We start from the raw sequence: 60,948 nt of genomic DNA, 5'->3' as shown, positions 1-60,948 counted from the left end.
TCCTGGCACTAAAGCTTCCCCCTCTGTCAAGGCCCCCACCCTGTGCTGCAAAAGGGGTTAATAACCCCTTCTGTTACTTACCTGGGTCCAGGTAAGTACTTACTTGTCAGATCCGCCCACGCTCCTTCCCGCCGAAGGGGGAGATGTAATGCGCATGCACAGCAATGGCTGCACTCGCATTAGAATTTCCCCATAAGTAAGCATTATTCAATGCTTTACTATAGCGATTACGGTGACGCTGGAAGTCCTCATGCATAGCTTATTTTCAGGGTAGGGCTTATATAACGAGCACCCCACACCCCCCCGAAAATAAGCTAGGGCTCAGGGGAACGGGATATTTGTAATTAAGAGTGAAGCGTCTTATTGCACACACTGTACAGTACTGATTAAAAACACTGTCCTAATACAGGGGTTAATTTTTCGTCTCTCTAGTCAGGCACAGCAATGGAAATAAAATGTTATTCAAATTTGCATCTATTTTAACCAACATTAGCTAAGATCACTTAAGGCTGTGCGTAATCAAACAGAATATGAATTCCTTTTCTTTATACATAACTGTGTCTATGTGCACCATGGGACGCTGTAGCTTATTTTTGTTTTAAATTCGTGTATATATATATATATATATAAATAAAGGTTTGTGTCCCTGTCAAAAAAACATTCTATTTGATTTAATAAAAAAAAAAAATGAAAATCAATAAATGGAACTTCAATGTATAATAAACGCACACACTCATTTTACTTTGCAAACGCTACTGTAAAATTAATGTGCTTTACATTCCAACGGGATAAATGTGAGAATATTTGACAGATGGAAAGTAAGCACAGTTAAAGTTGCTGTGATTGCCCATTTCGCAATGCATTACTGTATGAGAGGGTTTTTTGTTGTTGCTAATCTACATCAGAGGCATTGAATTACCTTTGGCGGTTTTCTGATAAATGCTTTTACAGGCAGAATACACTGCAAGTGACTGTCCACAGTTTGAGAGTTTATCTCTTACCAGCTGGATGTTTGGCAGTTTAAAGATACACTATAAACATTTAATTTGATTGAATAGAATCTAGTGGTACAGTCCCTCCATTCCAAGTTAAACCATTTCAAACAACTTGATTTTAAGTGGTCGTAGAGCCCGGTGTCAGTATGTGTAGCATTTTGGTTTGAAACACTTCCCATACAGGAATTGATCCATTCACTGCCTTAAAGTTCCAGGCTAGTTAATGTCAATTCTGTGCAAAATTGGCTTAATGCCAATGGCAGCATGCCCCCCACCTCTCTCTCGGTGCTCCCCTTGGTCCGTCCTTCCTGCCCTCTCTCCCCCTTTTGTGAGTGTGATCAGTCAAGAAGGAACGGGCTGAGGGAAGACAAGGGTAAGCTTACGACTTCAGCACAGAAGGTGTTACTACAACCAAAACCAGTGTTATGCAAACACTGATTTTAGGTTGGAATAACCCTTAATATGGCTAAGGCACTGATTAATGATTAGAATAATCCTCAGCACTGAGAGAACACACTACATTATCAATGATCAAAATAATCTTCAGCACTGAGCAATAGCATCTCATGGTGGTTTATGCGTCATCAAATGTGAAAAGGGCTACATTTCAACACAGAGATGTGTCTTTCTCAAGCTTGAGAAAGAAGTCTTGTGTCGAAACATAACCTTTTTTACATTTGATGGAGTAATAAACCACCACGAGACACTATCGCTCAGTGCTGAAGATTATTTTGATCAATGATAGTGTAGTGTGCTCTCTGGAACAGGAACCTGATCCTGCGGCACACGCACAAATGTTTGGATTGTTATGAGTACTTTCTACAATTAGATCTGCATAAAGCTGTGATTACACATTTCCTTCTAGCCATACCAATTGATACCAGCAATGGGTGCTGTGTTATGCACTGTGATAGAAAAAGTAGTTAGCTGACAGTCTCAGAAGACCACTGCTTGAGTTAAAACATATCACTGAGCAGAATGACAGCACCAGGTGAATCCAGACACTATAACCATTTCAATGAGATGAAGCAGTTACCTAAAGTGTCCCTTTAAGATTTATGGGTCTGCCTGAATTGTTCTGCAAAAAAAAGGACAAAGAGTGAAGGTGGTGTATTAGCAATACATCCAGTGGGGTTTACGTCTTGGGGGCTTCAGGAACCTGTTTTAATCAAAATGCTAAATAATTTGACCCAAAACCAGGCGACAGCACTCACAGCGTACTAGCACTATAACGCCCACAATGGAATGTGGTTGTTACTGTGCTAATGTTGACCCCACAAAGAATACCCTCTACTTTAACCCATAGACAAATATGTATATTTGTCTTACTCTAGTAGTTTTCTTTTTATTGATAGTTTCCCTTTATATACATGAGAAAAAAATATATAAAATACCAGTAAATGTGTACATATTGAGACAAACCAGAAGGCCATGTGATAAGGTTGCACAATAATGTATGTATGCACAATTGTGTATCTATAGGATTATGTCTGAGAACAGAAAACATGGCTGCATCTTTTCAATGTTGAATCCAAGCAAAATAAATCAAGCACACCTTTAATCTCTGAGCCCAATGTACCCACGAAATGGCACACAGTGCAATTGGCAGGCAAGTAAATTGCTGTAGAATCTAGTGCCATCATAGTGTATACATGGGCAAAAACCAATTGGCTGTGACGAAGGACGCCTCAGAGGATTTATACAATGAAGCACTACTTGTGTTTGAAGAAGGTATATGGGTTACTATTTCTACCTCCAAGTATTAAAGTAAAAACCATACACGGCTGCATCAGATTTTAAAGCAAAGTTTGATTCAAGTAACAAAACTGAACATGGTTCTAATTTTCCATGACTAAATTATAAATGACAGATCTGGTCAGATGTGTGATGCTGAAAATAACCTTTCACTTTAAATTGCTTCCAAATGTTTTCTCCATTATAAACATAAACTTTCATAAAAGGACAACAGAAAAATCCAGTTCTATATTTGTCAGATAGGGAAATATGGCATCATCGCCGGCAGCATGGCTTAGCCTTGGATCACAAAGTTACTGCAATGAACATCTGCCCTAACCTGCACAGATTCATATTGGGTTTGAAATGTCAAATAATGGAAAGTGACAATATGCAGGATTATAAGAAAAGGTGTCTCGTCATAATGGAGCTTCCCTAATCTGATTTTCACAGGGATTTCCTTTAAATGTAGATATAATTTTATACAGACATTGACAGATTACAGAAAGAAAAAAAAAAAAAGGGATACCTGCTATATTTATATAAAACAAAAATGAAATATTTCTGTTTTGTAATTTCTATCTACAAGTCAAAGGTGCATCAAATCTACAGTTCTTACTGCTGCATGCTTTTTTTTGCCTATTTGCATGCTAACATAATAAATATTAAATACACGGAACAAAATGGTGTCATGAATGCTCATGGCAGTTTTGTTGAAGTCCCACAGCTGACCAACTTCATATCCCAAGAAAAGCAAAAAAACAAACAAACAAAAAAAAATTTGTAAAGAAAAGAACACATCTGAGGTAACAATGGAGGGATAAAACACCCTTCAAAAGTCATGTTTCAAAGTTGTGGAAGTATTCAAAATGAGGAAACAGAGCAGCTTTTCAATCCATGAGCCTGCATTCACACAATTCTTTGTAAATCCTTTTCCTGACACGAGGCATGTCTTCTTGGGAAAACTGAAAAGGCTGTTCTAAGGCGAGGCACTTGCAGTACTAAAAATGAGAAGAAAACTTATTAGAGTGAAAATATAAGATGTGGATCCTTGGTGTTCAATAAAAATAAATATACCACATCCTTAAAAACATTAAAATTAGAAATACAAAATGTGCCAACTTGTCTTTATTTGAAATTTATTTTTGCAGATAACATGACTTACGAATCAGAGAAGTACATGCTGGAAACATTAACATTGATAGCACATAGCTGGGATCATCTCATTTTTGTGGCTAGGCACCTTCGCACATCTATGAGAGGTAAAGCAAGCTATATGTAGAGGGGTGCAGATAATGGGCTTCGTGCCTTGGAACTTATAGGTGTGCTGTTAAACTTGGGCTAATATAAAGGCATATATGGGGTGGGAGGAGAGTGTAGGTGCCTTCTATAGCTAGAGGAGTTAGACATAAGTATGTATACCTATTCAGAAGGTCGGTACAGTAGCAGAGCGTGCAGTACTTTGCTTGTGCATCACCGTTTCCTTGCATGTTAGATTAAGGGTGGGGAAAGGACTTAACAACTGGCCAAATCAGTGGCTTACAAAGCCAAGGTGTAAACAGTGTGGTCATTAATAAATAACAAAAGTAAACAGAGCAACTTTAAAATATGGACACATTGCATAAAAATAGACACAATTGCCTGACGCCCCAAAGTTCAGGTGGGTAGGGTGTGTGTCAAGCGCTCCCCTTCTGGGCACAAACGGGATGACTACCGTGGGCGATCAGCTGCTGGAATGGTCTCCGCTATGTCTAGGGTCTTCGGAGAGATGCGCCATCTGATGTGTCTTGCCAGCCTTGTCAACTATTAGTCGAGGCGGGTGCCATTTGTTCCTGTAGTAGTTGGGTTACTTGCTTAAAGGGATCTTCGCCATACCAGGGTATGCCTAGAGAAGTCCCGGAAGAATACTAGCCGTGCCCCTCTGAACGTCACCGCTGGAGAGCCTCTCACAGCCCCCATAAGTACTCCATGCTCGGAGTCCTGCATTAGTGTCATCAGAACATTCCTGGGTGCGTCTTGGGCTACACTGGGTGTCCACGGCCATTTGTTTTGCCTGCTTTGGCATCAGCAGAGTGGCAATCAGTCTCCTACTATAGTAGGGGAGCTCCGCACTTGAGATTGTTTCAGGTACTCTCCGCATTTTCAGGTGCTGTGCTCAGGCCTTGTCTTCCATGGTGGCTATTTGCACCTGTTCCGCGCATTGTTTTTGCAGTGCACCTATGGCGGCGGCAGTAGCCGTTTGGGCTAGTTTTGTCCTGGCATCTGGGATTTGCTGGCCCATTCAGCCCCCGAGATGGCTAGCTGTCTATTAGTGGAGGCCAGCGGGCTCATAAAGAGCATGGGCGTGTGGGTGATCGGCCAGCTCAGTTAGAGCGTGGGCGGCCTTGCTAGTGAGAACGTTGGTGTGCTCACGGACGGGAGTCTCCTGGAAGTTTGAGGCAGACAGGTAGGCACATGGGGGAGCTGTAACCTCCCTGCTCTGCTCCCTCCAGTTATGCCAGGAGCCGGAATATGACTTAATTCCGACCCAGGCATCACTAAACAGCGCTCAATGGAGCAGTGCATGGAGGAAACTGAAGCCCCGCTGGACCACAAGGAAAACTGAACCAAGGTAGGGAGGTTGGGTGGTCACATAAATGTGTGTGATTGCAGTGACAGAGAGTGTGTGTGTGTGTGAGAGTGAGTGAGTGTGTTTAGAAGACTGGTCCTCCTCCAATCACATGGGAAAGGGATTTTACTCACCTTTTTGTCCCACACTGTACTGATCTCGCCGCAGCTGACCCTGCCTCCATGACTGCCATCAACGTTTATTGCGCATGTGGGGCAAAACGTCTTGCTGCGCCAATAAGCATAGAGATGCATTGATGCAGAGCGGTGAGACGCTACACATAGGTACTGTGCAGAACTAATCCAGGATGCACTCCAGAGGCCGTCTGAGTGACTGTCACTAGAAGTGTTGCAAGGCAGCAATGTAAATACTGCCTTTTCTGTAAAAAAGGCAGGGTTTACATTGAAAAGTGTGCAGGGACAGATTATAGACACGAGAACAAATACATTAAGCTGTAGTGGTTCTGGTGACTATAGTGTCCCTTTTAAGAATTGTATTTTTGACATTGAAAAACCTGGCTCCTAACTTTTTTTGCTGGCACCTAGATTCCAAGCAAATTTGTCAAGCCCTGGGTTATACTATTGTAGGGTAATACCCTGGTCTCAGACTAGATCCTTCCTAATGACTGCAGCTCCCGTACATGAATGACTGAGTGGATTAGACTTTTCTCACGCAGGTGGGGGTAGCACTGTCACATGGAGAGGGAGAACTGCTTTTAATAGGATTTCCCTGCTCTCTGAGGTACTCATTTATTGGCTTAGACCTGTATTTCACAGGCATATACAAGTTGTATATGCAGAGGATTGACCGGTGGAATAGAGGCCATATTTGTAGTGGTCATTAAATTAAAACCAGTTGCTAGAATTTTTCCTCTTTAATCTTAGCCAGTTGTGTGTCCCATGACCAGTACATTTTAATTTTATGTTATTTGTAAGTACACTTTACACAGTATTGGTGAATGTTATCTACTCAGTATGTTTAAAGTAAAAAAAATAAAAATCCAATATAACAATTTGGATACACTCACCTGAAGCACAAACACGCCACAGTCACTGTCATTCTTCTGTTGTGGAATACACTATAAAATCAAACTTTCAGAAGTTACTTTATAGAAAGGTTATTAAATAAAATTAAACATGGTTGAAAACAACAGCACTACTCCTATCTGCTATTTGGATATGTTTTGTGCATTAAGCATTAAAGCACAACATATAGAAGACAAGTACATGAGGCTGGTGCAAGAATTCTTGTTTTGTCTTGGTAACCTGTTGCAGACAGACAGAAAATCTTTCTCCCTGACAGTAAGGAGAGATTACAAGAGCAGGAGAATTGGCCATTTCTGTCAACAGAGGCAGCTTTATGTTCCCTTTACCACTCCCAGGCAGCAGTTAGACTAACAAGGCAAAGATGAAATTATATGATAACCCATCATCCTGGTGCTTTCAGTCAGGAAACTGTGTGTGCGCGCATTTGTAAATGAATGCCTTGTTAGTGGTGTGTGTCATAAAGTGTGGACAATTTAATGGGTGTGTGAGAGTATAATGGTGGATGAGGTAGGATTATTAATACAGTTGACTAGGTGTGGGTGAAAGATACTTGCTAAAGTAGAGTGTGAGAGCATATCTAAAGGAGAGAGTGCGTGTGTATATTTATATTAGTGAAAATATACCTGGTACTAACATTACAGGAAATGTGTTAAACATTAAAACTACACAATTAAGACATTGACATGTCTGTTTTCACAACAAACATATTTAACCTAGTATGTCTCTCTGTTCACCCTGGACATCTCGTGCATGAAGGAGGACTTGTCTTCTGACAGCATCTTTGACTGTGATACTGCCGGACTACCAAATGCTGTGCAGCCTTATGCAAAGTGGAGGAGATTATATATATATATATATATATATATATATATATATATATATATATATATATATATATATATATATATATATATATATATATATAAATAAAATAGAACATACCCTACAATACAATGCCCAAATCTATAGGTTAATGAAATATACCTTTGTAACAGCAGTTTGCCACCCCTGAAGAAACTCTGGATGGTTCTTCTCTTTTGCTTCTGTCAGAAGATACTTTCGTATGTTCTAAAGAGATGGAAAGAAGCATGGCTCTAGTTAAATATGTCCTAACTTTAAAAACGAAATCCGTTATCAACTGAACAAAACAATTTATACAAATTATATGCAGAAATGTAACAGAGGTTACCAAAAATAAGACAATAAGACTTCAAATGCACTCATGTAGTATCCAATAAAATTTAACCATCGAAAAATACAGTGTTCTACAATACTTTTTACCAATAATACAAAAACTAGATCTTGCGGTATAGTAGCTTAAATAATCTAAGTGCTGTAATGGTTCTGAAAAAATAGACAGTTACAGTTAGTGCAACTGACAGATGATATTACCATGTGTGATTACATCAAGATCCAAATAGGATAAGGAAGAATAAATGGCACAATTAATTATAGTACATGCATATATTAATATGTTAAAATTGCAGTTCTAGAAAATAAAACAAAATATTAAGTTTCTTTCCATTTGAAAATCCTGCTCCAAGTTACTGTCTTTCCATTCTGCAGCACTGATAAAACCAAACATTGGTTCAAACATGGGAGAAGGGAAAGCAAGTCAGAAACATCAGAACACATTTTATATCTCCGTTGCATGCACTAAAGGCAGAAATTATGGAAAGATTTAAAGAATAGAGATTTCTGCACTACTTCCAGTTAAACTTTAGGTTTAGTCAGATTAATATACAATTCAATTAGTAATTTGAGCTGAAATAAAAGAAACCGCAAAGGAAACTGGCCATTGACACAATACTTCCAAAATGGATCAGACAACTGCACAATTTAGCAACACTGCAAAAAGTAAATTAACAAAAAATAACACTTACCTCCACACAAAACTTAAAGTGTATGCCTTGGGAGTCATAAAATGAAATTATTTTATCAGGGATGTTCACAGTAATTAGGGACCAGTGGACTTCTAGGTGTATAGGAATTAACAGCATGGTCTTTTTGAAAAAATCCACCTGGAAAAAACACAAGGAATCATTGATAATTTACAACACATCAGAAATGTCTCTGTTTTGGTATAGTCAAACAACCAAGGCTCTTTAGTGTTTGTGTACCCCAACAAACTAAATGTAAATTTAAACACAGCCGGTTATTGACTATTATATATATATATATATATATATATATATACACACACACATATATATATATATATATTTATTTTAGACATTTGCATTCGTTTTTCGGACAAATATGATTTTGTCCGACATTTCAGACTTTTTCGGATTCCTTTACTAAAACGTAAACAAAAGTCCTGCATACAAAATATAAACGAAACAACAAATTCCGAATGCATTACCTTTTCATTTTGGTTCTTTCGTTTAATAGACTCCGTTCTGTATGGGAATTGACCCCCCCACAGCACTGAGGAGAAACAAAAACTGCTGGTTCGCACTGCAGCCTGAGACTTAACCCGTGCAGGGATGCAAGGAGACTCTTACAAGCACGGGTTAAGTGACTTCTAACCTGTGCTTGGCGAAAATACCACTGCGCATGCAAAAAAACAAAAAGGCAAGAAGGAAGCCGGCAGCGCTACCAGCTCCCTCCTTGAATTTAATTATAACCCCCCCCCCCCCCCACTGCAATAAAACCTATGGGAGTAACTATGACCCCCATATTAATAAAAGGGAGGTTAAACCCTCCCGCCGCCCCTACTCACGGCATGCGAACTGTCATTTGCCACTACTAGTGACTAGGCAGCTATTGCCCAGTCGCTAGTGCCGTCCCCACCCCCTAAATGAATCATATTAAAGGCATCAGGATAAAAATGCTCAACAGGGCTTTTGTTCGTTTGTGGACTCATTGGAAATGCTTTCAGAGGAGTGCTCAAGCTGACCATTTTGAAATCAAGAAAAATAGTAAAATAAGTGGTCATGCAATTAATAAATGTAAGAGATGTAAGATGTAATGTCATATAATAAAAGGCTTTGTTAAGTTAGGCACAGAATTTAAAAACTGCATCATGTAGTGCAGGGGTGAGCAACCTTCAGCACTCCAGCTGTTGTGCACTACATCTCCCATAATGCTCTTGCAGCCATATTGATGGCAAAGCATCAGGGAAGATGTATTCCACAACATCGGGAGCATCTTGGTTGCCAATGCCAGTGTAGAATATAAAGGCAAGGGGAAGCATATATTGAAAGTCTGATAAGTCTTGCAGTTGCACTGACCCCAGAAAGGAAACAAATGGGAGACTGGTTAAGGGGGAAGAATTTCATGCTGCAAATTGAGATCCTAATAAAAGTTTAAAATGTACGGTTTTATGAATTGAAGAGACAATGCAGTCTATTTATATTTGAATTTCACAGAAAATACTATTTTTTTTTACCTTTTTAGTCCATCTCTTTACCCCATTATAACCTTTGGTCACCAGCTGTCTGTGGAAAAAACTATTCAGGAAATGAACCTACAAAAAAATAAAAAAAAATAATAAGTCAAAATTATATAAAAAAAAACCCCAGCAATTTTACTGACTGTATATTCTATTTTCCTTGGCAGAAATGCACAAGTGGGTTGTTCCCTCTTGTGTGGACAAGAAGCTCTGAAAAGATATAAAAATTTAAAATACTCCCGTCTACCTGCTCATAAAGACTTAAAGAATCAAGGAAGAAGCCTGTTGGATGCCAAATCTTTTACCATAAAATGACTGAGGGCAGAAACTTGTACTTTAAGCGATAAGTCCCCAAGGCCTGAGTTGAAGCCTGATTGAAGAAAAGCCAGGATACAAGGAATGGAAGACCAACCATCTTCAATATCCCTTGATAAGCTACACTGTAAAAACCTTTGCAGATCCTTAAGTAAATCTTAGTGGCAGAATTACGAGTGGAGGAAAGCAGGGTGTCACAGATGGAGTCGGAAATACCCTGCTCCTTGAGAATTATCTTTGCAGCAGCCAAACAATCAATCGAAACAGCCTCAAAGTTTCCATAGGGACATCTGGGTGTTCCAGTAGGAGAGCAGGGAAGAACCCAATGAGAAAAACCCAGCTCTGGTTCAGCCAATAAGGGAGGATAGCGAACACCCTTGCCTTGTCTGCATGGATTTTTTGTACAATTCAAGCTTTTAATGCTACTTGAGGAAAGATGCATGCCATCTTGAATTTCCAAGGGATTGAAAATCCGTTCAGAACTAGAGGGAGATCTTGATTCATAATAGAAGCAAAGTTTCTTACTTTTGCGTTCAGTCTGCTGGCCATAAGATCCATCTCTGGTAGTTAGAACTTTCTGACTAGGATCTTGAATGTGTCTGGATAAAGGGACCATTCTGCCCGAGTCCAGGCCTAGAAACAGTATCCATGTGGTGGGAAACTCAGATTTTTAAAAATGTATTATCCAACCGTGAGCCTGCAAAAACAGAGTGGTAAGCAGAAGATTCCTTTCCAGCTGTTCCATTGATTCTGCCTTCAGCAGCCAATCATCTAAGTAAGGGACGATGGCAATGCCTTTTATTCTCAGTGCGGCTCTTAAAGGCAGAAGGATCTTTGTGAAAATACGAGGAGCTGAAGAAGTGCCCTGAACTGGAAATGGAGAAGTTTTTGTTTGCCTGATTTTATTGCAAACCTGAGAAACCTTCTTGAGCTTGCGGCCATAGGCACATGAAGATAGGCGTCCTTGAGATCTATTTTCGCCACGTTATTTACTTTTTGAAGAATATTTTCCATGCAAAATAGTTGGTACGGAATGCAGGAGTTGACGGTTTTTAGGTCTAGAATAGAATGAAAACTTTGCTCTGTTTTTTTGACAAGAAACAGACGAGAGTACACACCTTGGAACTCTTGGTACTTTTTCTATGACTCCTTTATTTAGGAGGGTCACTGAGGCAGTGAAAGGGGCTTTGGACTTCTTTTTTGAATTGTATGTTGACACCAGGAATGTTGAAGGAGGGGTTCTTGTAAACTTTATTTTGTAACCTTCTTCTATAGTTTACCATATCCAACTGTTGGAAGTAGTTTCTTTCCATTTTTGAACGAAGTACTTAAGACGGCCTCCCGCTCTTCTGGCGTCAATATTTCCTTCTTTTACCTGGTAGCCTGAACCTGTCTTGGTTTGGTATTCTCTCTTGCCTTCACAAAATGGTTTCCGAAACCTCTAGATTTATTTTGAAACCAAATGGATCTTTGGCGCCTGTATTAAAAACATCTTGGTGTTAAAGGATCTGAATTCTTGTGGCAGTGCCTTTTTAGTATCAGCCATTTGTTTAATAATGTCTTCCAGTGTAGATCCGAACAGTTTGTTCCTCTCAAAGGGCAGTTCGCACAGATTTGCCTTAGATGATGTATCTGCCGTCCAAGATCTGAGCCACAAGGCCTTCCTGGCTACTGATGATAGACCCATGATTCTGACGGAACGGAAAGTTTGAGACATTCTTCAGTCATATCTTGAATAAATTCATTAGATAGATGTAAAAGGTTAATAAAAGTGCGACAGGTCTTAGTCTGCCTTTTCTGCAACCATATCCTCCAAGGAGAAGAGCCAGGCACCTTGCGCCTTTGCTACTGCTGCTCCTGAAATTGCGGCTTTGCATTTATAACCTGCAGCCTGATAAGCCCTTCTGCACTTATCCATAGACTCCTTTAAACCTAAAGTTTCCCTTATGGGAATATTTGTTTTTTTTGGAGAGCTGGGCTACTTGGATGTTAACTTTTGGTAGATCTTCCCATCTTTCTTCCCTTTGCAACTTAAAAATCTGTTTAAGGTTTTTAGAAACAAAAGCTGTCTTTATGGATTTTTCCACTCCCTCTGGAGAAGCTCCAGAATTCTATGATTAGTAGGGAAACCTTTGGCCTTACTTTTAGTGCGTTCTATTCCCTGAAATAAGGCAGCGGCTTCATTAACCAATTTTTTAAGTTCCTCTGGAGGAAAACCTTCATCCAGGCTGGAGTCTAGGCTGGAAACTTCCAATCTTGAAGAATTTGAACATTCACCTGAAGACAGATCTGATTGCGAAGAGGACTTCAAAATCTTATGTTTTTTATCTTCCTTCTCTGGAGTCTTAACAGCACCGCTGTCATGCTTTACAGAATCCCTAAATGATTCGAACATTTGAGATAAGTTTTCCTGAAACCTGCTCAAAAAAGATTGCATCTCCTTTTGTTTAGATTTTTCCAGGGATTTTGCAGCACACTGGTTGCACGTCTTTTTTCTGCATCCGTCTGGCAGCGGAACAGCACATTCCATGCAGCAGAGGTGTTTAGCTTTACATGTACCCTTCCTGCGAGGTGGAGCCGACATTTTTTCTATGTCCTTGTCTGGGAATGCAGGACTAGACATATCTGAAATAAAATAAGAATATCACTAAAAACATAGAATAAGAAATAAAATCGGAGGCATTTGAAATTAGAGACTAATTAATCTCACCTCAAAATACCTCACTGACGTGTGGGAGGGTTGGTGAAAAAGTGAAACAGAAACTGGTGACCACCCAGGTGTCAGTCTGCTCAGCACAGCTTATATTGCCAATTTTGCTGCAAATTTTCGAAGTACCGATCGCACATGCACGCGTTCAGAACTTCAGTGGAACGCAAGATCACCCGGGCATGCGTTCCACTGCTGTGCGCAGGTGCACGGTCTGCTTCTGGATTGGAGAGCCACCCGGGACCTCCTGCTTCCTACCGGCATAATAAACCCCTCCCCCCCCCAAAAAAAAACTTCCACTTGTGTTCAGTAACAATTGTGTGGAAGGGGTACCTCTAAGCTCACCTCCCAGGGAGCTTTCGGATCCACATCTCCCTGGCTGCAACTTGTGAGCCTCACCAGTCTGTCCTGGAGCGTCTTGTCCGTCCCGTTTTCGGGACAAGAATAACTGTGGATGGAAGGGGGCTACTGCCTTTTATGAGCAGGTAGGCGGGAGTATTTAAAATTTTTATATCTTTTCAGAGCTTCATGTCCACATAAGAGGGAACAACCCACTTGTGCAGTACTGCCACTTAAGTCATGAAAATAAAAAGACAAAAGTGTGAGATTTTATACACACATACACAGATTTATTAATTACGCATGTATACACACACACACACAGACATATTAGATTACTCACCTTTTCAGGTACAGCATCCATTATCAGTTCACCATACATGTTAATAACCTGAAAGAGACAAAATAAAAATGTACACTCCTAGAAGGAATTGGAATACGAAGAAGACATTGTCCATTCCAATGAAGTTGGTTGTATCAACAAGGTAGGAATTAACATGATAAGAGGAATAAATTAGGATACATTTTAGATACATGACAGAAGAAAATTAAAAATTAATGTGCATGTAAATATTTCACGAGCACCTGTTCCATGCGCATCAATTACATGGGCATTTTTGCATTACTTTGCGGACTGGTAATAAGTTAACATAAAAATATTTTATCCTGTACAATAAGTTCCAGGCATTTGGAAAAGACTAGGTTGGTTCCATTTGTTTTAATTAAATCGGTAGATTATCTTCCGAATCAATACCAATAACTATTTCAGTTATTGGACTTCTCACAGAAGAAAAATAAAAAGAAAACAGAACACCACATTGCAAAAAGGTTTTAGATTTATAATTTACCAGAGTCTTTGTTGGTTTACATGATATGCTGTTGTCTGGTGTACCAAAAAGGGAATAAAAATATATCAGAAGAGATTGCTACACCAGAAACTCTAAAGTTTTAAAAAATTGTGTTACCTGATCATTGAGCCAGTTTTGTCCATCTAGGGTAGCAAGGTCATCCATATCAAGCATGTGCTTATTATAGAAGACTCGGAAATTGCACACAGTAGCTTTGGAATGTTTGGCCCGGTACTTCATTATCTCCTTGCTGATGAAGGATGTCCTGCGTAATAAGTACGAGATATGAAAATGAATCATTGCTTGAATAAGCTAAAGAGCATGTCAGGCAACCTCCTCCTCAGTGAGAATATAACGAAAATGAAAATGTACTGTTCCACAAAGGTCAAAAGCCAATATGAGTATCAAAAGCTTTATGGAGATGACAAGAATGTTGCTATTCTAAATTAATTTCCCTTTTTGAAAAAAAATTATTTTTGGTGGCCTAAGCAAAACAATTTTAAGACCCATTCAAAATGAAAACAGCAGAGGGATTTAGATTATAATAGCATAATCATTTATGGGATTGTCCAAACTTTAATTTATTATTTCAGAAGGGACAGTACAAATGCAGTATTCTTTCACATTGATGAACACTATAATGAAGAATGGCTCAGTCTGAATGGCTACCCATAAGTAAGAGGAATGGGTTAATAACTCAGATGATCACATCCACACTGAGTACAGCTGGTCTGAGAGTGTGTAACAAATGAACATATGCTGAGGGTAATAGGATGGCTGGTATCAACAGGACAGGGAACATTACTGGCATAAGAGAATTGCAAATACATAAGAATGACAGGGCAGTAGATATATAAAAACAACAAACACACTACAATAGTATGTATAAAATAAAACGTTAAAACAAACTTAACTTAGTGACAGCTTCCCAATGGCAACTTATCCACATAGATGCCTGGTTTAACACATGTATACAAAGGGTCGAGGGGAAATCGCTGTCTATACCTATAAAAAGAAATTAACAATACATAGTGAAGATTGTTATGAGCATGTGTAAAGACACGCTAACAGGTACACTCACAAGATGTCAGGAGTATTGCGCATTCAGAACATCACCCCTTGGTAGCAGAGGGGGAATATGCAACACTGGGACTGCTAGATGTTATCGGTCCACAGATCCGGAAACCACAGAGGAGCAGGAACAAGTAGTATGATTTCGAAAATTTATTTGGTAAAATAAGGCACTGGTCCAACGCGTTTCGTTCGGTTAGAACTTCGTCAGGGACCTCTTAGCTAGCGGGAATTTGTTTTGTATGAAGATTATTTATATTTTTTTACTAAGAGGTCCCTGACGAAGTTCTAACCGAACGAAACGCGTTGGACCAGTGCCTTATTTTACCAAATAAATTTTCGAAATCATACTACTTGTTCCTGCTCCTCTGTGGTTTCCGGATCTGTGGACCGATAACATCTAGCAGTCCCATTGTTGCATATTCCCCCTCTGCTACCAAGGGGTGATGTTCTGAATGCGCAATACTCCTGACATCTTGTGAGTGTACCTGTTAGCGTGTCTTTACACATGCTCATAACAATCTTCACTATGTATTGTTAATTTCTTTTTATAGGTATAGACAGCGATTTCCCCTCGACCCTTTGTATACAGTAGATATATAAGGAAGAAAACAGATCAAAAATGGAAAAATTATAAACAAACAGAATAAAAGTGACACGGAGTACCACATCCACTACACTTTTTTAATTTGTAAGCTACGTTCTTTCTTTAAATCAAGTGTTGTGGTGAAGGAGGAGGAAATTAAGCAGTGGAAAAATTATTAAAATAGGGTTAAGGTATTGGGAAGGAGGAAAGAGGTCAGTGATAATGAATGGATAATTTTGGATATATTTGCAATTGTAAAAAGGGCCAAGTGCCGGATGAACACAAAAAGCTGTGAATGTACATAGACACTGGTGGATAGTTGTCCAATACTAAAAGTTCAGAAATAGGGGGCGGGGCGGGGCCGGACCACCGAGCTGAGCGGTCGCAGGACAGCTCAGCTCCTGCCAAAAATGACCTGCTAAGCCTTAAAAGTGTACCTTTGGAGTGGACAAATGACCACCAACTGCGACCCTCACTATCCACGGGCTACCGGAGCTGAGGTGAGGCTTGCTCCAGTGTGTTAGTCCCTCAGATGTGGGGTCCCTGTGGCATCAGGCGAGACCTTACATGGCGGTGAGTGGAGTGGACGGCCGCCACTCCACTATCCTGCCCATCGGAGCCCGCAAACCCGAGGAAAACCGGCGGATCCGGTACTAATCCCCCCCCTCTGGACCGGGGGGGTGATCCCGGTACCCACCAAGCGGCATCACAGCCACGCGAAGAAACACCGCCGCACCGACAGACAGGCTTAAGGCCTAGATCAAAGATGGCGGGGGCCATGTGCGCGGGAGCCAAGCCGCAGTGCCTGACAGCGGACTGTAGACACCATCGGGCTTGATCTTCAAAGCGACTAGCACCAGCAGCTCATCCCCACACAGCAGCCACTAACAAGCAACAGCGGCACTGGAGAAGTCTCTGCAGCATCCATGTTCCGCGATGCCAAGGCCCCATGGGACTTTTCAGTATGTGCCTTGCCAGAGCAGACTGAAGGGGTAGGCTGACCTAACACTCAATGCAGCACGGTGGCCTAGGCCGTTGTCACGCCACCTAAGCTATGCAGTCATAGAGGACAATGTCCCACAATATCCTCAATCCTGACCTCCCTGAGACGGATTAATGATGTTTGATAGGCTAGGCTTTACTATGCAAATTTGCTTAAATATTAATCGCATGCCATATACGTTCCTGTTACACTGTCGTTCACCTAATGCGACCTTAAGTGCTTAAATATAATGCCTAGATTCTCATAGTTGCTAAGATTTACTATTATTTGAATTTGCACTTACTACACAGCGCAACGCAAACCTCTCGAATGTCAGAGCTCAGCACACCACTTATATGCTAAAACAATGCTTAGTTAACTATGATGCTATACCGCCAACCTTAAAGTTTATTCGCATGTCTAGCTAACCTAAAGTTATAAAATTGTGCTTATAAACTCATGTACCTCAATTGTTTGCAATCTGTCGAACCTGTGGACTGCCGTTGGGGTACCACAGGTCTGTATGTACTATCTTAATGCACAGCAAAAATGCAAAAAAAAAAAAAAAAAGGGCAGAAATACAGAGATTCAAAAGAAAGGTTGCAGATGGGAATCAAATAAACCGGTACAGAAACAAAAAACAAGAAGGAAAGAAAGATATATACAGTTTCTTATGAGTATTTCAAGAAAATTACACAATGTTAACTTTTTTGAAAGTTCTTTTTTTTTTTCAGCTATTCTAACTTTTATTTAAAACAAAACACCAGAGTGCATTAAATGGTGCTGAAAACATCATTATAATGTAGAATTAGAATGTAACGACATTTTGTTTCACTTTGAACAAATGCAAATAAAGTGATAAAATGTAATCGCCCCCGCATTAGGATTTCCCCATTGGAAAGCATTTATCAACGCTTTCCTTTGGGGATTCCGGTTACACTGGTAGATCTCATGCAAAGCGTGAGGATGTCCAGCGTCATTTAGATGACCAAAAGTCATCTAAACATCTGGAAGTAACTAGAAGTGGTGTTAACCCTGAGAGCTAATTATTGCAGCTTCCCAGAAACTGCAATAATTACCACTGTAGGGTTAAGGGACATTGTACCCAGACCACTTTAATGAGCTGATGTGGTCTGGGTGTCTATAGTGTCCCTTTAACCAGTTTGAGAACTGGTTTTTTAGATTACTGCGTGCAAGCATGGATACTGCATTTTCCGGTTAACTTTGGATCCTCACTGTTCCGTACTGACCGGAGAGGTCTGGATCAGATATTTACTGGCACTTCCTCCACCTGCAGCTATTCTCACAGAGTGAATGCATGTCAGGAAATGCTGACAGAAACAGCATAAGTAATCTTGCTTATGTGCACGCCTCAGCTTTATGGTCTACTCATATTGTGAGTGATCCCTACTCCTCCCCTCTTCATAAAAATAGCCCCTTGGTCACTGTATATAATTAAAATATATATATTAAGCGTTTCAACCATTCCCATCATTCACAAAATAAGAGTGTTTAAAATGTCATAACACAACCTTCCTTCATCACAATTGCATACAATAATGAATGGGTCCTAAGTATGTCTGTCTATCACAGTGATCTTGAATGATAGAGGTGTAGAGGGAAGATAGATTCAGTGATCAAGAGGGACTTTGTGTCACCCCTTACTGCCATCGTGAGTGACGAGGAGGCTTGGTGGTAAATCTATTCCATGTGCCAACTCTCTCTAATTCCAGAAGTACCGTATATACTCGTGTATAAAGTTGAGAAATTTGTGTCAGAAACTTAATTTTAAAACGCAGAGTCGACATATCCACAGGTCAGTGCTAGTTTTGGTAGAATTTTGTACATTGAATGCGGGGCAATGTCGACTCCCGAACGCCGGTTGGGAAGTCGAAGGGGCAGATGTGATGTATGGACTGTTGGGCTGTGTATGAGTGTATGTATTGTGATGTATGGGCATTGGGAAGTTGGGCAGTGTATGAGTATGTATTGTGATGTATGGACTGTTGGGCTGTGTATTAGTGTGTGAGTATGTATTGTGATGTATGGGCGGTTGGGCTGTGTATGAGTGTATGTATTGTGATGTATGGGCGGTTGGGCTGTGTATGAGTATGTATTGTGATGTATGGGCGGTTGGGCTGTGTATGAGTATGTATTGTGATGTATGGGCGGTTGGGCTGTGTATGATTGTATGTATGGGTGGTTGGGCTGTTGTTGGCTGTGAATGATGCACTTCCTTTCTTGTGGTTCTTTACTTCCTGTTCCTGTTGGCAGAATGTTCGAGGGATTTGAAATGGCGGCTGCAAAAACCCTGTGTAACAAGGCTGCAATATGAAGATGCTGTTGTATATGTATTAATAAAGTGAGTACTTTGTTATACAGGAATTATTGGCTGATTTGTATAAAACATCACAGCAGGGGTACAAGCTTCAATGGGCTTGTGTAGCAGACTCCGAGATCCATGCCGTCGCCCACCATGTACTGCTGCCTGTGTTCAGAACACAAGTTTGCTTGAACACGTGCGTTTGTATATATACGAATGGCAGCCACCCAGGAAATGCTTGTTTGTGGTAAACAGCCAGGGGTGGTCGGTGATTACAAGGTGTTAACAAGGGGGACCACACAGAGTCTGTTCGCTAACCAAACAGAAGGGGAACAATTCCATTCAAATGCAGGGGGATATCTTACGAAACAAGGTACAAATAAGGAAACATGTACCCTCTACTTATCCACGAGTCATATTTCACAATTGTTGGTCAAAAAACTGCACTCTACTTATAGATGAGTACACACGGTAAGCAATTTATTTAAAAATAAATAAAAACAACAACTTCATTATTAAAGGGGCACTAGTGTGTCAGGAACACAACATTCTATTCCTGGCACTATAATTCTAAAACCACCGTTTAGGAGATTGGTCATCCTTAACTCAGGTTAGAAAGGAGTTTATGCCAAATCCGCCTCCTTGGCGGACATCAGAAGTCCCATAGGAAAGCATTGGATTGACTCAGATCGTCATTAATGATGATCTCAGCCAAGGAGGTGGGGCAGGATTAACCCCTCAAAATACTATTAATTTCAAAATAAGAGGCAGCAATTGTCCAGAGCACCTGCCTTGCAAAGACTTCTCACTTAGCGGCATTGGGAAGTCTGTGACTGGACAGCCACAGAAAGTCTGGGTGGGGTAAGGCGAGAAGGGTTTGCATGGGCACCAGACAACTGAACGTTTTAAAAGCATTTTTATTGTTTAGGATATACCCCTAAAGAAAAATGCATAATTAAATACATGCACATTTATTATATGTATATTTTAGATTTGGGCAGTAGAGTGTCCCTGTAATATTAAGCTGAAAAGGCAGTACACCACTGTTACGCCTCCCTCAAAGATCCTCTCCCCCCCCCCCCCACCCTTTTGTTCTTTTATTCTCTCTCTTCTTTATGACCTCATAAACCCTTTTCTCCACCCCCTTCAACCTTGTGGATTGGCTACTGCATTCCTTTTTGTATATCCAGCCTATTTACATAGCAACTGCTGCTGTGAGAGAAACGGAGCATGGGTTGTTATTGGTTGTGCAATGTTATACTCTGTTTAAGAGCCCCCTCCACCCTGTAAAAATCCCCACAGGTAAATACATTAGGGTGTATTTTCTCTAAAAAAAATAAAATAAAAAAAAATAGAAACGTTTTCAGATTTTAATATGATATTCTATTAAAACAAAAATGCACTCCTACATGTAACTGCAACAAATGTGGGAAACCCTAGGCACGGAGTATTTCCAAAATCCGTACTGGTTTAGAGAAAAGTGTTTTTTGTTTTTTTAAAGAGTTATAAACTTATATCAAAGAAATGCCTTAGCGTCCATTAAAATACAGTGAATTGTACCCATGTGTACACTGAAGGATTAAGATGCAAATTACCACTGAACAAAGAGAGGGGGGAAAAAAGGCTTTAAGGATCAAAACATCCTTTGTCATGAAAATGGATGTGAACCACTGGTCCGTATCAACCTTTGGGCTTGACAAAGACTGATTGGTTGAAATGCTGCTCTAAAAAAATAAATAAAAGTAAAATATACGGAGGAGTTCGGGAACGTATTTCTATTGTGCATTTTGTTGCTGAGTGCAGAGGGACTGGTACCACACAAAGAAATCTGGGTGACGCACTCAGTTGTTTGTATAGATTACGTAAAGATTGCCACAACATATAAACAAACCTGTTCGAAAAGTCTTCGTTAAAGGCCTCCTTTAATTGAGTGAGTATGTCCTTTTCAGACAACGGTACCAAACTTCCATATTTCTTAATGATGTCAGTTAAAAGACCTTGAATTGTGATGTTTACAATGGAGAGAAAGGAAAAAAAATTATAAATAGGTTATACAAACAAAAAAATAGTTTCTACTTAAAACAAATACAAAAACCCCTACAACCAAATATAAATATCTCTTGGATATAATTAAAAACTTTAATTTCTTCTAGAGTAAAAATTCACTATATTACTTTTTAACTCTGCAAGTGAAAATAAATCTAAATATTCTTCATTACATCTATGCAGTTATTTATGGATTATATTTCTCCATGATAAGCAACTATTATTCTAAAATCTGCCTGAGCGAAAATCCAAAACAGCAGGCGCATAAAACATTCTTTTTTTTTCCAAAACTCGTTTTCCTGGCACTATTGGGTCATTAGGTCCTCCCCAACCTCAGGGCCCTCCTCCGTCTGGGCTGAAGAGGTTAAAACCCCTTCAGCCACTTACCTTTCTCCAGCACCACGCTCCTTTCTACCCCCTGCCAACGTCAGATCCAAATGCGCGGCAAGAGCCGCACGTGCATTCAAACAGCCCTTATGAAAGCATTACTCAATGCTTTCCTATGGACGTCCAGCGTCTGCTCACTGTGAGAATCGTGGAAGCGCCTTTAGCGGCTGTCAGTGAGACAGCCACTAGAGGCTGGATTAACCCTGCAGTGTAAACATAGTTTCTCTGAAACTGCTATGTTTTCAGCTGCAGGGTTAAAACTAGAGGGACCTGGCAACCAGATCACTTCATTGAGCTAAAGTGGTCTGGGTGCCTATAGTGGTCCTTTAAAAGTAAGCAGGGCAAACAGGTTAATTATTTCACCATTAGTCCCAGGTGACATGCATATTTAAAGTGGCTCTATCACCAGAATATCACTACTGAGTATTTCATATGGATACAGTCTTTATGATATACACATATTGACTGATCCAAAAGAGAACATAAGTAAATGGAAGGGCTACTTTGTCTTCTGGTCCAATCTCGAGTTAAAACACTCTGCCTTTGTCATGTTTTGTCAATTCCCACGGGTATCCCTAGTGACAGATGTGGTAAATGGGGATCTTTCTGCACACTGCAGAATTTGGCTATGGAGGATCCTGGTATGTGGAAGACTCTTATTCACAAGCAAGAGCAAAACAGTGACCCTGCTTGTGGTTTAAGTGTCAGTTGCTGAAGAAAGAAGATGGCGGTGCTCATGAGGGAGAGCACCAGTTAAAAGAAACACTGTAGGCATGACGACAACTTCAACTTATTGACTACACCTCCCATGTTGCTTTGCCAGCATTATGGGTGTAAGAGCATTATGGGGAATGTAGTCGACAACATCTGGAGTGCCAAAGGGTGCCTATCCCGGCCCTAAAACCTTTTCAAGCCACGTTTCAATGTCCTTTGGGTGTTGGGGCCGGTAATGTTACTTCCTGTCTCTCATACCCCAACATACCATGATGTCACGAGCACATACTCATTGCCATCGCGGGTTTGTGAATGCTCTATGAAAAGCATTAACTTAGACCGTTGTTCTGACACAGACAACACAACTACAACAATAAAACATTTAAAATTAAAGGGACACTCCACAAACACAAAATAAATAAAAATAATTGTTTAGTAGACATACCCCAAATGAAACCTTGCATGCGGTGTGTATATTTCATTGCTGGTATATTTAAAAACAGCTTTCAAAACCTGCAGTTTTCTTGTGACCTGCCTTTGCAAAACCCTCCCCCTCTAACTCCACCCAGACTTTCTGTGGCTGTCCAATTACAGACTTCCTAATGCAGGTCAATGAGAAGTCTTTGCAAGTCAGATGTTCTGAGCAATCGCTGCCTCGAGTGCAGTGCCCCTGAACTTACCAAACCAGGAAGTAACCAAAACTGTTATCTGCTTGAAAGGCAAGGAGGTGTTATTAGGTTCATTTTTAAAAATGTCAATTTCTATTGAATTCTGCACTTTTTGCAAACTGAAAAAAAAAAAAAAAAGAGGACACACACTTCACAGCAAGCTAAAGTGCCTTAGGGGTCTGGAGTGTCCCTTTCTAGGATCATACTGTAGTGGTTAGAGTACTCTGAGTTTTCCTTTAAAATTATCAGTACTTTTTGAACAATAAAGTGACAGGTTCACTATAACATAAATAAACTCCCCATGTATTAAATACATTGTTTTTCATAGTGATAAACGAAAACCTTAAGATAAAACTCACCTCATTCCCAGTCCTGTGCTTCCATGTCTTCTTCGTGGGGTGTTGCACTATTGTTACACTCTCCTCTGGACTCTACCTCCACTCAATCTCTCATTTAATTTGTTCTGCTTGGGAAGAATTCCCTAACAAACCTTCTCTGTGATGCCAACACTCTGGCTTAATTGTCAGCATCTCAATGACCTGACAGCAGCCATTCTGTTCCTTACTCACTAGCATTAGCTATAGAGTAACCATGGCAAAAACAACCTATGCACGGTGACTGCTATGCACAGAGAGCAGTAGGACCACTTGAAGGAGGTGTCAGTCAATCTTCAGCACAGGAGTCTATGCGAAAGAACTGGTCAACAGGTGGGAGATGGACCAATTTTTTAATAGGCATTTGTCCATATCTATACGTTTGCTGGCACAAGCAACACTTTATGCTCTATAAAATTAGCATAACGTGTACCAAGGCAGATACACCACTAACATCCTAATACTGAACATTTTTTTAAAATCATCCTAAACATGAATTTATGGTGCTCTACTTTACAATTAGTTGGTATAATTACTATTCTGTTATTGTATTAAAATGTATCATAACAAAAATAAAAAATTATGTAGGGTTTTTTTCCCTCCTTACCAAAACACAAATAAAGTAATTTTTAAACCAAATTGAGACTGCTATGGCATGATCTTTACAGGGGTAAGCTAGGAGAAACACTGACCAAATATACTTGCTTATATCCATGCACCACAATTTTAAAGGTCCCCCAAACCATCCGATGCTTAAGGACACATGACATGTCATGATTCCCTTTTATTCCAGAAGTTTGGTCCTTAAGGGATTAAAGGCTTAAAACTTTTTCTTCAACTTACCTCTTTCCAGTTCCATGGCCCCCTCGGTGCTGACTAGGTGATGTTGGGACCTAATTCACATGCACGGCAAGAGCTGTGAGAGCAATAAAGCTTCCCTGTAAGAAAGCATTGAATCAATGCTTTTCTAAGGGGAATATGAAGATGTTAGACGTCCAACATTGCTTAAAGGAGTAAAACGACTATAGGGACCTGGAAGCAACTCTAGTGAAAATATGAAAGATATGTAATCACTGCAATCGCTCAGAAACTGCAAAGTTTGACATTGCAGGGTTAAACAGACGGGGCAATGCAACAAGACCATTTCAATAACATGAAATGATCTGGGTCTACCATTAAAGGGACACTCCAGACCACTGCCTATTGGAGTGGTCTATCAGACAGCCACTAGAGGGATTTCCGGCTTCTTAAAACCTGAAAAGTGTTTTCAACTACGCTGGACATCCTCCCGCTATGCTTGAGGACCTCCAGCGTCGCCAGAATCCCCCATAGTAAAGCATTGAATAATGCTTTCCTATGTGGAGGTCTAATGCGCGCACGGCCATTGCCACCCATGTGCATTAGGTCTCCCCTGCTGGCTGACATTTGCGTGGGGGGAGCGTGGGCAGAGCTTGAGCCAGTGACGAGGGACATCGGCGCTGGATTCAGGTAAGTGTCTGAAGGGGTTTTAACCCCTTCAGCAACATAGGATGGGAGGGAGGGGGCAATGCAGGAACCTGCAGTGCCAGGAAAACTGGCACTGGAGAGTCCCTTTAAGTAACCTTGTGTGCGTGGTGTTCCTTAATCTACATTTTGTGTTTACTCAGGTTTGTTATATGACTTTCCAATTAACTCTTCCATCACATCTTTCACACAGTCCTGATCTCGCTTCACTAAACATTACCATCCATATTTCCTCAAACTCCCCACCACATTGTAACCGTTTGAGAACAGAGGTTTCAATCCTTTTGTACCAGTATATATCAAATCTCCATTTATATATTACATAAAAGTCTCAATATAGCAACCTGTTTATTTTTATGATACAATACACCATGAAATTTGCAATAGGTGTGTATGTATCATAATATATAAACCGAAAAACTGCACTCCTGGGACTTGAAACAGATGTAATAAAACTTAGCTTTTATTGAGCAATATCCATAAAAGAGGTCAACGTTTCAGCTCCTAGTATGGAGCTTTCATCAGGACATGCTAGGAGCTGAAATGTTGACCTCTTTTTGGATATTGCTCAATAAAAGCTAAGTTTTATTACATCTATTTCAAGTCCTAGGAGTGCAGATTTTCTGTTTTATTTATATTTTATACTAGACCTGCTCCAGGCATTATCTTACCAGGAGTGCAACTTAATGAGATAGATATATATGTGTTTTTTGTTTTTGTTTTTTTTGTAAACAAACATACACACATACATATAAACACATACATATAAACACATATATAATTGGATAAGCAGACCGGACATACTACCTCTTTAATTACCTCTTTAACTGGAGCTGCTTATGAAACTTGCAACCTAAAGGGTAGCAATGTTTTAAGGCAGTTCTGCAGTTTACAGTTTCAAGCACCCCTAAAAAAGTGACATTCATGGTCATCCAATACAAAGAGCACATTGGTTTAACATGTTTTTCCCTATGTAAAACACATCTTATAAGTGTTGCTAAATGTTATATAAATAATTGTATATACCAGAAAGGAATGATGCCAGTTGCTCATCAGGGACATTGCTAATAATTTTCTTTCCATTCTTCACATCATCTTGTTTAGCCATTGCCTCTAGCGCTGTACCTAGAGAGGAGCCATGAGGAGGTGGACTTTTACAGTAAGGGTGATCCAACAGCTTTGTATTACAGACATCAGAGTTTGTAGATTCCTCAGCATTCATGTGGGAAGAATCATCACCATTTTCCACTACATCCATGTGAAGGTTTTCCTGGTATCCAGCATTTTCATTTGCACCTAACTTTAATTTGTCAGGGGCCAGTAACATGAATTCATCACCCTCCTCAGTCTCTGCAACGGCATCACCCTGACATGATATGGAAACTTCTTTTTCTGTAACCAAAATATGTACATCGTCAGGACAATTGTTCAATGCAGGAACGTCACTGGGTTTTCTAGATAGGGCTTCCCCACTGTCCCACTGTGTGACTGTGCCAAAAAGCTGTTGCTGGTTGGGTTTTAATATAAGTTTACTAGATGCAACATTCACCAACTGGCCTGTAATACTTTCAAGTTTTATAGTCTCACCTTTCAGTGAGGTGTTGGATGTACATTGTTGGTTTTCGCATAAAACTCCTGACGTCTTATTGTTCATATCGAATGCCCTACTTATATACTGAACAGGTCTCTGAATCTTTGATTTCAAATAAGAAATGGCTTTATAAACCTTGCTTCTCAGGGATTTTCTACAGCCTTTCCAGAATACTTTCTGAATCCACGGCCGGCTAATGTCCACTAATTTAAAGCTTCTGTTTCTTGCTCTGAGTTTCTGGGGCTGCACTCTACCACGAACTGTAAACACAGAAAGTTTTTTATGCATCATAAATAAAGGTACCTTTCCTCTAGAAAACAAATTGCACGTTCTTGACAACCACAGGCCATCAAAGCATCTTTGCTTTAAAATACGAGAAGGCGTTTTTTTTAAACTGTTGAAGATCACAAGGTTATTGTCACCATCATCATGTTCAGTGGTTTGACATACTCCTTTTTTAACTTTCAAAGTCAAAATATTCTTGCTAAAAAAATCATTGTTTGATACTTCTTTTGAAATCACTGGTTCTCCTTTAACATTGTTGAGCAGTTTTGAGGTCCACTGTGTTCTGTTTATTCTTCTACTACATGTACATCCATATGAAGCTCTACCAAAGGCACTCTTGTATGGATGCCTCTTGTAAAATGGCTTACGTTTAGAAGAGTGCTTTCCTTTTGCTGTACAACAACAGCTATCCTGAATATTCACGTCTTTTCTCCTCAGCAAATGCGACTTACTCTTCTTTTTCTTCACGCAGTCAGTGGATAGAACACTCCATCTATTCCGAAAGAACACATTTTGCCTCTTTTGGAAGAATTTTCTAAATACTCCAAATGATGTCGCCCATGACTGTTTCAACAACAGCAAATTACCTCCTTTATTACTAAAAAGTTTCCTGTGTTCTTTCATTTTTCTGCCACATTCTGAACTGAAATAGAACCTGTAACATAAAAGCATAGTGATTGGTTTTAATGCATAGAAAGGTATGTTTATTAGTTAGATTTATTTTCTAAAAGAAAAATGTGCAATAGTCTTCATTAGAGATTAGCAAATCTATTATCATTTGTTAAAGTGGGTGTTTAGATTGCCTGATAAAACACAAACATTAATCAAATCCGTTCTAAATAATATATATATTACGGCAAGTGCCTCTAAGGCATGAATTGTTGCTGTGCAAACTACAACAACTATAAAGATTACATACACACATACTTGGAAACCAGACTAATCTAAATGCATCTTTCTTGGTTAAGAGTGTGTGTGTGTATGTATGTATATGTATATGTATATGTATATGTATATATATATATATATATAAATCTCTCAAATCCGTTCTAAATAATATATATATTACGGCAAGTGCCTCTAAGGCATGAATTGTTGCTGTGCAAACTACAACATCTATAAAGATTACATACACACATACTTGGAAACCAGACTAATCTATATATCTGAATGTATCTTTCTCGGTTAAATAGTGTTGTGTGTATATATATATACACACATACACACACACACATTTGCATACGCCTACCCAGAATCCTGTGCAGTAGTGAGAGCACTGTTAAAGTGAGATTTCTGTGGGAAAAGCAAGTCTTATGGCTTGACTGGTGTGTGTATTAGTGTTTATCAATGTATTAAACACACACACACACACACACACAGATACAATGAGTCATGGTATGACCATTGAGCGGCTGTGGTACAAGGAGTCAGAGGGCACCATTCCTCCAGATTGTGTCAAATCATTATCAAGTGGCTTTAAAAAAAAAAAAAAAAAGTTGCTCTCCTGGTCGCTTGTCTGCTAAAGTACAAACACACTTTACATTAATCCCTCCAATTTGGGTAGGCAATGATGGGCTGAGGGTGTGTTAGCACAGTGCTCTCAACCTATCACCGCCCCCAAAGTTGAACGGGCTAATGAGGAAGTCCGCCTGTTTTCATAGCCCTAACCTTTAATTAAAACAGCAATGAAGTAACGTGTAGGGCAAGGCAGTTTGCAATATAAATCTCAGGTATTTAAAGACATATCAGCAGTCATAGAAGATGAGGACTGACAATAAACAGAGAGTAAAAGTAAACATATAATTTAATATTGAAGAATAAATAAATTAACTGTGCATAGCCAAAAGTGAAAGAAAAAATAAATCAACAGCCGATGCACACGGTTCTGTTTCGCAGAAGGCCGGATGTGGTTAAACATACCTATTACTATAAGCACAACAAAGGGCTGTAATGTTTATGGTGTTTGGAGCATTCCATTAACCCCCTAATTTCCAGTCTGCAGCCTTTAAATTCAAAATAGTAAACTTTATGTGCTGACCATCAAAATGTGTAAGCTACCCAAGTCATGGAAATCATGGTGGGGATCTAACACTAGATGAGATGGAGGAGTTAAGTATGTATTTTTTGTATGCATCCTTGAGTAAAGTGTAAGTATGAGTGTGTATGTGATAGACATACTGCAAATAGTTCAGCCTACACTCAATGCAGGGATTCACACAATTGGGCCACTACGCAGCAAATGTTATGAATAGGGTAGGGCGGTATTGCACACAGACAGATGCGGAACTTAAACAGCTCACAATTATAACATACAGAGCTAGGGCAACAAGTGGTGCTCAGATACAAACACTAGGTCAAATGGCTTGGTGGCAGCATGTGGCTCCCACGCGTACGGCCCGGGCAGCACACAAAGCCCAAGCAGAGAACTAGGGCAGCATGCGATGCTTATGTGCAAGGCACAGGATGTTTTCACACATGATTTAACAGACTTGTACAGTGTGTGATTTTAAAAGGAATCTATAATGTTAGGAATACAAAGCTGTTTTAACTCTGGTTTCCCCTACCTCATGGCTCCCCCTCCTTTATTTACTCAACTGATTCCAACACCAATGTCCCTCAGCACTGGGTCGGTGCTCCACCTCCTCCAACGGAGGGGTGGGACCTGATGTGCGGTAAGCGCATTAGGCCCTCCCCATAGGAAAGCATTGAATCATTTCCTACTTTTCCTACTGGGCTTTCACTGCAGTTGGATGTCCTCAGGCATAGTGTGAGGATGCTCAGCTTAGGCGACTTAGAGTCTGGTAAACACCCAGAGGCGCCTCTAGTGGATGTCTGGTAGACAGCCAATAGAGAACCTAGTTTCTCAAAAAATTCTATGGTTTACATTGCAGGACTAAGGGGACTGGAACACTGCACCCAGAACACTTCAATGAGCGGATGTGGTCTGGGTGGCTAGTGTCCCTTTAACAAGCATAGCTCTGGCAGTAGGGGCATACAGGGCTTATTAAGTTAAATTAGAATTTTAGTAAATAGAAAAGGGAATTGCAAGGCTTAGGAAGAAAAGATGGTTGAGTTACAGAAAGTCTCCAATATGACTACTTTGGTGTAAAATGTGCAGTTCCTTGTTAATTTACTGAATAAGCCTGGCTGTGGGCAGTAATTACTGGGAGTCACACTGGGGGGTGTTGGAGGGGAGCTGATTGAAGTGGGGTGGCGATTTATTAGGCCTACATCAGAGCTCTGCCCCCGCTGTAACCCTGATAGCAGCAGCTACCGGGAGGCCGGAGCACGGCAGGGCACTCTCCCAGCACAGGTCCGGCTCCCGCGCTGTAGCGGTGCTTTAGGTCCTCTCCAGACCGCTCATTGTGACCCCGGTGTTACCTGGGAAGCAGACCCGGAACACACGGCACATCGGCACAATCCCTCTGTCTTCCTCTTAGTAAGAAAACAGCTCGACGCCTCCAGTACGGATCGCCACAAGGGACAAACGAGCATCGCAGGGCAAAGGCACAGCCAGAAAGGAGCACGTGACCTTTGCCGTACTGGGCTTCCGATTGGCTAGCTTGTAAAGGGGCGGGGTTTTCACTCCACATGGTAATACCATTTTAACTCCAGAGGTACTGCTGGGGAATATGTATATATGTATTTAAGTAGTGTTTGGACACTTTGTTGCTGAGTTTGTGGCATTAGGACATTATGTCTTTGCAGAAAAATAAAAATAAAGACAAATACATTGATTTTCCAATTACCAGTGAACCCAGGGTTTCTTACATAGATTTTTTTTTTTTTAAAGCTGATTCACCACCACCATTAAAAAAAAGAGAGATGGGAACCCATAACAGAAAACAAATTGCCAATCTCAATGAAAAAAACAAAACAAAAAGAAAATACATTCAATTGTTTTATTAAAAATGAGGTAAAATATGCGCCACCTATGAGTAAACAAAACATTCAAGTTACTGTGATAGCACAAGTAAAAAATCTGATGAGGGTTCTGTTCCAGCAATCTTACAGATCAATATATACAGTATAACAATGTCTTGTTTTATTTATTTGTATCTTTTAGCTTGAGCTTTTTTTCTTTTGAGTTTCCCTTTAAATGTACTATTTTAATGTCTGTAGGTTCATTTTGCTAATGCGTGTATTGTTTTTCATTATTGTGTATATGTTACAAATATTTAACATTATGGGCCTTTATTTTGAAAGCAGAGACTTTCATTTTAAGGAATGGGGCTGGAGTTCAGGTCCAGGAGTAGCTAATGATTCATGTCCCATTGATCACCATTTATGACAATAAAAACGTAATTTTGAACGAGACCAAATAATTTTATTTACAAAGACATAATGATGAACACATTTTTAAATAGACATATTTTATAGTGAAAAAAATAGGAATCAGTACAATAGGTATAATGTCGTTAGCCAAGGATCTTAAAGGTACACTATAAGCACCAAAATAACTTTATCATACCTTCCCTTGCGTGTGACCTACACAGTCTCCCTACACATTTCCTATAAAGAAAGCACTTGTGTTTAAAATTCCTTTATTACAAAGTCTGTTTAATTTAGAATGCTGTATCTTGTACTCTGCCTTCAGGAACCTCCTGTGTAAGATTGAAGTTGAATTAAAGGACCACTCTAGGCACCCACACCACTTCAGCTTAATGAAGTGGTCTGGGTGCCAGGTCCAGCTAGGGTTAACCCTGCAGCTGTAAACATAGCAGTTTCAGAGAAACTGCTATGTTTATAAATGGGTTAATCCAGCCTTCAAATCCTCTAGTGGCTGTCTAACTTACAGCCGCTAGAGACGCTTGCGTGATTCTCACTGTGAAAATCACAGTGAGAGCACGCAAGCGTCCATAGGAAAGCATTGATAATGCTTTCCTATGAGACCGGCTGAATGCGCGCGCAGCTATTTCCGCGCGTGCGCATTCAGCCGAATGGGAGGAGAGGAGGAGGATCGGAGGAGGAGAGCTCCCCGAGAAAGGTAAGTTTTAACCCCTTTCCTCTCCCCAGAGCCAGGCGGGAGGGGGACCCTGAGGGTGGGGGCACCCTCAGGGCACTATAGTGCCAGGAAAACAAGTATGTTTTTGTGGCGAAACCAACCTCGCCACTGGGCCCTGGAGAAGCCTGTTTGCTAGCCTCCTACCTACTGACTATGGCCCCTGGGTTATTTGGGGCATATTGTACTGTATATTGCTGCTACTGGCCCTTTTAACAGCATCTATGGACATATTGGGACTTTTGGGACTACTGTCCCTTTAAGACTGTGAAGCATATTCAAGTGTACTGCCTGTAATATTATATATGTATTTATAGATGTGTTAAGTTTATCCTGGGTGATTTGTATGCAGCATTCTGATTGTTCGGTAGAATCACTCCATTCAGTATATTGAGTGAAACTACCGAACAACCAGACCACCCAGGAATGAGTGTGCCTCCAATTACCGTTTGCAACAATGTTGCAAACAGGTAATTGGCAATCAGTGCAGTGTGGTCTTTGTCCTCTGGGTGGCCGCCATTCGGGAAACAAACACGTGGCGGCGGCCATCTTAAACTACCGAACAGCGGTGTTTTGCCGTCGAGTGTCTGGAACTAAAATCGGACACTTGACTAGGCAAACACAGCTGAGACCTCCATACTTCCAGAAATTCGTATGGAAACTACCGAATGACCAGCCGTTCGGTAGAAAGAACCCCACAAATAAGGGAATTCATTCAAACCCTCTCCAGGCTCTATAACACAGGCAATTCGCCTGTTTTCATTCCCTTGTTTGTGACCGACCGCAGGGCCAAAATGCATGGAACTGTTTTCGGATACTTTACCCATGCGGTCGGTCAAATCTTTGGAACCCCATATCTCACGAACCATTCATCCGAATTACTTGAATTTTGGATATGTTGTCCCCCTGAATAAGGGCTATCCAGCGATGCTGGATTTAAAGGTGTACCCCCGGGTTTTGGGGTACATCCAGAACTTGGCTGGAAAAGTGTACCGGATAATTGAGTTTAATGTTATCTGAGGGGAGGGGATGTGTGGGCTGAACCATGTATGTGATTGGTTATTTTATGCCTCCCCCTGGGTGTGGCCTGTATGTGGATTAGTGTAATAAAAGCCAGGCTGGATGAGCCAGTCCAGAGTTCCTGTTTTAACCTCAAAGTGATGTGTCGTCTCATTATTGGGGGAAGGATTTATTGTATGCTGTTCCAGTTGACTGCTAGGGGTACAAGCCTATTCGTATGGTTCCTATTCAATGGTCTACAGCATTCATACGCTTGGGAGAATTTAAAGGGTTTCTTGGATTCGGTGATTATGGTGTCTGCCAGAGTGCTTGGAGTCCTCAGGAAGCACTAGGAGCATCCTTTAACGGAGGTACCAAGTCGGGGTGCCAGGTGATCCGTTACATTGGTGGCAGCGGTGGGATGGCGTCCTAGTGCGAGGTAAAGCAGCTCGGAGACACAGTTCGTTTGGATTACAAATTGAGGGCAACGCTAGCAGTCGTGCAGCGCCCCTGGGAGCAGACAAGTATGGAAGGTTCTGGCTCTGGAGATGATTGGCTGGCCGAGGTGAGGCAGCGAGTGGCCGAGTATGGGGATGATATACCCATGGAGACACGCCGGGTGATCTGGAACCAGGTCATGGCTGAGCGAAACACAAGGCTGGACCGAGAATTCCGGTTGGCAAAAGAGAGGAAGTATGCTCAGCAGCAGGAGCGGTACAGCAGCCGAGTAGAGGCTGCATCCGAGGAGGTTAGCCGTCTTTCCCTGAGGCGGCGGGAGGAACCCGAAGTGGGGGTCCTCATAGACTGGTCCTGTGAGGAACCACAACAGGCAGGTAGAGATGGGACCAAGGTCTCTCCACCGGGCCCTTACTCACAAATGTTGCGGGGCCTCACGGATTGGTCCTGGGAAGACCCACAGATGGCAGGTGGAGATGGGACTGCGGTCTCTCTACCGGCCCTACAGGGATGCTGGGCAGTCGGCCCAGATCCCCAGCGGCAGTATGCGTTACAGGGAGCTGAAAGTGCCGTTCTTGCTCCCCAGCGGCAGTGTGATTTGTTGGGAATTGGGAGCCCAGTCTCCATTCCCCAGCGGCAGTGTGAATTGCAGGGAATTGGGAGCCCAGTCTCCATTCCCCAGTGGCAGGCTGAGTTACAGGGGACAGAGGTAGTTGGTCCTACCCCCCAGCAGCAGAGTGATATGCCGGGAAGGCAGTGTGAAGTGCAGGGAGAGGAGAGCAGCGTCCTCCCTCCCCAGCGGCAGGCTGAGTTGCAGGGGGCAGAGGTAGTTGGTCCTACCCCCCAGCAGCAGCGTGATTTTTTGGGAATAGAGAGCCCAGTCTCCGTTCCCCAGCAGCAGGACACTGAATTGGGAGGAGAGACAGTCGGTCTCCCTCCACAAAGACTGAAAGTAGGCATGGGAGAGGAGATTGTTACCTCCTCTCCCCAGCGGCAGATCATCAATGGGCAGAGTGTTCTAATGGGAGAGGAGATTGTTACCACCTCTCCCCAGCGGCGGATCATCAATGGGCAGAGTGTTCTAATGGGAGAGGAGCTGGTTACCACCTCTCCCCAGCGGCAGCTTAATGTACCAGGGGGAGACTGTAAGCCCCACACCTGTGCAGATGGGACCGTGGTCTCTGCACTTCCAGCACAGGGGGTAGGGACGGTCGGTCCTGCCCCCCCACAACAGGGCTGTTTAGCCAAAGGGGAGACAGTCTGTCTCCAGCAGCAGAGCTGTGTAACTAAAGGGGAGACAGTCGGTCTCCAGCAGCAGAGCTGTGTAACTCAAGGGGAGACAGTCGGTCTCCAGCAGCAGAGCGGTGTAACTCAAGGGGAGACAGTCGGTCTCCAGCAGCAGAGCTGCGCAGCTAAAGGGGAGACAGTCGGTCTCCAGCAACCAGGCTCCAACCAGACTACTCCTGTAGTAGTGCTGGCACCAGGGCAGAGTACCGCTGGTCTCTGCCCACTCAGCAACCCACCAAAACAGCCTACCAGTCCCCCACACAGCCGGGGTGAGGCACCTGGACCTGGACAAGTTTTTCCATTACTCAGGTGTAGTAACCATTCATTGTGGGTGGACTGTACTGCTGTTTCTGTTTTGTGGGTGGGCTGCTGGACTAACAAGGGCACTGACCGGCAAGAGGTCAGGTACCCTGTTAGTATGTTTGGAAAAGGGGAGAAATGTGGCGAAACCAACCTCGCCACTGGGCCCTGGAGAAGCCTGTTTGCTAGCCTCCTACCTACTGACTATGGCCCCTGGGTTATTTGGGGCATATTGTACTGTATATTGCTGCTACTGGCCCTTTTAACAGCATCTATGGACATATTGGGACTTTTGGGACTACTGTCCCTTTAAGACTGTGAAGCATATTCAAGTGTACTGCCTGTAATATTATATATGTATTTATAGATGTGTTAAGTTTATCCTGGGTGATTTGTATGCAGCATTCTGATTGTTCGGTAGAATCACTCCATTCAGTATATTGAGTGAAACTACCGAACAACCAGACCACCCAGGAATGAGTGTGCCTCCAATTACCGTTTGCAACAATGTTGCAAACAGGTAATTGGCAATCAGTGCAGTGTGGTCTTTGTCCTCTGGGTGGCCGCCATTCGGGAAACAAACACGTGGCGGCGGCCATCTTAAACTACCGAACAGCGGTGTTTTGCCGTCGAGTGTCTGGAACTAAAATCGGACACTTGACTAGGCAAACACAGCTGAGACCTCCATACTTCCAGAAATTCGTATGGAAACTACCGAATGACCAGCCGTTCGGTAGAAAGAACCCCACAAACAAGGGAATTCATTCAAACCCTCTCCAGGCTCTATAACACAGGCAATTCGCCTGTTTTCATTCCCTTGTTTGTGACCGACCGCAGGGCCAAAATGCATGGAACTGTTTTCGGATACTTTACCCATGCGGTCGGTCAAATCTTTGGAACCCCATATCTCACGAACCATTCATCCGAATTACTTGAATTTTGGATATGTTGTCCCCCTGAATAAGGGCTATCCAGCGATGCTGGATTTAAAGGTGTACCCCCGGGTTTTGGGGTACATCCAGAACTTGGCTGGAAAAGTGTACCGGATAATTGAGTTTAATGTTATCTGAGGGGAGGGGATGTGTGGGCTGAACCATGTATGTGATTGGTTATTTTATGCCTCCCCCTGGGTGTGGCCTGTATGTGGATTAGTGTAATAAAAGCCAGGCTGGATGAGCCAGTCCAGAGTTCCTGTTTTAACCTCAAAGTGATGTGTCGTCTCATTATTGGGGGAAGGATTTATTGTATGCTGTTCCAGTTGACTGCTAGGGGTACAAGCCTATTCGTATGGTTCCTATTCAATGGTCTACAGCATTCATACGCTTGGGAGAATTTAAAGGGTTTCTTGGATTCGGTGATTATGGTGTCTGCCAGAGTGCTTGGAGTCCTCAGGAAGCACTAGGAGCATCCTTTAACGGAGGTACCAAGTCGGGGTGCCAGGTGATCCGTTACAGTTTTCCTGGCACTATAGTGGTCCTTTAACAGAGCAGGAGATAAAAACATCTAAAGTAAAAATACTGTGCTGTCACATCTGATTGAATATGAAACCATTTTTTTTTTTCATGCTGGCTGTGTGAGTCACAGGAAGGCCTAGCTAGGGCTGCATAAACAAAAACAAAAACAAAAGTGATTTGTTAATTCCTAAATAGCAGAGAATTAAGCAATGCGACTGCAGGGCATGATCTATACACTAAAACTTCCCTCTGATGAGCTGATCTAGCGAAACTTACATCAGGGGTTAGGGGCTTCGCTGTTTCCACTAAATCTCTATACATTGCTATCAGGTATTTAAGATTGAATATAATCTTTTTACTTCGGCATGGCAATTTTCCTTGTTCCACTGGCGATAAGACTATAAAGTATCTAGCTATTATTTCTGTGTGGGTGGTTGGGGTGATTAATATTAGTTTTCTGGCTAGGGACTTGATTAGGGGTAAGGGTGCCCACGAAAGCACTATAGGGAGAGACATTGTTTTCATTCCCCCTCCCCCCCTTGTTTCCTTTCCTCTGTCCTTAGTTGCTTTTAGCATTGAAGGTGTAATATCAAACCTTCACTTTTCCTAACCTTTTTACCCATAATTTTATTACATCTCAAACAGCACTAAATACTAGGACACTAACAGGAGTTCCAGCTCAATTACCTAAACTGTATATTTTAATTATCACAATTGTAACATTCACATGTAGCCATCTCTGCAACATATATCATTTCACAAACTGTTGCAGATTGAGCCTACTGGCAACTCTATATCACACACTTAAAGTAATCTACTAAACTATGATTTATTGAGCTTGTTTAGGACTACTGAGTTGGTGGGATCATGATCTTATTTGGGCATGGGAAAATATCTGAGTGACTTTGACAATGGCCAAAATAGTGATGGCTAGATGACTGGATTAGAGCATCTCCAAAACGGCAAGTCTTGTGTGGTGTTCTTGTATGCAGTGGTTAGTATCTACCAAAAGTGGTGCAAGGAGGACAACCAAAGAACCAGCATCAGGGTCAAGCCTCATTGATGCACGTGGGAAGCAAAGGCTAGCCTATCTGGTCAGATCAAATAGCTACTGTAGATCAGCTTGCTGGCAATGATAGGAAGGTCTCAGCACGGACAGTGCATGTACGTTTGCTGCATGTGGGGCTGCGTTGCCATAGACTGGTCAGAGTGCCCATGATGACCCCTCTCCATGGCTAAAAACGCCTTCAATGGAGACATGAGCTTCAGAATTGGATCATAAAGCAATGGAAGAAGCTTGCCTGGTCTGATAAATCATGTTTTCTGTTAGATCAGGTTTATGGCCGTTTTAGTGTGCATCTTTTACCTAGGTGAGAGATGGCAGCAGGATACACTATGGGAAGAAGGCAGGCCGGCGGAGGCAGTGTTATGCTCTGGGCATGCTGGGAACCTTGGGTCCTGGGATTCATGTGGATGTTACTTTTCCCCCCAAATACTTTATTATTGGGAATGTCAAGCATTTAGATGTACAGTCTTTTTGAACATTCAACAAAATACAGTATGGCAAATGTAAGCAGTATAATTGACTTTCAGAATTAGTCAACATTCCAATCCATTTACAATTTTTAAACAATTATTATTCAACAATAAACAATAAACAATAAAAAAAGAACATTGGTCATTTATGTGTGTCATGTTGCCTCTCTTTCTAGTTAACTCCCAATTGTATATCCTCTCCCTACTTCCAGAAGAGCAAGTGGGTTGTTCAGTGTGGAATAGATAAATAGAAACGTCTCAGGTGTAGTCATATTTCATGTTCTTGGGATTTTGGGTAAGTCAAGTGGGTTAAGAAGTGGGCAGTTAGACACGACCCAGAACCAGTCCAGTCATGTAGATGTGTGTATAGAAACTATAAGTTTAAAGAACGAAATAAAAGTCTAAACTTATCGCCAGCTTCCTATCCAACCCAACCCACAACAAGGGTTGTGTGTTTAGCCAGTCCATTTTGAATATGAAATTAAGTTGTAAGGTTGGTCCACTCGGCTGGTTTCAGACTTGAAGGATGGGGTTTGGGATGACCTGGAAGGGTCCCAATAACATGCCTTCTCCACACATTCTTACAGCCAGTTATGCAAGAATTGCTGTTAGAATGGGTGGAGCATTTAGGGAAAGTGTCAAAGAAGGCATGTTATTGGTATTTAAATATTGTTTTAGTTTTGTCTACAATGATTAATTTAAAGCAATCTCCCACAGTCAGTGATATATGTCTGCTTTCGTACGTGTACATCTGAAAGAGTTTGCAGTCTCCTTCCTAGCCATGATATGAAGACAGTGATGGTGGGTGGGTGAGGGGGAGGGGTAGAGGTAGTAGGCATAGTGCAAGGTTTTTATTAACATGTCCCTGTAAGAAACCATGGACAATGCTTGTCTTTGAGTGAGTTGTGCCGTAAGGATCTCTTCATTTCTGAAATCAGGGAAATGTGTCTTCCACTTCCCCAAGCCCGTCTGGAGTCAGCTCGAGTCTCGGGTGTATTGTATAAGCATTTAAAGTTTTGAGATAGAATAGGAAGCGGAAGCGGAATTGCATAATATGAAATCTAAAGGATTGTCCCAGTCAATTGATGTAAAATTTTGTGTGACAGTGTTGTAGTAGTGACATACTTAGAAATATGCAAACCATGGTAGTGGAAGAACCGGGGAGCGTTCTTTGAGGTTTGTGACAGTAAACATTTTTTGATTGGTGTAAGTTACAAATGAGCTGAGAGCCCTGATCCAACATTTGGCCCATATTGTAAATGCATAGTGGCTCCCTAGAGGAAAGTGAGGGTTGTAAGTTAATGGGGTGTGGAGTGAATAGAGGGAGTTGGCTCCTAATTTGGAGAAAGACTATTTCCAGGCTTTGATAGATATAGCTATGAAGAGGTTTTATAGGACATCATCTTGGAGTAAGTGATGTGGCCTTGTTGTAGAATTAGAAATAGGCCCCTTTAAATCTATACCCTTATATTTCTTTCTCATGCGCTCATAGTCTTATAAGAATGCTTTGTTCATAGAAATTGTGTGTCAGCAGGAAATGTTAGGTTCCTGCTGAGTGAAACATTGTAGCAGCTAGTCTTAATAAAATGTGAAGTTACTAAAAGCCTTGAGAACTAACCTTGAGAGACTAACGTGCCAACTACTCAAAATGGCTGCCAAAGCCCCCCTCCCATCGAGTGAACTCCTCGTGCTAGCAAGATGGCGCTGAAATCTGGAGGAGAAGTTCATGACGACAGTTGTGACACTAGATACAACACCCAGTAGGGAGGGCATTTAACTAACCACTTAACACCTAAACCAATTAATAATGTTTACTTGTTGTTATCTTGAATTCCTTTAGTGATGTAATTATGCCTTTATAAGGGTCTGCGCACCCACTTTTTAACAGATGCCATTACATTTCCTGAAGTTCTTTCATTTAACCTGAACCTCGTGTCAGTGTGAATTTACTTCTGCGTGCACGCAACTTTATTATTTCTAATTTGGACAGGAACAGATAGTCATTCAAACGTATTGGTTTGCATAAAAGAAATCTATATCAGTCTATTTAGAAGGTCTCCCAATGAGTCTGTCACCGCCAGAAAGGATTCCAAAGGGTAGTTTACAAAACCTGTGTTGGGATTGGATCCAGTCAAGTGTGTGCCTGAGTTGAGCCACCAAATATATATATATATATTACCTGGCATTGTTAAGTTTAGTCCCACGTTGGTTTGGTTTTGATTTAACTTGTGAGGCTGGTGTGGGCTCTAGGCACTTGCCAGAGAAACTGTCAGATATTCCTGTTCAATAGGTATTCAGTAACTGAAAGGGAAAAAGTAGTTTTGGGAAGTTAATCAATTTAACATAACATATAGGGATATCATTTCTAATTAGTGCGGTAATAGCTGCTTGATCCAAAGAGATATCTGACTGCTATTTTGGGGTCAAGAAGGAATTTCTTTCTAGTTTGTTGCAAAATTGGAAGTGCTTTAGACTAAGTTTTTTGCATTTATTTGGAACATATGTGAGGAAGGCAGAACTTGATGGACGCAAGTCTCTTTTCAGCTATGTAACTATGTAACTATACAACTATGTAACTATGTACAGGTTAGCCTGACCGACATATAATAAAGGTAATTTGTTCCAATAATCCACTTTTGCAAAAAAGGCTGTTAGAATGGGTGAAATATTTAGTTTATATAATAGGGAAAGGCTCCTGGCAATTTTAATCCCAAGGTACTTAAGCGGGGTTGGTTATCATGCTAAGAGATTTCCTCTGGGTAACAGCGGAGGGGTTCCCTCGCTCAAGTGAAGGACATATGATTTGGTCCAGTGTATCATAAGTCCCACTATGTCACTGAATATCTCAAGCAAGTTGAAAAGGGGTGGTAAGGAGTTATGTGGATTTGTGGTAAAGTTTAAAAAGTCATCAGCAAAGGCCAAGAACTTCAAGGTGTAATCACTCCTCTTTCTTGTGTAAAGTACGGAGAACCAAGGCCATATGTGGTAATGCAGGCTATTGGGTTATGTTGTACTTTATAAATTAAATTTACTAAGGAATGTCAAAAGCAGGGTAATTTCTATACACATTCAGATGCTGGCAGGTGATTTTATCAAAAGCCTTTTCGATGTCTAGGCTAATGAGGGATGGAGACTGTAAGTTGGTCCTCCTGTGTGTGACATATACCACCTCCACTAGAGCTCTTTGGACGCCAGTGACCACCTGTCTACCTCTCACAAAACCCAGTTGCGAAGTGGTAAGCATTTGGGGTAGGAAAGTTTGTACTCTTAATGCTATTATCTTACTAAGCAGTTTAATGTCTTGGTTAAGTAGTGATATTGGATGAAAGAATGTCGAAGCCCCCACGTTCCTGTCAGGTTTGGGTATGAGAATGAAGTGGGCTTGGTGAATGGCATCTATTGGGAGGCTTTCCAAATATATTTGATTGGATGGGTTTCTGAGAGTGGGACTAATTTAATGTTTCAAGATTTTATAATATTCTGTAGTAGAGCCATCAAGTCCTGGTGCTCTCGCAGTTTAAGAGACTTTATTTCCATATTTATCTCTCCCTCACATATAGGTGCATTGAGAATCTCTCTGGAGTCTTCATTTAGTTGAGGTAAGTTTAGGCTTTTAAGAAAAACTATGTTTTGGTAATGATCATCTGATGGAAAAACTATGAAGCCTCTAACCTGTAGTCTATAGTCCATAGTTCAATTGGACTCTCACACTGGTACTAGTTACCCAAAAAAGCATTCAGTGCAGTAAGCTAAATAAGCCTCACCTAAGTGAGATGAGACTTATTTACCTTATGTACTGGACGCTTTTTTGGGTACCGGTTACCTGGTACCAGTGTGAATTTGTCACGTCTAATCAGACTTTAGACTATAGACCCCTGAGGTTCATAGAGTCCCCATCAGCTACAATTTACATTTACCTGTCACAGCACTCTGATTGGTTGGCTTGAAATCCACCAATCAGAGTTCTCTGTGTCATTTTACACAGCGTGGGAAAGTTTTTTGGAATTTTCCCATGCTGTGTTATTTGACTCATAACTCTCTGATTGGTTACTCCCACGCTGTGTAATTTGACTCATAACTCTCTGATTGGTTACTCCACCTAGGGTGCCAATTCATTTGGGGCCCAGGGACGTTTTAGCCGCGAGGCTAACAAGGCATTTGCCTTGGGCGGCATTTTCCAGGGGGCGGCAAAAAAAAGCCGCCCCCAAATGCCCAGGGCAAATGCCTTGTTAGCCTGGTGGCCTGGTGGCTAACTGACATGCTGGGCTGGCGGGCAACATTGGCGAAGGGCAGCTGCCGAGGGAGCACTTCCTCTGAGCTGTCTGCTCAGTGTGTGTGTGTGTGTGTGTCTGTTAGTGAGTGTCAGTAGTAGTAGTGATATTGGATGAAAAAATGGGGGAAGCTAGACATTTTTTACCCATTTTAGTGCCCCTTATTTTTCCTTTTAGGTACAGGCAGCTGGTGCATCTGGCATCAGTGAGATCTCAGCATTCGCCTGCCTAATTGCCGCATTGCAAAATCAGTTCCCCCTCACAATGCTGAATCTGCTGATAGCCTGAATGAATAGGCGCCATGAGGGAGACGGCGTTTCAGTTGGGGGAGCACTGTATAATGTAGGGGGGTCATGGCCCCTTCTGCCCCACCTAGCGACACCACTGTTTCCAGTTCTGCTATATTGACCTCAAGTTTAAAGTTCACATTGAATTCTCACTTTAGTGAAAAAAATTCTGCCTATGTTTAATATTATTCAGCATGTGGGTCCACTTTACAGGAGATTCTAGGGGCTGGTCAGCAACCTGTTTTTTTAAATGCTGCAAATTCCCTCTTCTCATTAGTTGGTCAAAGTGACTTTTCAGTGCCAGGAAAACAAACTAGTTTTCCTGGCACTAGAGAATCCTGAAGTGCCCTCCTCCTGCCCCCCATCCCATGTCGCTGAAGAGGTTAAAACCCCTTCATCTAAAAATCCTCGCGGCTAAAACGTCCCTGGGCCCCAAATGAATTGGCACCCTAGGGGAGTGCTTGCTATGTGAATTTTGCATAGCAAGCATAGCCTCATGGGCCAGTGGCGAAGCTAGACATGTTTTACCCATTTTAGTGCCCCTTATTTTTCCTTTTAGGTACAGGCAGCTGGTGCATCTGGCATCAGTAAGATCTCAGCATTCGCCTGCCTAATTGCCGCATTGCAAAATCAGTTCCCCCTCACAATGCTGAATCTGCTGATAGCCAGAATGAATAGGCGCCATGAGGGAGACGGCGTTTCAGTTGGGGGAGCACTGTATAATGTAGGGGGGTCATGGCCCCTTCTGCCCCACCTAGCGACACCACTGTTTCCAGTTCTGCTATATTGACCTCAAGTTTAAAGTTCACATTGAATTCTCACTTTAGTGAAAAAATTCTGCCTATGTTTAATATTATTCAGCATGTGGGTCCACTTTACAGGAGATTCTAGGGGCTGGTCAGCAACCTGTTTTTTTAAATGCTGCAAATTCCTTCTTCTCATTAGTTGGTCAAAGGGACTTTTCAGTGCCAGGAAAACAAACTAATTTTCCTGGCACTAAAGAATCCTGAAGTACCCCCCTCCTGCCCCCCATCCCATGTCGCTGAAGGGGTTAAAACCCCTTCAGCTAAAAATCCTGAATTCAGCGCCGATGTCCCTCGGCGCTGGTTCAGGCTCCGCCCACGCTCCTCTCCTCACCCTGCCTTTCTTTTTCTCATCCACACATAGATCATGCCTTTCCTACCCTTTAGACTTTCTCCCCTGCCACTGAACAAGAGGTGGCTGCTCTTCTCCTTTCCTCTCGCCCCACCACTTGCCCGCTTGTTCCTGTCCAGTCTCACCTTATCAGATCTCTCTCCCCTTGTCTTGTGCCTTCCGTAACACACATCTTCAACTGCTCTCTCTCTTCTGGCATTGTAGATTCCATCTTAAAAACATAGCCCGGATCCGCCTCTTTCTTACGCAAGATGCTACTGAAGAGCTTATCCATGCTCTAGTAATTTCCCACAAGGATTATTGTAACCCTCTCCTAATTGGTCTTCAGTCTGTAATGAATGCTGCCGCCAGACTGATTGTCCTCTCTAGTCGGTCCTCTCACACCTCACCCCTCTGTCAATCCTTACATTGGCTTCCTGTATCCTATAGGAGTAAATTTAAAGTGCTAACCCATACATATAAAGCATTGACCAATTCTAGCCCCTCTTATATCTCTTCACAGATCCACAGGTATGCCCCTTCTCAGTCTCTCCGCTCTGCCCGTGACCTTCTCCTGTCTGCTGCTCGCACCCGTATGGCCAACTCACGCTTGCAGGACTCGCGGGTGGTTCCCTTCCTATGGAAAAGCCTACTTACTGCCATCAGACTCTGTCTGGTAGACAGCCACTAGAGGGCAGACTAAGAGCTGCAATGTAAACATTAGAGTTCTCTGGAACTGCAATGTTTACATTGCAGCACTAAGTGCACTAAGTGCAAAAGGGTCACAGCACCCAGACCACTTCAATTAGCTGAAGTGGTCTGGGTGCCTGGAGTGTCCCTTGAAGCTTTGTAATGATGCCGGTGATGAGATAATGCTAGCTGTGTTATATGATGTCATAATGGAATTGACTGATTTCTCTGCTCAGTACAGCTCTTACACTCACTCCCCCCCCAGAGATCTGACACACCTGCAGCATACACTCAATGCTCTGATACACACTTTACACTCACCATCACCCTGTATAAACTACTGGATGCCCACCTTCTCCAGGATTGTGAAGAGACTGTGAAACTCGAGAGCAGGAAGTTTATCTCAAAGCAGTGTATTGACCCAAGATTTCTTGGAGGTGTTATTCAGTCATTGCATCTTAACGCTGAAGGATCTGCTTTAAGATATTAAGTTACATAAATGACACATGAATAGATTTCTGACAAATATTTGACACATTCCATCAATATTGCAATAGTTGCAGTGTTTACCTCTATCAGAAATGTCACTATTATTCGTGTTATAGCCGAGATAGCAGAGACCTGAAAATCCTAAGGATCTGTTCGAGTTTCATATTTTCCACAATTGATTTCCTTTTCCCATTATGAATCCCTGGGCGGTAACCTTTTATCTACCACAATCATCAACTAGTGATACTAACAGGCTTTTATATGGTACTTTTACTCATTAATGTTTATTATCAACATGATTGAGGACCAGTGTCTAATAGTGAAAGGTGAAAGCTAAGGATCTAATGAAAATAACTATTAGACAGACTGAGAGTTTATTAACAGAAAGTCATTTGGCCAACATAACGTACAAACATAATTAGCAGCATGCCAATACAGGGCCCTAGTATTTATCATATTGCCCTATTAACACTTGCTTTCATATATCTAATATTTAAAATATTTAAATATATAATTGGGGCTCACATCCCCGAGTGCTCCTATATATATATATATAAATTTGGTGCTATTTAGGACGAATCGTTTATTTTTGTTATGCTGCTTTTTTCTTCTTTCTTCAAGAGTAGAACACATTTTATACGCTTTGGGAATAGCTTTCAGCAATCATATTTTCTCTTGGGATCAACATTCAGATGTTATCTTTTCCACCCAGTTTTTCTATTTGTTACCTTTACTTTTTGTTTTAATCTTTTGAAACACTTTCAGGGTTATTTACTAAAGTGAGGATTCAAAGTTAAATTTAAATTTAAGGCCAATACATGCAACTTGAAAGCATAGCTAACTTTGGTAATTTACCCAATTCACCTATTTTGACCTTCATTTGAAATTAACTGCAAATTCTCACTTTAGTGAAAAACTCTGTTTGGTAACATATAGCAGAGGCCATATATTCTCTCTCTTCATATAATATATAACATTTGTGCCCAGCATCTAGTTTAAAATCAGAACCCATGAGTTATGTATAAAATAATTGCTGAAAAGTAGTCTAAAGTATTAAAAGTGGAGCAGTCACCATGGAAACCAGTGGAGACATCAAACATTAAAGGATCACTATAGGGTCAGGAACACAAACATGTATTCCTGACCCTATAGTGTTAAAAACACCATCAAGCCCCCCTGGGCCCCTCATGCCTCCATAAATATAGCAAAATCTTACTGTATTCAAGCCAGAAGCTGTACCTCTGTATGCTGTTTGCCTCAAAAATAAAACAAGCAGTGTGCTGACATCATCAGAAGTGGTAGTCTGATCCAATCACAATGCTTCCCCATAGGATTGGCTGAGACTGACAAAGCGGCAGATCAGGGGCAGAGCCAGCACAATTCAAACACATCCCTGACCAATCAGCATCTCCTCATAGAGATGAATTGAATCAATGAATCTCTATGAGAAAAGTTCAGTGTCTGCATGCAGAGGGAGAAGATACTGCATGTTTGGATGCATTTTAGGTAGCCATGACCCAGGAAGGATCTCTAACAGCCATCTGAGGAGTGGCCAGTGAAGTTATCACTAGCCTGTAATGTAAACACTGCATTTTCTCTGAAAAGACAGTGTTTACAGCAAAATGCATAAAGGGTATGATTTTACTCACCAGAACAAATTCAATAAGCTGTAGTTGTTCTGGTGACAATAGTGTCCCTTTAAACAGGGCCGGTGCAAGGATTTTTGAGAACATAGGTGAAGATGCAAACCCCCCCCCCCAAAAAAAATCAAACACACATCTTTACCTGTGTGCCTTCTTAAGCTCCCTTTTGCATTTCTTATCCCCTTCTTTTAAATGTCTTACCCCCTTTACTTTATCTTATCTCCTATTTTTTCCCTTTGTGTGTCTTAAACCCCCTGGTGTGTCTCTTACAACCCCCCTTGTGTGTCTCCTACCTCCCCTCTTTGTATGACTCTTACTTTCTCCCACATTTTGTGTGTCTTATTCCTCCCAGCCCCTTTGTGTGACTCCTCTCCTAACTCCTTTGTGTCTTTTGCTCCCCAGCTCCTTTGTGTGTGTCTCTTTCACCCTCAGCCCATCTGTCTCCCCCCCCACCAGCCCATCTGTGTGTCTCTTTTTCTCCTTCACAAGCCCTGCTGTGTGTTTCTTTCAGATTCAGCCCCTCTCCCCTCCTTGTCCGTTAGCGGTCCATTCCCCCCTTCTTTCCCTGTCCCTTAGTGTTTCCTCCCCTCCCCTTCCTGGTGTACTCCTACCTCTCTTGTAGAATGGCCGAGCAGAGTGAATCGCGGTACAGGAGCTTCAGTTTTCTGTACCCCGCCGGACTGACAGGAAGTGCTTTCTCGGCCACACAATGACAATCACACACTCAATGACAAACACACAGACGTCACTGACAGACACAGACTCACTGTTCTGACATACACTCATTCATTGACAGATACACACACGCACACTGACAGATACACAAACACTGACAGACACTCATTGACAGACACACACAGATAGTCACACACAGACTCAATGACAAACATAAGCTCACTGATTTGACAGACACTCACAAACACACACTGACAGACACACTCATACACTCACATGCACACACATACACTCACAGACACACACACACTCACAGACACACACATACACTCAGACACACACACACCCACACACACACACACTCACTCACAGACACTCACACACTCACAGACACACACACACTTACTAATTATTAATATTTTTATAATTAAAAATTTTCCACCCAGCCTCCCTACCTAGAGAGCTGGCGTGGATCTGTCCCTGGGGTCCAGTGAGGCTGCTGGGAGGCGTGCGGCCGTGGTAGAATCAGAGGCGGCGAGGGAGCTCTGATCTCCCTGCTCTGCTCCCTTGCGCTTCGCTGGCTGTCTATTGATGCCGAGAGCAGCCGGAATATGACGGAATATTCCGGCTCCAGGCATCAGCAAAGGGGGAGCAGAGCAGGGAGATCCCTCGCAGCCTCTGCTTCTACCACAGCCGTACACTGCGCCAGGGGTCCATAACCGGTGCGGCCAAGGTGGCTGCCTGTACCACCTTATGGACGCGCCGGCTCTGACATTAAACACATTCTATTGGTGGCATCTCTCTTTTTCCATGTTTACACCACTTTTCAGAACAAACACTTTTACACAAGTACCCACAGTGTCTAGTTTCCTACACACACACACACACACACATTTTTTCTCACCCCTCCTGGGTGGTTATTTCAGCTGTATTAACCCTACTATTCTGCCCTCTTAATAGCTGTTAAAGTAACTGAATTTCAATTTACGTTTCTTAATTTAACTGTTCACCAACCACAAATGGCAACTGTATGGCTGCTAAATGTCCCTAATTTGTGTAATCCAATTCTGTTGACACAGATTATGGGTATTGTATTTGTACACCTAAGCCTCATTAAAACTAAGTTACCGGTAACCTAATTCTCCAGAACCCCACTTATACTATACTGTTTTATTTATATCCCAACACTAGATTCCTCTCAAACCTGATATTACTATGCAGGGCTCAGTAACCTATGGCACGTATGCAATGCATGGCACTCAAATTGCCTTTGCATGGCTCTCAAGGCTGCCAAAGACAAACAGGCTCTGGCCTATTAGGAGTCTCAGTGGGACTTCAGATATCTGAATTCAAACATTTATTGCAGGTGGTGAGGGACAATATCAAATTATGCATTGCAGCATTTGTAAACAGGAATCTGCACTGAAGTAAAGTAGCCCGCAGCAGCTATCACAGCTCCTGCTCCTGTACCTGGCCAGTCCCGGTCCCCACTAGACCCCAGGGAAGCCATTCACACTGCGAGATATAGACAGAACTGCAGAATAACACAACACCACTGCCAAACCACATACACGCACAGAACCCCACAAGTAGCCTCTCACATGCAATACCACAAGCAGACCCACACATGCACATATACTACCAAACACACAAAGTGACATATCATCCACCCAATTCCACAAGCAGCCCCCATACAAAGCCCACATTCATTGGTATCATACACATAACTACAAACTGCTCATGCACATATACAATATAACAGCCCACATACACACAAATACAACATTACAAAGCATCTGTAGCACCCTTAAATAACACAAGCAGAATATAAAAACATACATAACCTTAATTTAGCAGAATAGGGCCGGAACGTCCAGATCTTGTTTTGACACAGTACTACTAAAAGGTTGCCTATCCCCGCATTAGAGGCATATTTTTGTTTCTATCCTACCAAGGACATTAGGATTCTCAACAGTGCACAACTAGAAGTATTTTCAAATGTATATCACTACTACCATAAGATCAATTTGAAAATAACTGTGACCCATTTGGCTACTGAATTTGCTCAAAATTATTGCAGCTAAATAGATGTGAATTGAGCTGAGTGAAAATGGCTACATTTGATAATATAAATTGGTGTTTACTAAATAGATCCCATAGTGTTGGCTATTCAGGAATGAGATGTAAAAATGTTTAGATACAAATAAGTGTGTGTGAGTTAAAGGAGCATTAATTGTAGATCAAATGAGGCAATTCACTAAAGTCCTAATGGGCCCTGTACCGAGTAGGGCAAAAACATCCAGCTTCATATAGGGCCATTTGGACTGCTAAATCTATACATTGTTCATGGAATTCAACTGGCCTGAATTTGGTTCTGATCAGCAGACAAATAGTTAAAAATAAAACTTCGGCAGAAGGGTTAATTATGTGTCAGCTGGCCATTGCTTGCTAAATGTATATCTGTGCTTGTATGTGCCAGTGTGTGCATCTGTGTGTGTGTGTGTATATCTGACACACAGATACACACACACTGGCACATAGTGGCAAACAGATACATACACTGACACACAGATACACACACCTTGACACACAGTGTGTATCTGTGTGTGTGTATGTATCTTTGTATCTGTGTGTCAAAGTGTGTGTATCTGTGTTTGTATGTGTATCAAGGTGTGTGTATCTGTGTTTGTATGTGCCAGTGTGTGAATCTGATACACAGATACACACACACACTGCCAGATAGTGGCACACAGGTACACACACTGAAACACAGATACACACACCTTGACACACAGTGTGTATCTGTGTTTGTGTGTGTGTGTATGTATGCATCTATCTGTGTGTCAAGGTGTGTGTATTTGTGTTTGTATGTGTATCAAGGTGTGTGTATCTGTGGTTGTATGTGCCAGTGTGTATGAATCTGACACACAGATACATACACACTGGCAGATAGTGGCACACAGATACACACACTGACACATATACACACACCTTGACACACTGTGTGTATCTGTATCTGTGTGTCAGGTGTGTGTATCTATGTTTCAAAGTGCATGTACTTGTGTTTGTATGTGCCGGTGTATGGCAAGGTGTGTATATCTGTGTTTGTATACACCAGTGTGTGTATCTCTGTGTGTGTGTATGTGTATATTTGTCTGACTCACAAATACACACACACTGGCACATAGTGACATATACACACACTTGCACCCACAGATACACACTGGCACATACATACACTGACATATTCAGATACACACACACACATACACACACAGGCACATTGAAACACACTTATACATGCTGGCACACACACACACACACTTAGATACACACAGTGACACATACACAAATTTTGACACACAGGTACACACACTGACACACTCAGACACACATACTCTTTGACAGACACACATACACTCTCACTGACAGACACATACTCTTACAGACACACATGCACACATACAAACACATATACACTCTCAATTAGTGTTCCAATTGGGAAACGCTGCTGTAGGGGAAGGGTGGAAGATGGTATGGAATAATGCAATGAGGAGGAACTTTCATTAGATCGAGAAGATGGAGCAAAGTTAATTTAGATAATGGAAATGATATTGTAGGATTAAATGGGAATAATATAGTGTGGAAATAACTGACTGATATGTAGGGTGGGAAATGAGCAGAAGATCTGCCAAGTGGATTGATATGAAGTTAGCAGAGAGTGGATACGGAGGTAGAAACTAGTAGTAAATGGGAAAGAGATGGATCTGGTATTCAAGTTAGACACATGAAGAATTGAGATTGAGTGAGTGGATACAAAAGATGAAGGTGACAAGAATTGAACCTGAGGAAGAAATGAGCCTAAATGGGGCAGCGGTAAAAGGGTGAGTATTATGATTAAGTGAAGGCAGATAGGCCTATAACATTTAACCCCAGGGGGAGTATGTGTAGTATGTGTTGTAGGCAACACACACCAAAGTTTAGTTATGGGCCCCTGGGGTGGAGCATTTGGAGAGCAGGGTGGGCCAATGCTCCACTCTGCAGTTTGCATACAACTGGGAGAAAAACAGTTCCAGGCCAGAGAGTTGATCTGTCTCCAACCCACTGCTCAGCTGCAGATAATCAGCTGCAGCAGTGGGAATAAACCCCTCCCTGCTAGGCAGGTAAAGGGGGATTGCTGACTTCCTCCCAGGAAGCAGATAGGAGAGACGCTGTTCTCTCCTGTGAGAGAGTCAAGGAGACTGAGCACTGGGTGTGCAGAAGGAAAGCAGTTAAGGCTGGCTTGGAGCACTGGGTATGCAGAAGGGAAAGCAGTTAAGGCTGTCTTGGAGCACTGTGAGTGCAGAAAGGAAAGCAGCAGGCTAGCTGAGAGCACTGGAGTGTGGAAAGGAGAGAGAATTTTGTTTCTTTCTAGAAGGAATGGAAGCCACATGCCAATTGAGTGTGGAGTGCAGATATCTGACAAAGGCACTAGGTTGGTGAAACCAATTCTTGTTCTGTTATAGTTTTAAACCCTTGAGAGATAGGGAACTTGATGTTAGTTAGTGCTCAGACCGAGCTAGGTTTTTGTTTATAGGGATTTGTGTTACTGTTTTTTTTCATTTGCTGCTCTATCTGTGGTGGAGTTTAACAATAAAGTGACTGGAATCAAGTTGCCTTAAAAAACTGTGCATGTTTGTGCCCAAGAGGACCGTGCTACCTGCAGATAAGGATCACAGTATGTATAGACGAATATGGGAGCTGATATAAAAGGAGCTCTTTACACTCTTTAAGGGACAAAAGCAGATATAGGTTGGGGACTGATAGAAGAATGGAAACACAAATGCGGACAAGGGAGAACATTAATGAATAGAATGAAAACTATAAAGGGATCTGGGGCTGAAATGAGTGAAAGATGAATTAAATGGGTTTTAGGCTTTTAGACCAGTAATTTTCCTGAAGAAAATGACCAGATTTGACTAATTACATGACTTTAAGTCATGATTTTATAAAGGACACGGAGGCGAGCATTATGCTTTATCTCTTTCTTTATTCCTCAGCAGCAAAGAAATGATATAAGATATTCATGGAGAAAACCTGAAACAAATACCCTAAAGGGTTAACCATAGCATCATAGCATCCTAGCCAATGAGAGCAGTCCACATAGCAATATCATCCCATGTTACCCTTAGCCACTCCTCTTTCTTGGTGATGCCGAAGCCAACCATCAACAAAAAAAACGAAATGAAAATAACTGGATCAACACATCAGACCGCTTAGTCGTGTATATCCTCCGCATGAACGGATCTTTAGAAACATATCCTCTGGAAACTGTGAAGGAAACTGATCTTGAAGGTAGTAATCAGCAGAGTGTCAAGCTGGAAGGGGCAGAGAAAAGAAATGGTAAAATATGTCCCAGAGACCATCATCCATGTTACCACAATACAGACTAGGCTGAATGATTTAAATATATTCTACTAAAATAAGCATATAGTAGGCAATAAAATCTTGACATACCACTTAGGTAAGTTAACCCACTGACAAAAAAACAAGCCCAACATCAAATATCAATCCCAAAGACTTACCTAGGGTGGGAGAAGAAAAACATAGAAAGTAACTGAAAACGTACCTATATCGGGTGGGCTAATATTCTAGTAGAATGTGCGCCATATATGGAGATATCTATGTGCGCCGAAGCCATTTTCCATTTCACCCAGCAGGCTAGTGTCACCGTAGATACGGGAAGATGAGTTAGGTTAGTAGCCAAGAACAGCTTGTGATGTGCTGTATCTCGAAATGCCTGAGTTAGTTTCTCGTATTCCCAGAGACAAGTCACTGGGCAGAGGTTCACGTTGTGAGGAAATCATGGGTAGAAAACTGAAGTAATCAATGATTTAGTACATCGGAAAATATTGAAGGAAACTCCTGTAAGGGTGAAGGAGCGTGCATCCATGTCCAGTGCTCTGACATCTGAAACACATTTGCATGATATCAGACAGAGGAACATTGCCATTTTTGCTGATAGCTGTTTAAGTGTGAGGTCTGCATTCTGTGGCCAGGTTCTCAGCAAGGTCAGAAACAGGTTCACATCCCATACTGACTTTTATATATCGAGGTTGAGGTGGTCATGCAAATCTAATGCCACATAGGAGTTGACACACCAGCAGATGTTTACCCGCTGGGGAACCCTCCAGTCCATGATGGCTAGCGGAGATTGCTGACCTGTAGACATTAATAGTGCGATAGGCCATACCTTGATCGTATAGGCCTGTAAGAATATGCAAAAGGAAGTTCACAGGAGCACATACAGGCATGACCGTAGGACCGGCTTGTTCCAGAGGCCCAGGCTCCCGCCAGTAATTCGAGAGTTGATTGTGAAACGTCTGGTACGACCCAGGGCCCTGGAGACGAGCCACGACAAAAATCGGAGGTGTCCCTGAACCAGAAGGGGGTGTGGGTTCCCATCAGGATCCAGTAGGAGGTGCATTGATTCGGGGATCAGTCTCCATGACACAAGGGAACTAAGGCTGTGCCGTCCAGAATGGGGCTATGAGAACCAGCAATGCCCGTGAATGGATGAGGTGTACTAATCTCTGAGCCAGTAGGGATAAAGGAGGAAATGAATAAAGTAGTCTGTCCGGCCACGATTGGAGGAAGGCATCTGTCGCAAGAGCGTCCGGGTCCGGCTTTCAACTAAAGAACACTGGGAGTTGGGAATTCAATCGAGACATAAACAGGTCGATATACATCAGGCCCCAGAGCGTTTGCAGTTGTAGGAAGGAATAGCGGTTCAGTCGCCAATCGCTGGTGTCTTGCAGATGTCTGGAATTCCAATCCGCTATTGTATTGGACAGACCTGGAATGTATTCTGCTTGTACTGATATATTGCGATCCAGGCAATATTGCCATTACTCTCCTTTGAGGGTGGTGAGGAGGGTAGTGAGGTTGAGGGTGGTAGGGAGGGTGAGGAGGCTGAGGGTGGTAGGGAGGGTGATGAGGCTGAGGGTGGTAGGGAGGTTGATGAGGCTGAGAGTGGTGGGGAGGGTGGTGAGGCTGAGGGTGGTGGGGAGGCTGGCTGAGGGTGGTAGGGAGGGTGATGAAGCTGAGGGTGGTGGGGAGGGTGTTGAGGGTGGCTGAGGGTGGTAGGGAGGGTGATGAGGCTTCAAAAACACAGGGTATTAACAGTAATCTATTTGGAGAACATTTCTGTCAACCGTGGACACAGTATCCAGGATGTGAAGCTTTTGATACTTTTTTTTTTTAGATCGTTCCGCACCCAGAGGGAGAGAAAAATATGGGAGGTCAAGCTAATATACAAGTTTAAGGCCTTAAAAGAGACAGTGAATAGTGATGTCGCGAACACAAATTTTTCGGTTCGCGAACAGCGGACGCGAACTTCCGCAAACGTTTGCGAACCGGCGAACTGGGCGAACCGGGCGAACTGCTATTGACTTCAATGGGCAGGCGAATTTTAAAACCCACAGGGACTCTTTCTGGCCACAATAGTGATGGAAAAGTTGTTTCAAGGGGACTAACACCTGGACTGTGGCATGACTCCCATGGAAAATTGCACAGTTGATGCAGAGTCAGGTTTTAATCCATAAAGGGCATAAATCACCTAACATTCCTAAATCACAATGGATATGGATTGACACCTGACATATGACATATTGACACCTTGACATATGGATTGACACATGTCCTCAGAGACCCTGATACACACTGACACAGAGCAGAATAGGGACTGTTTCCCCTACATAGGGTCACTTGGTAGATATGGATTGACACCTGTCCTCAGAGACCCTGATACACACTGACACAGAGCAGAATAGGGACTGTTCCCCCTACATAGGGTCACTTGGCAGATATGGATTGACACCTATCCTAATGATCCCTGATACACACTGACACAGAGCAGAATAGGGACTGTTCCCCCTACATATGGTCACTTGGCAGATATGGATTGACACCTATCCTAATGATCCCTGATACACACTGACACAGAGCAGAATAGGGACTGTTCCCCCTACATAGGGTCACTTGGCAGATATGGATTGACACCTATCCTAATGATCCCTGATACACACTGACACAGAGCAGAATAGGGACTGTCCCCCCTACATAGGGTCACTTGGCAGATATGGATTGACACCTATCCTAATGATCCCTGATACACACTGACACAGAGCAGAATAGGGACTGTTCCCCCTACATAGGGTCACTTGGCAGATATGGATTGACACCTATCCTAATGATCCCTGATACACACTGACACAGAGCAGAATAGGGACTGTTCCCCCTACATAGAGTCACTTGGCAGATATGGATTGACACCTGTCCTCAGGGACCCTGATACACACTGACACAGAGCAGAATAGAGACTGTTCCTCCTACACAGGGTCACCATTTTTAGCCCAAGGCAGCTCATCTCATCAGGCCTTTTTTAGTCGAATGTATCGCCCACTATCAGTCCCTTCGGGATCCATCCCTCGTTCATCTTAATAAAGGTGAGGTAATCTAGACTTTTTTGACCTAGGCGACTTCTCTTCTCAGTGACAATACCTCCTGCTGCACTGAAAGTCCTTTCTGACAGTACACTTGAAGCGGGGCAGGCCAGAAGTTCTATCGCAAATTGGGATAGCTCAGGCCACAGGTCAAGCCTGCACACCTTGTAGTGAAGGGGTTCATCGCTCCTCAGAGTGTCGATATCTGCAGTTAAGGCGAGGTAGTCTGCTACCTGTCAGTCGAGTCGTTCTCTGAGGGTGGATCCCGAAGGGCTGTGGCGATGCGTAGGACTTAAAAAGCTCTGCATGTCCTCCATCAACAACACGTCTTTAAAGCGTCCTGTCCTTGCCGGCGTGGTCGTGGGAGGAGGAGGATGACTTTCACCTCTTCCCCTGTTAGATTCCCGTTGTGCTGTGACATCACCCTTATACGCTGTGTAAAGCATACTTTTTAATTTATTTTGCAAATGCTGCATCCTTTCCGACTTGTTGTAATTTGGTAACATTTCCGACACTTTCTGCTTATACCGGGGGTCTAGTAGCGTGGACACCAGGTACAGGTCGTTCTCCTTCAGCCTTTTTATACGAGGGTCCCTCAACAGGCACGACAGCATGAAAGACCCCATTTGCACAAGGTTGGATGCCGAGCTACTCATTTCCCGTTCCTCCTCCTCAGTGATCTCAATGAAGGTATGTTCTTCCCCCCAGCCACGTACAACACCACGGGTACCAGATAGGTGACAACGAGCACCCTGGGATGCCTGTTGTGGTTGGTCTTCCTCCTCCTCCTCAAAGCCACATTCCTCCTCTGACTCCTCTTCCTCACAATCCTCTTCCAGCGTTGCCGCAGGTCCAGCAAGCGATGCTGATAAGGCTGTTTCTGGTGGTGATGGTGACCACAACTCTTCCTCTTCCTCTTCATGCTCATCTACGGCCTGATCCAGCACTCTTCGCAGGGCACGCTCCAGGAAGAAAACAAATGGTATGATGTCGCTGATGGTGCCTTCGGTGCGACTGACTAGGTTTGTCACCTCCTCAAAAGGACGCATGAGCCTACAGGCATTGCGCATTAGCGTCCAGTAACGTGACAAAAAAATTCCCAGCTCCCCAGAGGCTATCCTAGCACCCCGGTCATACAAATATTCATTAACGGCTTTTTCTTGTTGGAGCAGGCGGTCGAACATTAGGAGTGTTGAATTCCAACGTGTCGGGCTGTCGCAAATCAAGCGCCTCACTGGCATGTTGTTTCGCCATTGGATATCTGCAAAGTGCGCCATGGCCATGTAGGAACGCCTGAAATGGCCACACACCTTCCTGGCCTGCTTCAGGACGTCCTGTAAGCCTGTGTACTTATGCACAAAGCGTTGTACGATCAGATTACACACATGTGCCATGCACGGCACATGTGTCAACTTGCCCAACTTCAATGCCGCCAACAAATTTGTTCCATTGTCACAAACCACTTTGCCGATATCCAGTTGCTGCGGAGTCAGCCACTTTTCCACCTGTGTGTTCAGGGCGGACAGGAGTGCTTGTCCGGTGTGACTCTCTGCTTTCAAGCATGTCAAACCCAAGACAGCGTGACACTGCCGTATCCGGGATGTGGAATAGTACCTGGGGAGCTGGGGGGTTCCGTTGATGTGGAGCAAGACGCAGCAGCAGAAGAGGACTCAGCCGAGGAGGTTATGGATGAGGATGAAGTAGGAGGAGTAGAGGAGGTGGCAGCAGGCCTGCCTGCAAGTCGTGGCGGTGTCACCAACTCCTCTGCAGAGCCACGCATTCCATGCTTGGCAGCCGTCAGCAGGTTTACCCAATGCGCAGTGTAGGTGATATACCTGCCCTAACCATGCTTTGCAGACCAGGTATCAGTGGTCAGATGGACCCTTGCCCCAACACTGTGTGCCAGACATGCCATTACTTCCTTTTGCACAATCGAGTACAGGTTGGGGATTGCCTTTTGTGCAAAGAAATTTCGTCCAGGTACCTTCCACTGCGGTATCCCAATAGCCACAAATTTTTTGAATGCCTCAGAATCCACCAGCTTGTATGGTAAAAGCTGGCGGGCTAATAGTTCAGACAAGCCAGCTGTCAGACGCTGGGCAAGGGGGTGACTTTCTGACATTGGCTTCTTACGCTCAAACATGTCCTTGACAGACACCTGACTGTGGGCAGATGAGCGGGAACTGCTCAAGGCGAGAGACGGAGTGGCGGATGGTTGAGAGGGGGCAAGGAGGACAGCAGTGGTTGACGTGGCTGAAGATGTTGGACCAGGAGGAGGATGGCGGCTTTGAGTTTGTGTGCTGCTTGTACTCATGTGTTGATCCCATAGGCGTTTGTGATGTGCGATCATGTGCCTACGCAAAGCAGTTGTACCTAGGTGGGTGTTGGACTTCCCACGACTCAGTTTCTTTTGGCACAGGTTGCAAATGGCATCGCTGTTGTCAGAGGCAGACACACAAAAAAAATGCCACACTGCTGAGCTCTGCAATGACGGCATTCTGGTGGTGGACACAGCATGCGTTGATTGGCGTGCTGTCGGGCTGACCCCGGGTGTCGATGCATGCTGTCTGACTGTGCCACTAGCTCCTTGCGACAACCTCCCCCTGCTTCCAACTCGTCTCCTCCTCCTCCTCTCTGTCCCCCCATCTGAACTTTCGCCCTGTTCTTCTTCTTGCCGAGCGGGCACCCACGTGACATCCATGGACGCATCGTCATCATCAACCGCTTCACTTGTATCTGACAACTCAGCAAAGGAAGCAGCAGCGGGTACAACATCATCATCATCACACCGTACGTCCATGTGTGTAATGCTGCCTGCCTGAGACATATCCCTGTTATCTACATCCTCTGGCAATAATGGTTGCGCATCACTCATTTCTTCAAACGGATGTGTAAATAACTCCTCTGACATACCAAGTGAAGCGGCTGTGGTGCTAGTGTTGGTGGTGGCGGCAGGCGGGTGAGTGGTATCTTCAGAGGTGCCCGGAGCTAAGCTGGAGGAGGATGGTGCGTCAAGGTTCCGTGCAGAAGATGTAGAAGATCGGGTGTCCTGTGTTAGCCAGTCAACTATGTCCTCAGAACTTTTCAAGTTCAGGGTACGTGGCTTCTGAAAACTGGGCATTATTCTAGGGCAAAAGGGAATCACAGCACCACGACCACGATGGCCCCTGCGGGGTGGCCTGCCTCTGCCTGTCATTTTTTTTTGGATTATTGGTACTATGCGTGCAAGCTACTGTGAGACCAGATATGAGTGGCAATGTGCACTGGCAGAGGTTGGCAGAGTACACGCTGTAGGCCTGACACCCGCTAGAAGACAACTAACTGCTATTCAATCTATAACAGTGGAAAAAGTTTTTGGGTTTTAAATGCACGCTATAGTGACACCAGATATGAGTGGCAATGTGCACTTGCAGAGGTTGGCAGAGTACACGCTGAAGGCCTGACATCCGCTTTAAGGACACTGACTGCTATTAGCTTACAGTGAAACACTTTTTTCTTTTTAAAGGCACGCTATTGGGACACCAGATATGAGTGGCAAAGTGCACTTGCAGAGGTTGGCAGAGTACATGCTGAAGGCCTGACACTCGCTTTAAGGACACTGACTGCTATTAGCTTACAGTGAAAAACTTTTTTTCTTTTTAAAGGCACGCTATTGTGACACCAGATATGAGTGGCAAAGTGCACTTGCAGAGGTTGGCAGAGTACACGCTGAAGGCCTGACACCCAGACGCTTGCAGACAACTAACTGCTATTAGCTTAAAGTGAAAAACTTGTTTTCTTTTTAAAGGCACGCTATATGCTGTATATGGATGCTGTATGGATGCTATATGGATGCTGTACAGGAGGTGGGAGGGTCTGGAAGGGAGGGTCTACTGCTAATTTGCTGGAATGTGTCTGCTGACCGTGAGGCACAGGGTCAAAGTTTACTCAATGATGACGAATAGGGGGCGGATCGAACCGCACATGTGTTCGCCCGCCGTGGCAAACGCGAACACGCTATGTTCGCCGGGAACTATTCGCCAGCGAACAGTTCGGTACATCACTAACAGTGAATTGTTTTCAGAATATAACTTTACTAATTTATAATCTTTCTACATGCCCTGGATTACTGCATTAACCAATACGTATACTAATATACCATCTCTCTCTCTCTCTCTCTCTCTCTCTATATATATATATATATATATATATATGTATATAGAGAGATATAGATATATGGTATATTAGTATTAATTAACTTGTCACATTAACAGCAGACAAAAATAAATGCAAATAATGTAATATGTAATTAATCTGAATATATACAGAGTAATTACATATTACATTATTTGCATTTATTTTTGTCTGCTGTTAATGTGATAAGTTAATTATTGTTTGGTACAAGTAACAAAGTCTAATGAATAAAAAGGAAATAAAGGGGAATTTGCAAGAAAATTTCTATTTAGCTCTTCATCTAAAAAAGCTACTTTGGCCTAGTTTTTATAATCCCCATGCAAATCTAACTACATTTTTATAGGTGGCTATATAAAGAATAATTTTGTGATATTTTTTTACCTGTACTTCACACAGCTGATAAACCTGCACACCACTTCAACAGCATTTACTGCGTCCCTTATCCTGGCCCAGGCAGCCTTCTTCCCGGATGATCCGGTGGAAGAAAAGAGTATCTCTTTTTCCTTGATAACGGGAGCCACCAGCGCACAGTTTTCAGTGTTGCTGAAAGGGGGGCTCCGTGATCTTTCACCAAGGGGGGCCTCCTCAGATGAGGAGTCTGTACTACTAGAAGTAGTCAATATTAGGGCCCGTTTTCTCACCGGCAAATCCTCAACTCCTTTCCTTCTACCCTCCTCCCTGGGATCCCCTTTCCTGCCCCTAGAACGCCTACCTTCCCTTCCACAGCCATGCCTGTGCAAATCCTCCACAACTCCCCCCCCCCCCTGCCTCTGGAATGCTTAGCTTCCCTCTCACTACCCTCCCTGCCCCTAGAATGCCTATCTTCCCTCGCACCACCCTCCCTGCTCCTAGAACGCCTATCTTCCTTTGCACCACACTCCCTGCTCCTAGAACGTCTATCTTCCCTCGCACCAAACTCCTTGCCCCTAGAATGCTTAGCTTCCCTCGCACCTGCCTCCCTGCCCCTAGAATGCTTAGCTTCCCTCGCACTACCCTCTCTGGCCCTAGAATGCTTAGCTTCCCTTGCACCAACCTCCCTGCTCATAAAACGCCTATATTCCCTCCCACCAACCGCCCTGGGCAAATCCCCCACAACAACCCCTCTACCACCACTCTTCCTGAGGGACCCTTCACTGCTCTCCCTACCAGACATCACTTGCTCTCTCTCACACACTCTCACTTGCTTGTCCACACATAAATTGCTTTCTCTCTGCTCTCACACTCTGCTCAGTCTCTCTCTCTCTGCTCAGTCTCACTCTCTCTGCTCAGTCTCTCTCTCTGCTCAGTCTCTCTCTCTCTCTGCTCAGTCTCAGTCTCTCACTGCTCACTGCTCCTAAACTCTCCACAAACATGGTGTCACAGGGGTGGGATTATATAGTGTGCAGAATGGTGCATGTTGGTAGTGCTCCCTGATTGGCTGTACTAGCTGGTAGTACTCCCTGATTGGCTGCACTATATGTGCAGTGAAAATATCATCCATATGGTAAATTGTATATATACTAAACTAACACTACTAATTATTAACTAAACCCAGACCACTTCTTTAAGAT

General features: G+C 42.7%; 1 protein-coding gene across 1 annotated transcript; it reads right to left on the bottom strand.

Annotated features, from left to right (window-relative positions):
- Positions 1-3,506: 3,506 nt before the first annotated feature.
- On the bottom strand, positions 3,507-30,112 carry SENP5 (SUMO specific peptidase 5). The gene is made up of 11 exons (XM_063440744.1): positions 29,901-30,112; positions 26,231-27,174; positions 25,670-26,035; positions 20,843-20,948; positions 14,107-14,254; positions 13,485-13,532; positions 9,778-9,855; positions 8,267-8,404; positions 7,368-7,451; positions 6,365-6,415; positions 3,507-3,730 (listed from the first exon to the last, which is right to left on the bottom strand). The coding sequence occupies exons 1-11, from the start codon at positions 30,110-30,112 to the stop codon at positions 3,620-3,622; spliced, it is 2,286 nt and encodes a 761-aa protein (XP_063296814.1). The 3' UTR covers positions 3,507-3,619.
- Between the last annotated feature and the right edge of the window lie 30,836 nt (positions 30,113-60,948).

The sequence above is a fragment of the Pelobates fuscus genome, chromosome 2, assembly GCF_036172605.1.
Source record: "Pelobates fuscus isolate aPelFus1 chromosome 2, aPelFus1.pri, whole genome shotgun sequence".
Taxonomy (NCBI): domain Eukaryota; kingdom Metazoa; phylum Chordata; class Amphibia; order Anura; family Pelobatidae; genus Pelobates; species Pelobates fuscus.
This window is presented reverse-complemented; position numbering and strand designations above follow the sequence as displayed.

Excerpts from the sequence above, each read along its gene's own strand:
- SENP5 (XM_063440744.1), bottom strand. The coding sequence starts at position 30,112 with ATGTGGAGTGAAAACCCCGCCCCTTTACAAGCTAGCCAATCGGAAGCC. Across the intron at positions 26,036-26,230 it reads ATCCAACACCTCACTGAAAG|AAAAAGAAGTTTCCATATCA; the intron begins GTGAGACTATAA and ends TTTTGGTTACAG. Across the intron at positions 7,452-8,266 it reads ACTTTAAGTTTTGTGTGGAG|AACATACGAAAGTATCTTCT; the intron begins GTAAGTGTTATT and ends CCATCTCTTTAG.